The sequence below is a fragment of the Hibiscus syriacus genome, unplaced genomic scaffold, assembly GCF_006381635.1.
Source record: "Hibiscus syriacus cultivar Baekdansim isolate YM2019G1 unplaced genomic scaffold, ASM638163v2 tig00002840_pilon, whole genome shotgun sequence".
In the NCBI taxonomy this organism is placed as follows: Eukaryota; Viridiplantae; Streptophyta; class Magnoliopsida; order Malvales; family Malvaceae; genus Hibiscus; species Hibiscus syriacus.
Window position 1 is genome coordinate 571,918 of NW_024061947.1, and position 72,089 is coordinate 644,006.

The 72,089-nt window shown below is 34.7% G+C and overlaps 2 protein-coding genes across 3 annotated transcripts; both read left to right on the forward strand.

The window, feature by feature from the left end:
* The first annotated feature begins 18,786 nt into the window (after positions 1-18,786).
* Positions 18,787-53,799, forward strand: LOC120154647 (EVI5-like protein). Of its 2 annotated transcripts, XM_039166325.1 has the most exons (19): positions 18,787-19,130; positions 19,364-19,433; positions 19,546-20,023; positions 20,081-20,448; positions 20,530-20,670; positions 20,795-20,908; positions 25,937-25,995; positions 26,189-26,255; positions 26,434-26,485; positions 26,584-26,676; positions 26,828-26,911; positions 27,002-27,402; positions 28,026-28,087; positions 28,643-28,718; positions 28,846-28,926; positions 29,020-29,121; positions 52,341-52,465; positions 53,072-53,141; positions 53,689-53,799. In XM_039166325.1, exons 1-19 carry the CDS (start codon positions 19,084-19,086, stop codon positions 53,770-53,772), a joined length of 2,574 nt encoding a protein of 857 aa, XP_039022256.1. In that variant the 5' UTR covers positions 18,787-19,083; the 3' UTR covers positions 53,773-53,799. The 2 variants fall into 2 exon arrangements, 1 of the variants encoding a protein (XP_039022256.1); XR_005518896.1 differs by lacking the exons at positions 53,072-53,141; positions 53,689-53,799 and having other exon boundaries at positions 28,643-28,711; positions 29,004-29,121; positions 52,341-52,388.
* A 4,607-nt stretch (positions 53,800-58,406) lies between these two features.
* Positions 58,407-62,321, forward strand: LOC120154663 (zinc finger CCCH domain-containing protein 11-like). The gene is made up of 8 exons (XM_039166331.1): positions 58,407-58,723; positions 59,081-59,165; positions 59,308-59,448; positions 59,558-59,646; positions 60,261-60,448; positions 60,564-60,695; positions 60,911-61,013; positions 61,777-62,321. Exons 1-8 carry the CDS (start codon positions 58,553-58,555, stop codon positions 61,948-61,950), a joined length of 1,083 nt encoding a protein of 360 aa, XP_039022262.1. The 5' UTR covers positions 58,407-58,552; the 3' UTR covers positions 61,951-62,321.
* Positions 62,322-72,089: the final 9,768 nt, after the last annotated feature.

Below are 72,089 nucleotides of genomic sequence, written 5' to 3' on the forward strand. Positions count from 1 at the left end.
ATATTCAGGCTATTAATTAGTATCTGAATAAAATCGGAAATAATCAATTAATACCGCCTTAAAAAAATTTCGGCTGTTAATAAGTATCCACATAAAATAGGAAATAATTAATTAACACCATATTGAAGACACCAAATTTTGTCCTTTAATATTATATAATATATTTACATTATAATTTATATTATATAATATATTTTTTATTTTTTATTACATGGTGCGTACATATTTGTTACATTTACAGGCCCATCAAATATTTACAAACCCTATTGGCCCACTTGTGTCTGACCCAATAAGAAACCCTAAGGCAGATTAGGGTTCTTGATGTTCCAGTGTTGTTTTTGGGGTCACCCAAAGACTCTCCAAGCTTCGCACGCCTCTCCCACAACCACACAGCTGCCCGAGATTCACGACAACACTAACACCCACAACAAACCAACAACTCAGTTAGAGTTTCATTCGGAGTAAAACTCCTAAAAATAGGACTCATGTAGGCTATAAATAAGTTGTAATAAACACATAATGAACACACACAATTACCAGAGAATATTACGCACAAAAATAGGCACAAAAATACACAAAGCACAAGAAGCGTTGTAAAGTCATTCGGAATCAGAAAAATAAAAAGGTAGAAAATTTGTTACCTTTGTTTCGTTTTTATGGTTGCTTGCATGTCGTTGTTGTTGAGTTTTTGAATCCCAAAAACATTTTTCGTCTGATGAACGAAATGAGGCCATTATTTTCGAAATCTATTTCCTAGATCTACGATTTTCCGAGAGGATTTTTGAAAAACCACTTTGCTTTTCGGATTGTGAAAAAAAAAGGCTCTTTAAAAATATGGGTTTTGTGGTAGACCACCGTCGATGAGCGGTGGCCGACGTCAATCTACGGCAGCCGGTGAGGTAGTGACCACCGTTGTTCTGGAAAACGCGGCCCTTGTTCTTCATTCATGAAGAAAATAGGAGAGAAACTAGAGAAAGGGGGAGGGCTCTCGTTGGTTTGATAAGAGAAATGAGAAATTATAATTTTTTTTTTAGTTTTATACCAAGCCCGATCCAGCCCGCCGGCCCGACCCATGGGGTATAAGACCCGAGCGTTTTGCTTTAATGAAGGGTTTATTGTGTTTTTGGTCCCCTTGACTTTAAAAACTTCCATTTCGGTCCCAAAATTGATTTTGAACTCCAATTTCCTTTTGATTTGGCCACTTGATTTGTTTTCCTATTCAATTTAGTCCCCTGTTAAAGTCAATTCGTGTGTTGTTATTTTAATTTTATTTATTCATCTATTCATTTATTTTATTATTTAATATATTATGTTTATTATTTATTTTATTATTATTATGGTATATTACATATATATTCTATTCTTATTATTATTGATTTTTTCCATTATTTATTTATTTATTATTATTATTACTTTTTAGTATTTTATTATATTATACATACATATTTATATTTGTATATATATTTATTTTATTATTTTATTTATACTATTTATTTATTTTCATTGTGTTTTTAGTTTCTTTTCTCTTATTATTATTTTTCCTTTTTTAAAACACTTTACCTTTTTTATTATTCTTGTACATATTTTATCTTCATTTATTTTATTTTATTCAATTTCATTTCTTTTCATGTTTGTTTCATCCCTTTATTTTCTGTTTACTCTTATTGGTTTCATTTATTTCTTTGGTTTACTCTTTAGTTTTGTTACTTCCTTTTATTATTATTATTTTCTCTTAACATCTTTTTTTAATTTTTAAGGGTATTTCCGTAAACTATCTAAGGTAAGTAATTGGGATCGTACTTTTTACCTTTTAATTTAAAGTTACAATTTTCTTAATTTAAGAAAACTGGAAATTAAGTAGTAAGAAAAAGGCGGTTCAAGGGTGCTAATCTTTCCTTGACCGTAACCGACTCCCGAGCATGACACATTTCTGTTAAGTCACATACCAGGTAAGAATTAAGGTATCTGATCTACCTATTTGTTTTAAAATAAAAGATCAGTGGTGACTTTAAATCCATTTTCCTAAGTTGAAGCCCAATTCCAGGCCCACCCGAAATACGGTTCCGACAGCTTGGCGACTCCACTGGGGACACAGGTAAGTGAGTCAGTCTAAGGTAATTTCCAGTTGTCTTTTTAATGAAAATGGTAAGTTTAAATTTTAAGGTAACATTTCGATCTTTATTGCTTACTTTTGATTATATTTTCGAGTAAATAGTTGTACTAATCGTTTTCTAATGATTTCAACCTTCAAAGCTCATTTTTTCCTATAAGGCTCTATACCCAAGCTCCAAACATTATTTTAAGTGGGAGTGAAAGCGACGCCTTCGTGTGAATTTATTCACCGTGCGAGCCTAGCAAGTAGCCTTCAGGATTCATATACCTTATGTCTTTGTGTGAATTTATTCACCGTGCGGGCATAAGGGAATGTGTCCTCTCGAGTTTAACTTAGTTCACACAAGCCTGTGATGGGTTTAGGACTAAGGGTCTAACAAGCCCAAGGGGGCACCGAAAATCCCAAGGGAGCACCGATAAGGAGAACTCGGGTACCGTTTTTTAGAACCTAAACCGGGAGACTGTGGAGAATTAGAGCCTACCTCGAAACCACATTCCAAAACCTAGGATATTTTTACCCTAACCATGTCTTTGTGTTTTTTTTCCTTTCGTCATTTTTATTTATTTATTTGTATTTTACTAACTTTTTTGCCTTTCTGTTTATTTTTTAGCATTTGCATCATAACAAGAGGCTATTGATCCCTAAAAAGAATTTATTACACACAAAATAATCTAAATTAATAGACAAAGGTGTTGTAATACAAGAGATTGAAAACGTCGAGGCACGACTATGGTCCGAGAAGACTCCGAAAGAGAAGAGAGACATTCTTCAGGGGAACTATGTGTTAGAACTGGTTAGCTACACCTCTGTCAGCCTGAAACAGAACGATGTCCAAGAGTTGCGGAACATTTGGGACAGTTGGAAGAATGACAGAAAGTAGAAGTTCAACTAACGATATAGTGATATTGCCCTCTTACTTCATGTCAAGACTGATGAGCCCCTACTCCGAGCATTGATTCAATTCTGGAACCCGGGATATAGTTGCTTCACCTTTAACCGGGAGGACATGGTGCCCACTATCAAAGAGTATACTACACTATTGCACTACGAAAGCATCATACTAGAGAGGGCTATATCAAACACATTAAGAGTTAGCCTTTAAAGAATGGACTGGACAAGATTACAGGAGTTGATGAAAAATGGGTGATTAATCGACTCTGATATAAAGGTAGCGGGGAAGGAATCAAGTGGATCCACATAAGGCAACTAATAAAGGATCACCCTGATAAATGGAAGACTATAGACCTTTTTGCACTAGGTCTGTACGGTTTGATTATCTTTTCGAAGACTTTGGGGTGCATCGACGCAGCCGTGGTGGAACTATTTGAAAAACTTCCAAGGTGAGTCAACCCAGCACCGTCTATCTTAGCCGAGACCTTTCAGTCTCTTAATCATTTTAGAAGAGTTGGTGGAGGAAGGTTCATTAGGTGTGTTCAGCTCCTTCAAGTCTGGATTCACAGCCACTTCTGGAAGACTAACGGGGTTGCCTATCGCCGATTTAGCACCACCTATTCACCTTTGGGAGAGTTCATCACAATGAAATGGCATGAAGGTGCTTTAAAGGAAAAGTGGATGAAAGTCTTTACACATATTCAGGATCGGGATATTACCTGGAGAGCCCCTAGATGACGTTCTTTTTTGGTATGGGGATTCTGAGACTATGACCTTACTCGGACTTTGGGGTGCAGTTAGGTATGCTCCATTGTTAGCACTTAGATAGTATGGGGCACATCAGTTTTTCCCAGCAACAAGCGGACTAGCTAGATCAGAGTTTGTGTATCACGCTGAAAGCTATAAGAAAATGATCAAGGAAGCAGCCAATTCATGGAAGAAACTATTCCGGATGGATGTTGTTACTGCCAGAGACATGCTTACTCCGGATTATGTGGAGTGGCAAAGATTGAGGAAAGATGACAACATCCCGGTGCCAGACTGTGAAGACACCCGGACCATGGAGGAACATCTCAGGTCTGTCCCTTCCGATTTTGAGATAGTCAAGGCAGAGTTTGAAGCTGTGAACAATAAGTTGAAGCAGAGGGTAAAGGAACTTGAAGCTGAACGTTATCAGTGGATGCTAGATGCCGACTCTCAGAAAGATAGAGCAGACAAACTGGAAAGAGAACAGAAAAGAGTCCGTTTTGAGCTCGAAGACTTGAGAAAGAGGTATCAAGATAAAGTCAAGGATAACTCCAAGTTGAAAGTAACCTCTGAATACTGGAAAGACGAAGCTCACAGTCTGAAAAGGAAGTTCGAGGGGCCAGATGAAAGAGCTTGAAAGGAATAGTTGAAGACTACTCAGAGGCGCTTATCATACAGTCAACATCAGAACCAACGCTTGAGAATTCGGGAGGCTGATCTAGAGAAGCAACATGAAAAGGATGGCAAGACAATAGCTGAGTTAGAAGCTACTGTAGATGGGTTCAAGAAACAAGTGAATGAGCTTCAGATAGTTCCTTTCGAAGGAGGTTTACAATGGCGTTTCCGTTGGGAGCAAGCACAGCAAATGATGAAGGCCAGAGACGCAATCATCCGAGATTTCCTGAATCAAGTGCAGAAAGTAGCCCGCCATCTTCACGGCCTGGAAATGGAAGCTGGAGTGGTTCGACAAGGCATTCAACCAGTGACAGATGAAGGTAGAAGACTTGTCAACCTACTAGAAGCTGTTCGGGGTCTAGAGAATTTAGTCCAGATATACATTTGATTGTTTTTATGTCTCTTAAAAGATAAAACATTTCTATCTCAGCTTTTCTGGATATACCTTTTCTGGATCAATGCCTCCAAATTAAAAACATCATGCATTACATTCCTTGTATTTTATATTTCATGTTTATTTTTAGATTTTCCATGTTTTTACATTCATATTAACCAACAGAACATGTCTCAGAACGAGAAAGAGCAAACACCAAGTTTACCGCCGCGAGCTCAAGACACACATTACCCTCACAACACTCGAGCAAAGAATAGACAAATGGAAGCCATAATTGAGAAGATTGAGGAGAACATGGCAAAGCTGCAGAAAGAATTGGATGACAGAATGACTCAGAATAGTCAAAGTACCATGGAGTCCATCAAGAAAAACCACGAGTCCTTAGTCGACCAAATTGTGGCTAAGTTGTCTGGTTTACAACAACAAGCAAGTGCATCAGGAGTAGGTGCGTCTGAGGGGGTAACTATACCACCGACCCCACAGGTGGTTATTTCACCCGGACTACAAGGGGACTCATGTGCTACCAAAGGGAAATATGTATTGGGTGTAAATATACAAACTTCTGCAACTAATCCTGACATTCATCTGGACGACTGCCCTATCCCGGATTTTGACGAAGAGGATAAGACAAAGAAGATGGAAGAAAAGATCAGAGTATCGGAAGACCAGATGAAGATGGTCAAAGGGGACAACAACTATTATGGGGTGGATGTAATTGAATTGAGCTTGGTTCTCAATTTGGTGCTTCCACCAAAATTCAAAGTCCCGGAGTTCGAAAAGTTCGACGGGAACAGCTTCCCTTCCGCTCATATCACTATGTTCTATCGGAAGATTATAGGATATGGGGGAAATGACCAACTCCTGATCCACTGCTTCCAGGAGAGTCTGTCCGGTTCAGCTATCCGGTGGTACAACCAGCTCAGCCGACCTCATATCAAGACGTGGAAAGACTTAGCCAAGTCTTTCTTAGAGCAGTATAAATATATTAGCGATATGAGACCAGACCGGGTTATGCTACAAATCCTGGAGAAAAAGCACAATAAAAGTTTCCGACAATACGCACAGTGATGGAGGGATTTTTCTGTGCAAGTTCATCCACCCTTGGATGAAAAGGAAACTCGAAAGTAGATTTTACAGAACTTGAAGACACCTTAGTTTGGGCACCTAGTGGCAATTACATCGGGAACTTTCTTAGATCTAGTTATGGCTGGTGAGATGGTCGAGCTAGCTATAAAACAAGGAAATATCAAGGGAGTAGACTCCAATAAAAAGCCTCCCATGAAGAACAAGGACCGAGAGATCAACAATGTCAACACCTACAACGCCAACAAAGGTGTTACGATCTCAAGTTCAAAAACAACTGCGGTTGTATCATCCGGTACTTCTAATCAAGTTCAGAGAGAACAAAGAAAGGAAAGTGAGAGGGAGTAGTTTGCTCCCATCCCCATGATATACAAAGAGTTGTACCAACAGCTCTTCGACACTCACGCGGTGTCACCCTACCCTATAGATCCGATAAAGCCCCCATATCCAAGGTGGTTTGACGAGAACGCCTATTGTGAATATCATGGCGCTGTGCAGGGGCATTCAATTGAAAACTGTCTCGTATTCAAGAGGCTTGTACAATGAATGCGGAACAAAAATTGGATCCATTTGAACTTCGGAGCACTGAACGTCGCCCATAATCCCTTACCTAATCATTCGGGGACTGGAATCAATGCAGTCACCACCGAGAGCGACATGAGAATCAAAACTTGTGTTTCGGAAGTTAAAGCTCCTTTGGCTTGGGTCTGGAGCCAAAATTATAAATGCAGGGCTTCTTGTACCCCAGTCACGTACAATAAGGATTGAAGATAGTAACCATTGTTGTTACCACAACGAAGAGGGGCATGAAGTGCAAGAATGCCTAGAATTCATATCGTTAGTCCAGATCATGATGGACAGGAAAGAGCTAGAATTTTACAAAGAAATTCAAGATTCTTTGGAAGCAGACGTTTGCGCTACCGGAGAATCATCAGATAAAAGGCTCGGTAGGTGTAGTCCTTTGATAATTACCCCTAAGGCAAAGATGACAGCAACAATACCAGCCAAGGTGGCGATCACAGTACCTCGGCCTTTTCAATATAAAGACAATAGACAAGTGTCATAGAGGTACGAATGCCAGGTGAGTACTTCCAAAGGATGTGATAGCAATGTGGGGCAAAGACCACTAGAGCCTTTCAAAGAATATGTGCTGGCTATAAACGAACCTATAAAGGAGGAAGAAGCTAAGGAGTTCCTCAAGTTCTTGAAGCACAACGAGTACAACATTGTAGAATAGCTCCACAGCTTACCTACGCGTACTTCAATGCTAGCACTATTTTTGAACTCGGAGGCACACCGAGAAGCACTGTTGAAGGTCCTAAATCAAACGTTCGTGTCGCAAAACATACCAGTCATCAAGATGATAAGATTTCATCTAGAGGAATAGGTCAAACAAAGGTGTTACACATTACTACCTATTGTAAGGGGCCCGCTTTACCAAGTGTCTTAATCGATAACGGCACGACCCTAAACGTGATGCCTTTGGTAACATTAAAGAGGCTGCCAATAGATACCTCTCATATGAGAACTTTTCATAACGTGGTCTGAGTATTTGACGGGACCAAGAGAGATGTAATCGGCAAGATCGAGGTACCATTGACCATCAGATCTGCCACCTATGATGTTGAGTTCCTAGTGATGGATATCATGCCTTCTTACAACTATCTTTTGGGAAGGTCATGGATTCATCAAGCTGGTGCAATACCGTCCATACTGCATTAAAAAGTTAAATTTGTTATTGACGGGGCCTTAGTAATCATCAATGCTGAGGAAGATATCGTGGTAAGCGTGACCACGGAGGCCCCATACATTGAAGTAGACGAGGAAGCGGTAGAATGTTCAGTCCACTCCTTGGAGTTTGTGAATGCCACATTCGTGGAAGAAGAAAAGAAGATTCCTAGACCCCGACTCTCTAAGTACACAAGGATAGAGATTAAGCAAACCCTAGGCCGAGATGCCAAGACCGGAAAGGGGTTTGAAAAGCAGCTGCAAGGAAGGATTAGTCCAGTCGTTCCCATTTCAAAATTAGACCAGTTTGGGCTTGGTTTTCAGCCTAGTTAACATGAAAAGAGAAAGGAAGTCCAGAAGAACCGAGAAAGTAGACTAGCCAGGTTAACTGGAGGTGAACTTCAATGGAAGCCCATGATATTCCCGCCTCTTTACCACACATTCAAGTCAGGTGGTTATGTGTTTAAAACCACCACGTCTAATTTAAAAGCGGCTCTGGAAGATCTAAGCATCAATGTCGTGATCACAGAAGATGTTGACAATGAAGATAGATCTGGGATATGCCCTCTACCACTTGGGTTCGTGCCTAGCAGTTGGTCGGTGGAAGAACTACATGTGGTTTACAAGAGTCTTTCAGAGTAATATTTGAACTATCCCTATTTTCCTATACCCAGGGCAATAGGTGATCTTTTGTAAGGGTGAATAAACATTTGATTTAAGTTCAATAAAAGATGAATTTTTTTCCTTTCCATGGCAAACAAGTTTTTTTGTTCTTTTTGAATTCATTGTCTATCTTCTTCATTTCAAGTACTTCATTTCCATTTTCTTTCGAATTTAATTCTTGACTGTTCCGTGTGGGATATTTTCCTCTCACACATACACATTGCTCTCTTCCTTCAGGTCCCTAGATGACGATAATGTATGCACTGATGATTCTGATCCAGAGGTGGATTTTGAATCGGCCATTTGTCTTGGGGAATTCGATGAATGAGATGATGAAGAGTAGTGCAACTTGCCTACCGAATTGTTGAGAATGGTATAAAGAGAAGAAAATCAAATACTAACACATGAGGAAGTGATCAAAATCTTGAATCTGAGCACTGAAGATGACAGAAAGGAGGTTAAAATCGACACAACTCTCTCGGCTGAAGCAAGACAAAACATGATAGTCTTACGTCAGAAGTACAGAGATGTGTTCGCCTGGTCGTACCAAGACATGCCAGGACTGGACACATATATGGTAGTTCATAAACTGCCAATTAAGCCAGAGTGCAAACCCGTCCAACAGAAACTGAGAAGGATGCGACCTGAGATGCTCCTTGAAATTAAAGAAGAAGTCAAGAAGCAATTTGATGTCGGTTTCCTTCAAGTTTCCATGTATCCGGAGTGGGTGGCCAACATAGTGCCAGTTCTGAAGAAAGACGGAAAAGTTCGCATGTGCGTCGATTACCGGGACCTTAACAAGGTGAGCCCTAAAGAAAACTTTCATATGCTTCACATTGACACGTTGGTAGACAATACAGCCGGGAACGCTTTCTTTTCATTCATTGATGGATTTTCGGGATATAACCAGATCATGATGCATCCTGAAGACATGGAGAAGACCACGTTCGTCACAATGTGGGGAACTTACTCCTACAAGGTGATGCCCTTCGGACAGAAGAATGCTGGGGTAACATATCAGAGAGCTATGATGACCCTGTTCTATGATATAATGCATAAAGGATTTGAGGTTTTTGTCGACGATATGATTATCAAGGCACAAACCGATAATGAACATGTCGAGAACTTGAGAAAGCTCTTCCAGAGATTGAGGAAGTTCCAGCTACGATTGAACCCTAGCAAGTGTACCTACGGGGTAATATCCGGAAAGCTATTAGGCTTCATGGTCAGCAGAAAATGCAAGTCGATCCCGATATAGTCAAGGCCATCCAAAATCTGCCACCCCCACGAATACATAGGAGGCTTGAGGTTTTCTAGGTAGATTGAATTACATAGAACGGTTCATATCTTAGTTAACCGACAAGTGTGATCCAATCTTCCGTCTTCTCCGAAAGAACAACTTTAGAGCTTGGGATGAAAACTGCCAGATTGCATTCGAAAAAGTAAAAGAATATTTGTCTCGCACTCCTGTCCTGATGTCCCCTATCCTAGGAAAACCTCTGTTCTTGTATCTATCCATATTCGAGAACTCAATGGGTTATGTCCTGGGTCAACATGATGAATCTGGAAGAAATGAAAGAGCCATCTACTATTTGAGCAAGAAGTTCACCGATTGCGAGGTCAGATATCCTCCTATCGAGAAGGTTTGTTGTGCTCTAGTCTAGGCTATAAAAAGACTCCGACAATATATGTTGTATCATACCACTTGACTGATTTCCAAGTTAGATCCTTTAAAGTACATTATGGGTGTACCTGCTCTATCTGGAATGTTAGCCTGATGGAAGATGCTCTTGTCTGAATTTTACATCGAGTATGTGAGCCAGAAAGAAATAAAAGGAAGTTCCATATCGGAGTTCTTGGCAAATAGAACCGATGAGAATTGTGAGCCATTGGACTTTGATTTCCCAGACGAAGACTTGATGGCTATATCCTTAGAAGAAGCAAGTACTTCAACAGACAGTTCCTGGAGAATGCATTTTGGTGGTGCATCAAATTCATTAGGACATGGCATCGGGGCAATCCTGATCTCTCCAGAAGGGAATCTCAACCCATTTACTAGTAGACTGAACTTTGACTGCACCAATAACATGGCAGAATACGAAGCTTGTGTCTTGGGAATCCGGGTTGCGCTGGGGCAAAATATAAATACCTTGCGAGTATACAGAGACTCAGCCTTAGTAATCTATCAGCTTCGTGGAGAATGGGAAACCAAGGACATAAAGCTGGTAGAATACCAGAAACTAGTAATGGATTTGCTCGAAGAGTTTGATGAAGTCACCTTTCACTATGTGCCAAGAGAAGACAATCAAATGACTGATGCTTTAGCTACCTTGGCAACCACATTCAAGGTTGGTGGGGAGTCTGAAATGATGCCAATTAACATGCAGTCGTATAAGTACCAGGCTCATAACTACGAAATTGAAGAAGTGAAAGACACTAAGCCTTTGTACTACGACATTCTGCAATATATCAAACATCGAAGTTATCCAGAGGAAGCCACCGAAATCGATAAAAGAACCATTAGAATGATGACAGCTAGATACGTCCTTGACAGGGAGGTCTTGTACAAGAAAAGCCATAACCAAGTCCTGTTAAGGTGCGTCGATGTTGAAGAAGCAAAGATGATAGTGGAAGAAGTACATGATGGAGTTTGTGGAACCCATGCAAATGGATATATGATGTCAAGAAAAATAATGAGATGCGGATACTCTTGGTCCACACTAGAAAGTGACTGCATCAACTATGCCAGAAGATGTCAAAAGTGTCAAATTTACGGAGACAAGATCAATGTTCCACCTCATCCACTTCATGTGATGATGTCACCATGGCCTTTCTCTGTGTGGGGCATGGATGTTATCGGGAAAATCCATCCGAAGGCTTCAAATGGTCACCGTTTCATTCTCGTAGTAATTGATTATTTCACCAAATGGGTAGAGGCTGCATCATATGTCAGTGTCACTCAATCCACTATTTGCAAGTTTATTAAGAAAGAGATCATATGTCGATATAGTCTACCTGAAAGGATCATTACCGATAATGCTACAAACTTGAATAATAAGATGATGAATGTTGCTTGTGAATAATTCAACATAAAGTATCACAATTCTACTGCTTACAGACCAAATATGAACGACGCAATAGAAGCAGAAAACAAAAATATTAGAAAGATAGTGGAGAAAATGATTGAAACTTACAAAGACTGGCATGAGAAGTTACCTTTTTGCTTTGTTCACTTACCGAAACTTGGTACAAACCTCGACTGGGGAAACTAGATTTTCACTAGCTTATGGAATGGAAGCAGTGCTACCCATTGAAGTAGAGATTCCGTCACTCCGGATCTTGACAGAAGTCAAACTGGATGATGCAGAATGGGTCCAATCCCGGTATGATCAACTAAACATGTTAGATGAAAAGAGACTGAAAGCCATTCATCATGGTCAAATCTATCAGAAACGAATGATCCGAGCACATGACAAAAAGGTGCGCCCGAGAAACTTTCATGAAGGAGATCTGGTGCTAAAGAGAATCAGAAAGATTTCCAAGGAAAATGGACGCCAAATTGGGAAGGACCTTATGTCGTGAAAAAGGCCTTCTCCGGAGGAGCCCTTGTCCTGGATGAAATGGACGGACCTGAACTGCCACATCCAATCAAATCGGATGCAGTCAAGAAATACTTTGCTTAGGATGAAAACCCGAGAGGGCGTCTTAAGTAAAAAAACGAAAAAGAAAAACGTTTAGGGTGAAAACCCGAAAGGGCGCCCTAAATTGAAAAAAAAAGAGAAAAAAGAACAAAAGAACAAAAGAAAAAGAGAAAAGAAAAATAAGGTGGGTTCAAGATGAAAACTCGTAAAGGGTGTCTTGCAACCAAAGATGGGTCAAAGTTGAAAACCAGAAAGGGCGATTTGGATATTGACAGTGGAAACATCCCAGCATCTGAACCTTCAACAAGCTCAACAAGTCGGAGAAGGGTTGCACTATCTTGAACGTTGTCGCATTTTCGAAGATCCTTTAACAAATGCTGCATTCAAAGTCACCTAATGGCTTTTAAGCTCAGAAGTGCCCACATTATCGAGATCTAAGACATTCATACACACTTCATCATGTATTCATTTTCCAAAATGTTTTTCATATATTATTTATTCTTTTTCGCCTTATGAATAAATCAATCTTTTCTCTAAATCAATTCCTTTTGTGCATCTTGAAGTGAACTTAAACTTAATGATTTATTTACTTATGCAAAAGATAATCGCTTATTACTGTACAAAGATTCATTGAAAAGTACAGGTACTCGGAAGTCGATCAAGGCTCAGACACATACTTGAGATGGTCGAGAAATTATTTCCCAATTCAAGAAACAAAGAACATCATATTTACACATTTGAAGAATTCAAGATCGGGAATCAAAACTTCCAAATTCCAAAATCAAGAGTCAACACGATAGGTAACTGGAGATCGAGATTTCTCTCCAGAGCCCAGAATAACATATGTTGCATATGCATTTTAGGCATACCTAAGAGCATTGCATCCATAACATCGCATATATGTATATCTTTGCAGGTTTTATCTAGAGCCAATTTTAACTTCGCAACGAAGGATATTGGACTCAAAATGACACAATTTGCTCGAGAATAGATTTTAACTTCACGATGAAGGATATTTGACTCGAAGCCAAACTTTACAACGAATGGGTCATCCACGGTTTCAACTTCACGACGAAGGGAATCGTGTCCACCCGCAACATACAATACTTGGATTTCAACTTCACGACGAAGGATATTCAAGTCAAGACTCAACTTTATGACGAAGGGGCCATCCGCGATTTCAATTCCACGACGAAGGATATCAACCCACATATCCACGATTTCAACTCTACGATGGAGGATATCATGTTATTTGAGGCTCAACTTCACGATGAAGGGGCTTCCCAGTTTCAGAGCCAATTTCAACTTCACAGCGAAGGATATTGGACTCAAGACAACACAAGCTCAACTTCTCAATGAAGGGGCGACTGATTGTCAACAAACAACTTTTCAGTTTCATTCAGAGTCAATTTCAACTTCACAGCGAAGGATATTGGACTCGAGACAACACAAACTCAACTTCACAGTGAAGGGGCGGCTGGCTATCAACAAACAATTTCCCAGTTCCATAACCAATTTTAACTTCACGGTGGAGGATATTGGACTTGGAGCAATGCAACTTACATTGTATTTCAACTTCACGACGAAGGATATCCAATTACCAGGCTCAACTTCACGACGAAGGGGCCACCCACGGTTTCAACTTCATGACGAAGGGAATCGTGCACACAAGCAGCATCCATCTCTAGATTGGATTTCAACTTCACGACAAAGGATATCCAACTCAAAAAAGGAGTGTCTCTCAATAAACATCTCAGTTTCAGATTCAATTTCAACTTCACGGCGAAGGATATTGGCCTCGAAACAGCACAATTTACATTGGATTTCAACTTCACAACGAAGGATATCCAATTCCCCGACTCAACTTCACGACGAATGGGCCATATACAATTCTAAATTCACAATAAAGGGTATGGTACCTCAACAGATTGACCCAACTTCACGACGAATGAGTCATCTGTAGTATAGTAACACCAAAGCCTTCGGGTCAAGCTTCAGCTTAACGGTTCAGAGGCTACTTGCCAAGGATTTTTGAGTTCGATTTCAACTTCACGATGAAGGATATCATGCTGAGAAGTTTCCAGTTCAACTCGACCTCGCGGCGAGGGAGTCACTTTGACAAATCAATCTCAATATCGGATTTTAACTCTACGACAGAGGATGTTCGATATAGACAAAATTTGTGTCTTGTAATCTTTGCTCCATTTTCGTTACACGATAATGAGCAAAGAGGGGCAGCTGAAGACACCAAAATTTATCCTTTAATATTATATAATATATTTACATTATAATTTATATTATATAATATATTTTTTATTTTTTATTACATATGGTGCATATATATTTACATACATATTTGTTACATTTACATGCCCATCAAATATTTATAAACCCTATTAGCCCACTTCTGTCTAACCCAATAAGAAACCTTAAGGTAGATTAGGGTTTCTAATATTCCAGTGCTATTTTTGGGGTCACTTGAAGACTCTCCAAGCATCGCACTCCTCTCCCATAACCACACAGCTGCCCGAGATTCACGACAACGCCAACACCCACAACAAACCAACAACTCAGTTAGAGTTTCATTCGGAGTAAAACTCTTAAAAATAGGACTCATGTAGGCTATAAATAAGTTGTAATCAACATACAATGAACACACACGATTACCAGAGAATATTACGCACAAAATAGGCACAAAAATCACATAAAGCACAAAAAGCGTTGTAAAGTCATTCGGAATAAGAAAAATAAAAAGGTAGAAATTTTGTTACCTTTGTTTCATTTTGATGGTTGCTTGCATGTCGTTGTTGTTGAGTTTTTGAATCCCAAAAAACATTTTTCGACCAATGAACGAAGTGAGGCCATTATTTTCTAAATCTATGTCCTAGATCTACGCTTTTCTGAGAGGATTTTTGAAAAACCACTTTGCTTTTCGGATTGTGGAAAGAAAAGGCTCTTTAAAAATATGGGTTTTGTGGTGGACCACCGCCGATGAGCGATGGCTGGCACCGATCTACGGTGGTCGGCGAGACGGTGGTCACCATTGTTCTGGAAAACGCGACCCTTGTTCTTCATTCATGAAGAACAGAGGAGAGAAACTAGAGAAAGGGGGAGGGCTCTCATTGGTTTGAGAAAAGAAATGAGAAATTATAATTTTTTTTAGTTTTATACCAAGCCCGATCCAGCCCGCCGACCCGACCCATGGGGCATAAGACCCGCGCGTTTTGCTTTAAAGAAGGGTTAACTGTGTTTTTTGGTCCCCTTTTCTTTAAAAACTTCCATTTCGGTCCCAAAATTGAATTTATACTCCAATTTCCTTTTGATTTGGCTACTTGATTTGTTTTCATATTCAATTTAGTCCCCTATTAAAGTCAATGCGTGTGTTGTTATTTTAATTTTATTTATTCATCTATTCATTTATTTTATTATTTAATATACTATATTTATTATTTATTTTATTAGTATTATGGTATATTACATATATATTCTATTCTTATTATTATTGATTTTTCCATTATTTATTTATTTATTATTATTATTACCTTTTAGTATTTTATTCTATTATACATACATTTTTATATTTGTATATATTTTATTTTATTATTTTATTTATATTATTTATTTATTTTCATTGTGTTTTTAGTTTCTTTTCTCTTATTATTATTTTCCTTTTTTAAAACACTTTACCTTTTTTATTATTCTTGTATATATTTTATCTTCATTTATTTTATTTTATTCAATTTCATTTTTTTTCATGTTTGTTTCATCCATTTATTTTCTGTTTATTCTTATTCGTTTCATTTATTTCTTTGGTTTACTCTTTAGTTTTGTTACTTCCTTTTATTATTATTATTTTCTCTTAACATCTTATTTTAATTTTTTAAGGGTATTTCCGTAAACTATCTAAGGTAAGTAATTGAGATCGTATTTTTTACCTTTTAATTTAAAGTTACAATTTTCTTAATTTAAGACAATTGAAAATTACGTAGTACCAAAAGGGCGGTTCAAGGGTGCTAATCCTTCCTTGACCGTAACCGACTCCCGAGCCCGACACATTTCTGGTAAGATGCAGACCAGATAAGAATTAAGGTATATGATTTACCTATTTGTTTTAAAATAAAAGATCGGTGGCGACTCCAAATCCATTTCCCTAAGTCGAAGCCCAATTCTGGACCCACCTGAAAGACGGTTCCGACACGTATCATATCGAACGTATTCATGAATTACAAGTTATACCATATTTAATATTTGAATTAAAAGGAAATCAAATAATATCCTTTTTTAATTCAGAATATCAAAAAAGATAAGTTTTACTTAAGGAAAATATTTAATTCACAATGGGTAAAATATTTGCAAATCCCCAATTCCAATGGATTCAACAAACTTGGATTTGCACCCCTACGATTACATGCAAGGCACAATATAAACTCAAATCATTCAATAATTAAAAAAATGGTTTGTGTATATAAACCATTTCCTTTGCTTGATATCCCATCAATGTGGGATATGGGGTTTTCCTATTTTCCTTACACAACATAATTCACATGCACCCTACTTTGAGCATCAATTTCTCATTCATCACTCAATTGTTTTGAGCAGATGCGATACCGTTGTAAAGATCTCACTTAGTAGAATATGAATCAGTAAATTCATTATTCGATTCTTCATCTTTACACTTAGAAAAATGCTCCAAAGTTTTCAATTTATCACATTTTTCCCAACAACTCTCTCTATCCTTTTAGACACCTCTGAATAGATAATTTCGTTCACTAGAGTTTCAAGGAATTTATATCTTCTAGTCACGAGTCTTTGAATCAGTCACAAAGTATGGACAAGATATCTGACAGGTCTTAGCAGGGCAAAATCCAATATCTAACGATCAGATTTTTCTAACCCATTAGCCTACGAATGGTCATCATTACTCTATCCTTAACAATATCCATTAAGATCATTATAAATATTTGGGTAAATTACACACTTACTTACTGAATTTTACTCGCTCCTATTTCACTTTATGTACTTTCAATTTTTTTTTTCAATTTGCTCCCTGAACTTTAGACATGGAACTTTTTTGGTCACTCAAGCGTTAAATTTCTAACGGCGTTATGACATTGCTATTTTAATTGAAAAAAATAAAAGTATGGTGAGTAAAATAGGAGAGAGAGTAAAGTTCAGTGAGTAAACATGTGATTTATCTTTTTAATTATAAGTCCTATGTGGCATTTTTTATTAAAATAAGCAACGTGAGCACCCCGTTATTGAGTAAACGGTCGAGTGACCAAAAAAGTTCAATGTCTAAAGTTTGGTGAGCAAATTAAAAAAATTAAAAGTACGGTGAGTAAAATAAGAGAGAGAATAAACTTTAACAAGTAAGCGTGTAATTTACCCTAAATATTTATACCTCTTAGCCCCACCGGAGAGGACTTCTTCTCTCCATGCTCTTATTTAGACAAATCATCTTATTCCTCACATTATCTTGACCATTCTACAACAGAAGATCACCAACTAACAGTCAACCTCCACCGATCATAATTCTCCGCTCAAATTAAAAGATGAATGGATAACAAGAAACAGAATTAATTTGTTCACAACAACTAATAACATTTTACATTTAATTGAATTCTTCTAGTTAATTAAATCAATTAAAATTTTCTTATTGATTAATTTTAATTGTTGAATCACAAAACAAATGGGATGGAGACGTGAAATTTCGAAGGTGTCACATCATCAACTATAAAAAATTATGAAAAACATATTAATTATTAAACATTGTGAAAATTATTAAATATATATAAATATTTTCTTTATCTTTTTTGTTACGGTATTTGTAGAAGGCTTAATTAGAAAATAAGTGTCTAAATTATATAATTTTTCTTTAAATATGTGTCTAAATTTTTTTGAATCATTCAAGTGTCTAGCATTACAAATGTTATCAGTTTAGGTACCTCGATCGTAGCGACCGTAAAAAAACTCAGTTATGTGACATGTGTCACATTTATAGAATTTTGAAATTTTTAATTTTTAAAATATAAAAATATTATTAAAAAAATCTTCCCCAACCCGCGTCTCCCCTCTCTTTCCCCTGCTTGTTTTTCATTCTTCAATGACCAAACAGTCAAAGGCCAAATGGCCGACTAAATGGCCAAACGGCCGGCTAAACAATTGATTACCACGATTGATCAAAGGGATTTAAGGAATTAAGTGTTTGAGATTTTAGGGATTAGAGATTGAAGCGTAGAGATTTCAGAATTTTGGGTTTTGAGATCATAGAAAGGGTTATGACAGGTCAGTAGGTGGTCGATGATGTATGCGTGGCCGTTTTTGACGGATGGGTGGTCAGAGATGATCAGTAGTTGGAGCAAAAGGGACTAAAATAAGAGATTTTAAGAATTTAGGGTTATTTTTCAAATTTTCAAATTTGAAGGTTTTTATAAAAAAATATTAATTTTATGTTATTTAAAATAAATTTTCAACAAAAATATAAATATGATACGTTTTGGTTTTTTAACGGTCGTTACGGATGGGGAACCTAAAGTAGTAATGTTTGTAACGTTAGGCACATAAATAATAATAAAAAAGTTTGGGCACCTACATAGAAAAAAGTATATTTTAGACCCTTGTTTTCAAATTAAGCATATGTGGTAAAAAAATTGCAAATTAAGTTAACAGAAATCAACGACCATCCTCATTTCTTTCGGATCATACGAATTAAACTCAAAGTTTTGTTAATCATCATAGAAAAAGGGAAAAGTTTATAGCTGTTAATGAATCCGAAAATGTCTCCAATATCTCGAATTACAGAGGTAATTCAGCTTTCTAATTCCTACATTTTTTCTTTTACTTTGAAAATTTCTTGGTTTGAGATTTCTACTGTTTTCTGCCATCAGAATTTGAACAAAAGAACTAATTCTAAACAAAGAAATGTAACTTGTATCGCTGTATAATCAATCTTCTTTCAAGATCTTATGAAATTCCCTTTGAATGGGTTTTAATGCAGTTTCCTTTTGGTTGATTTTCGAGAACTGTAAAGCTTTAGTAGCAAAAGAGTAGGGGTGGGAGAGACTTTTTCTTTGTGAAATGTGGAATGAGTTTAATGTAAAACAAAAGAAAGCTATGGGAAGCTATATAATTGCAGGTTTTTGTCAAGTATGTTATTGTCCTTATTGAGCAGGCGCTTCTTGGATGCTGATTCCAGGCAAGTTTAACATTTTTTTCATCCCCTGTTAATACTCATTTTAGTATATTTTAATATTGATAGCTTTATGATCTCGTTTTAGATCTAAACATCTAGTGACTCTGAGGTTGAACTTGCTTCTAGTCAGGTTGATAGTGTTGTGGTTTCCTTTTCCGAATTGTTCTTTGTTTTTTGGTCGAATGTGTGCTCCTGGTTTAATTTGCTTTAGGATATGTGCATAATAATGTGGTTAGGGACGCCTATGGATTCACTGTGAGACCTCAAAACATACAAACATATCGAGAGTACGTTAATATCTACAAGGTACAAATTTCCATCGAGGTTTAATTGTTGTATTCTAATGAGACGCTGCTTGCATTTAATCAAATATATATGGTCAGTTTTGGGTTATTGATATAATAATTCATTTTTCCAGGAAGAGGAAGCGGAAAGATTAGAGAAATGGAGGATCTTCCTCGAACTTCATGCAAAACATACTGAACAATGCCCTTCCGAAGAGGAAGATAGTAAAACCTTGCAAGGTGAAGCTCCTGTGGTGAAATATAGGGGCTTTCTTCAGGAAGAAAATAAAGAGACCTTAACTGCGGAAGCTTGTGAGGCAAATGAATTGGCTTCTATTGAGGCAAACGAAGAGACTGCTTCTAAGAAGCAACACGAGGTGACATTGCAGACTGAAGGTACACAATTTAATAAAGATGCTGCTTTGGAGGAGGAATGTAAGGTGATGCTGCAAGGTGAAGCAATTAAAGTGAAAGAGGAGGTTGATTCTCCAGAAAAAAGTAAGGATACTTCAGAGACTGAAGCCATCAAGATAGAAGAAGATGGTGCTTCAGAGAGGAGCAAGGAAGGAGATGTTCCAAGTGTGAAGCATGATTCTGCTAGTTCAATAGAAAGTGTAAGAAAAAAGCCTCATACTGCTGGTTCATCGAAAAGTGAAACAGGAAAGCGAAGTTTTGTTTATTCAATGGAGAATGCAAGAGAAAAGGAGGTGCAGCTTATAGAAGAAACGAAGACACGTAAGGTCCACAGATGGGCTAAGACCAGACCAGCCCTTTGTGCCATTGAGAATTTGATGAGTTCAAAGGTTAAGAGAAAGAATATGAATGGAACAAGATGCCATCTTCCATCAAGAAAAGAGGGAAGACTTTCAGAAGGAGAATCTCAGGATAAGTTTGAGGGAAAGGTATGTGTTCATGAGATCTCAGCTAGAGAAGGAAGTATTACAGACAATGGGGATTATGACGAATCCTTTTTCCCTTGGAAAGAGGAGCTGCAGAGCCTTGTTCATGGAGGAGTGCCAAAGGATCTAAGAGGGGAGGTGAGGTTGAAATTAATCTGTTTGTTACCATCTTCATATTTATTTGTTGAAAAATGCAGTCTTATAATAATATCATTGCAGGTATGGCAAGCTTTTGTAGGCGTTAAGGCTCGGCGAGTGGAGAGATATTACGACGAATTGCTAGCTAAAGAAAACCATGATGCTGATCAACTTAGTAACTCATCCGGTGTGTTTGCAAAATGGAGAAATCAGATTGAGAAGGTCATTAGATGCATGCTACTTGGAATTTATTGTTCAATCTTTTCAATTCCTAGGTTCTACATCTTTTTCTTTATGAAGTTTGCTCACATTTCTCCCTAGGCTAACTTGTCTGATTATTTTTCAGGATATACCGCGGACTTTTCCTGGTCATCCAGCTCTGAATGATCATGGAAGGGATTCCTTGAGGCGTTTACTTTTAGCATATGCTCGGCATAATCCATCTGTTGGATATTGTCAGGTAATTGATGAATAAAGGTTCTTTTTATGAAAAAAATGGCACTTGATGCTGCCAGGATTGAACCCTTTTACTCGAATGTCCAACACTCTACCAATAGACCACGAGGGCTAATCAAATTAAAAGATATTTTTCTCTGAATATTGTTGAACTGACACTTATGTTTTAGTATTACCTTTAATTGATTTCTCTCTTTCAAACTTGCCCAGTATTAGGGGCACTTTTTTACCTAAATCAATTGAAACCTGCATTTACTTTTCATGATTGTGGGTCCGGATCACAGTTCTTTCTCTCGTACTCGTGCTTTATTTGCACTCTTATGTTCTATAGAATCTAAGGAAGTTTTATTTAGAATCTAAAAGTTCGTTCAATTTCTTTTTTCTTCCCTTCATTTCAGAAATGCAGTTACTTTATAAGCACAGCGCAACAAGATCATTGTTCTATTGATTGATAAATTTTGTTACCTTGAGAACATCTCTATGTTCTAAAACTATGACTGTGCTTATGTTAAAATTAAAATTTTCACCTCACCGGTGGATCAAGCTACTTGCTAGTAGTATACACAAGTCTTGACTCTCTTAAAGGAAAGGTTTGAGCAAAAAGTTTTAAGTGCAACTTGCGATACCAAATATTGTTGATAAAGAGTAAACAACATAGTGGAGAAGAAAATGAACTCTTTTTTATTATATATTGTGAATGGTGAAAATACATCTTTTTATAGGAAAAGTTAGGAGTAAGTTTTCTATTAGAAGTAAATTACTTAGTAGTTATTCTTATCTATCTTTCTAAGAGTTAGTGTTATATTAAAATACTAACTTATCTATTGCATAACCTACACTCCCCCTCAAGTTGGGGAGTAAATGTTGAAAAGACCAAACTTGGATATAATCTTATCAAAGGTAATTCTTGGAAGTGCTTTGGTGAGAATATCTGCTAATTGATTCTTCGTTGAATCATAATTGAGCTTCACTGTTCCACCATTCACCTTTTAAGAGATGAAATGTCTGTCAATCTCCACATGCTTCGTTCGGTCATGATGAACTGGATTCTTTGCAATACTTATTGCAGATTTACTGTCACTTTGAAGTTCAAACCATTTGTTGGCATATAACCCCAGCTCAGTTAACATTCATTGAAGCCAAATTCCTTCGCAAATTCCAAGTGCCATTGCTTTAAATTCTTCTTCTGCACTACTTCGAGACACCACCGCCTGTTTTTTGCTTCTCCAAGTAACCAGATTTCCCCAAACAAATGAACAATAACCAGTTGTAGATCTTCTATCCGTTAATTCACCTGCCCAGCTTGAATCCGAAAAAATTCTTACTGTTCTATCATCACTCTTTCTAAAAATTAATCCATGTCCTGGTGTCATTTTCAAGTATCTTAGAATTCTATTCACAGCCTCTAAATGTTCTTCTCTTGGATCATTCATATATTGACTCACTATACTGACAGGGAACGCAATATCAGGTCTAGTAAGTGATAAATAAATTAGTTTACCTACCAGCCTTTGATACTATTCTTTGTTCACAGGACTTCCCAATTCTTCTCTCCTTAGCTTCAGATTTGCTTCCATGGGTGTTTCAGCCGGCTTACATCCCGTCATTCCAGTTTCTGATAGTAGATCAAGGATATATTTCCTTTGGTTTATCAATATTCCTTCTTTTGACCTTGCAACCTCCATGCCTAAAAAATACCGTAAAGTTCCCAAGTCTTTGGTTTCGAACTCCTTTGCCAGTAGCTTTTTCAATATTTCTATCTCCATACAATCATCACCTGTTAGAATGATATCATCCACATAGACAATCAAAATTGCCTTTTTGTTGTTTGAAGATGTTTTGACAAATAAAGTGTGATCTGATTGACATTGCTTGTAACCATCTTGAATAATCACCTTTGTAAATCTGTCAAACCAGGCTCTTGGAGATTGCTTAAGTCCATACAAGGACTTTAGTAATCTACATGCTTTTCCTGTATTACTCTTCACACCTGGTGGAATTCGTATATATACTTCCTCCTCCAAGTTTCCATTTAGAAATACGTTTTTGATGTCTAACTGATGAAGCACCCAATTCTCATTAACTGCTAATGACAGTAACACTCTCACAGTGTTTAGTTTTGTTACCGGAGCATACGTTTCATGATAATCAACTCCAAAAGATTGAGTGAATCCTTTCGCCACAAATCTCGCCTTATATCTTTCAATGCTACCATCAACTTTGTATTTTACCGTGAATACCCATTTGCAGCCGACTGGTTTTTTATCTTTCGGAAGATCAACTATAATCCAAGTATTGTTGTTTTCCAGTGCTTTTAATTCCTCTTCTACTTCCTTTTTCCACTTGGGATCTTTCAATGCTTCTTCCACCGTATCTGGAACAGTAATGCTATCTACACTTGCTGTAAAGTTCTTAAAACAAGGCGTTAGCTTTCCATATGCAACAAATCTCTCAATTGGATAATTTCTTCATTTTCTTACTCATTTCCTTTGAGCAATCGGCAAGTCATTATCATCAATTAAAACATTTAATTCAGTGGAAGAACTCTGATTACCTTCTTCATTCTCCAAAGGATTCTCGTTCGGTTCCGGTTCATGACAGTGTCCATGCTGTGTGGGAGACTCGAGATTAGGTTCAGGGATTGATTTAGAAATTGGTTTTTGTCGTCTCTTATAAATCTACAACTCGGATTGAGGTATTTGAGGCGAAGTGATATGTTGATTATGCAGAGGTAAATGTGTTTCGGTGAACTGGTTTGACAAGGATACGTTTTCTGGGTTCGATAGTGTTGTTTGGTATGGCTGTAGCGATTTTGTAGGCTTATTTGACTGGTTTGACGGTGCTGGTTGATCAAAAAGAGCTGGCTGCAAATCAAGTGACAATTGTTGTGAGTCAATAAACTGATATTCATTATATTACTCCCCCTGAATAGCAGTTTTAAGGAAAAAAAAGTGTTTTTTCAAAGAAAGTAACGTCCATAATAATAAAGAATTTCTTTGTACGAGGATAATAACACCGAAAACCCTTTTGAGTCGATGAATAATCCAGAAACACACACCGAAATGCTCGAGGATCTAATTTGGACCTGAAAGAAACATTGTTATGAACGAACACAGTACAACCAAAAACTCTAAGGGGTAACAATGAAGTCATCGGTTTAAAATTGGGAAAAAATTGAAGAAAAACATCTCTCGGACACTTAAATTGTAACGGTTTTACTAGGGAGACGGTTAATCAAATAAGTGGCAGTTTCCCCCAAAAATAGTTAGGAACATTTGTGGAAAAAAGTAGAGACCGAGTAACCTCAAGAAGATGCCTGTTTTTTCGCTCAGCAATCCCATTTTGTTGAGGAGAATTGACACACGAAGTAAGATGAATAATCCCGGTTTCCTGAAAGAAAGAACCTAAAGCATTGGCAAAATACTCACTACCATTGTCAGAATGAAACATTTGGATTGAACACTGAAATTGGGTTCCAACCATCTTATGGAACCGTTTAAATATTTCACAAGCTTCAGATTTGGTTTTCATGAGAAATGTCCAGGTAGTACTAGTATGATCATCAATAAATGAAATAAACCAATGAAACCCATGTAAAGATGCGACCCGATATGGTCCCCAAATATCACTATGGATCATGGTAAATGGTTTGGACGGTTTATATGGAGAAGGTAGATAAACACTCCTAGTTTGTTTAACAAGTGGACAAATATCACAAGAAAAAGATTTTGGACTCTTATTGACAAACAAATGTGGAAACAATTTTGCAAGATAAAAGAAATTGGGATGTCCTAAACGAAAATGCAATAATATAACATCGGTTGAAGGTTCAAGTAAAGGAAATTGTTGTATAACATGGTAGGAAGTAGATGGGTGGGAAAATAAAGTTGCTGGAAGTAGGTAAAGACCCCCACAAAGCCTAGAACTGCCAATCACTTTCCCCGAGCTAGAATCCTGAAATTCACAAAAATCAAAGTTAAATTTCGTGATACAGCATAAATCGGCAGACAACTTGCTAATGGAGATAAGATTACAAGTAAGATTGGGAACATAAAGAACATGAGATAACAAAATGTCCTGATTTATTCGAATAGACCCATGACCGGCAACACCGGATAGAGAACCATCAGCTGTTCGAATATTAGAGATAGACGAGTCGGCATGAAAAGTGTGAAAGAGCCGAAGATCACTTGTCATATGATCACTTGCACCAGAATCCACAACCCAAGTAGGAGTGGTGGATGTATTAGCTAAAGTAGCAGAAGGAATTTTACCTGCAGGTACTGATTGGGAATGAGTGTTTAACTGACTAAAAAACTGCTGCAACTCTTCCATTTGTTTTTTAGTAAACGAACTTCCTTGTAAATCAGTATTCACAGCACAGTTTTCTTGAGTATCACGTTGTTGATGCTGTTTTGAAAACTTCCCATCAGTAGGCTTGCCATGTAATTTCCAACAGGAATCCTGCAGATGGCCAACTTTCTTACAATAGTCACACCAAGGTCTCCCTTTCTTTGGCCGAGTAGTAGTTTGAGAGTGAGGGATATAATTGTCACCATTCAATCGGTGACAGGTGATAGAGGCTGAAGAAACATCAGAATGGGGTGAATTAATGAGGATTTCCGAAGTGACCTCCGATGAAGAAGTGGTGGAATTCATGATCGACGGCTAGATTTAGGGTAAAAAAGAAAAAGAAAAAAATCGGCTAGATTTAGGTGAAGGATCGGCCACCTAGCTGATACCATGTTGATAAAGAGTAAACAACATAGTGGAGAAGAAAAGAAACTCTTTTTTATTATATATTGTGAATGGTGAAAATACATCTTTTTATAGGAAAAGTTAGGAGTAAGTTTTCTATTAGAAGTAAACTACTTAGTAGTTATCCTTATCTATCTAACTTTCTAAGAGTTAGTGTTATATTAAAATACTAACTTATCTATTGCATAACCTACAAATATCAAATGGGGTTACATAGCATGGTATGATTAATTATTTTATATTAGTTACCCTTATTCATATTAAACACATGCAGGCAATGAATTTCTTTGCTGGATTATTGCTTCTTCTTATGCCCGAGGAAAATGCCTTTTGGTAGGTTCAGGTAACTTTTCATAAAATATTGGTTTCTATCTAGAGTATATTTTCTGCGTTCTACCTTGGAATGATTTGCTATCTAATTCTCTTCTGCTAATTACTATACAATGGCTTATGGGCACATGCATGCTCATTATTCAAGAATACCTCGGTCAGCTTTAAAGATTGATTTCTTTCAATGTATTTGTAGGACCTTGGTGGGCATTATTGATGACTACTTTGATGGGTACTATACAGAGGAAATGATAGAATCCCAGGTTTTTAATCTGTTACATTCTTTTATGATACATCGTGTTCCTTAAAATTCTCTAGTTTCTTAGAAGTTTTGAGTCTATATACACGTTCACAAACATGCTGATATTGCAGTATTTCTAAATGGATGCCATCTTTCAGTATTGCAGTTTCTTTCAATTCTAAATATTTTTATTTTCTTAGGTTGATCAACTTGTATTTGAAGAGTTGATGCGTGAAAGATTTCCTAGATTGGGTTTGTTTACTTTTCAACTTTCCTCTATCTATTATCTTCTCATTCCTCATGTGAAACAATATGGGTGATTTTCTATTTCATGTCTCTTAATGCTGCAGTCAATCATCTGGATTACTTGGGAGTGCAGGTGGAATGGATTTCTACACCATGGTTTCTTTCAATTTTCGTAAATATACTTCCTTGGGAAAGCGGTAAGATTTAAATGTAGTGCTAGAAATTAAATCCCCACCCCCACAAAAGAAAAAAAAAATAAAAACTTCAGTCAAAATGCTTGGTTCCTACTAGTCAACGTTTTTTTATTAGACATCATGTTTACCTTGTGATGGATTTCTTGGTCTCCAGTTCTTCGAATTTGGGATGTGATTCTATTTGAAGGAAGTCGTGTTATGCTATTTCGAACGGCCCTTGCTTTAATGGAGCTACATGGTATTCAGATTTAGTATTTATAAAATACGTGAAGCATTAAATGTGGATGATGAATTCAAAAGCAGTCTAGTTACATGAAGTTTACTGCAGCTCCTGCCATAGTTACAACTAAGGATGCTGCGGATGCTATCACTTTGCTGCAATCCCTTGCAGGCTCAACGTTTGACAGCAGCCAACTTGTTTTGACAGCCTGCATGGGGTTCTTAGCTGTGACTGATGATAAATTAAATAAATTGAGAGAAAAGCATAGACAAACCGTGCTAATGATTGTCGGAGAAAGAGCTAAAGGATCTCAAGTTTCAGAAGATTCAAAACGAATTGCTTCTAAGCTGTATAGTTTTAAGCAAAATCGTGGACAGGATGAAACAGATCCTGCTGACGATGACAGAAACATGTTTAAGTTGGAGCCCCGTTTCTCTGGTCTGGATGAATTGCTCTGTAGCCTAAATTCAGATTTAGAAGTTGGGACCTTTCCATCTCTTCAGGATCAGGTGCTTTTCTGTGTTTTCCTTCTTAGCACTTGTGTGCTGCATTTCTAATATTGTAGGAACTATTCACCAATGATACCCGTTTTATATTTCATGACCATGTACCACTGATTGTATGTGCTGAATATTGTATTGATTTAGTAAGTCCCATGAGTATTTGATGTTTGCTTGCCAAAAATTTAGTTTGAGTTGCAGACCTCCAGAGATGTGAATATAGAAAACTACAACATAATCTTGAATAACCTGGGTAGAAGAATTTTGATTTAGTTCTTTGTCAACATTTGGACAAACCACAAAACATCTATGCTGTTGGATATTGCAATATAAGAACATTGGTGAAAGACCTTTAACTACAGTGCATGAACTTGAGTGATGGTATGATTGGCGAATGTCCAGTGGCTTAGTCATATTACTTAATAAAGGCTTAACAGTATTCTGCTATTTTAACCAATCTCATCAGTAATGCATTTCTAACCTAATAAACATGACTAAGCTGTAATTATATTCATGCTCACTGAGGTTATCCTTGATTTTCCAACAGTGTTTCACTTGTAATTAATTGGATGGATATGAATCATCACCATTCAACTCCTTTGAGATTTCAATCATTAACAGTTTATGAGCAGGTTGATAGGATGAAGATTGAGTTGTGTACGTTGCTTGAGGAAAAAAGAGCTGCTGTACTCCGGTTAGTATATTATACAGTTGATGATCTTTTTCTCGAATATTCTATTTTGAAGTGCCATGTGGCTCTGCTTTTTACGATGATGGCAATATAGTAACTGAGTCTAGGTCAAGTAATGCAGTTTCCGCATGCAATTTATTGACCAGTTTCCGCCATGCAATTTATTGACCAGCTAACTCATATCAATTATGAACTTTCTCATTAAGGTGCATGGATGGCTGTATCTAGTAACTCAGCTTTCTCCTTTTAGAGAAGCATGGCATTTAGCCGTCTTGAATTGTCGAGTCTTTTCATCTGATACATTGCTTTTTGTCATCATATATATGAAATAAAGCGTCATATCTGGCAATCATCTCATCATTTCGGGGAGTTACTTTACTCAAGATAGCCATTGAAGAAAGTGCTCTCGAGGAATTAGAATTAGCAATCTGTTTCAAAATTAGGAATGAATCCCATATGACCATGTTCATGTTTTCTTTGCATGTAATATTTCTGATACCTCTGTGAACTTCTATAACCTATCATTTATGCATAACTGCGGGCTCTGTTCTTTTCCAGAGCTGAGGAGCTTGAGATAGCACTTACGGAGCTGGCCAAAGAAGATAATCGACAAGAATTGAATGCAAAGTTATATGTAAATTTATTTATATGAATATGCTAGACCTTCCAAGCTTGTAACTTGTTCACTGGAGATACTTGATTGTTCTGTGAGCTTTACTCAAGTTGCTTGCAGGATTTGAGGTTTATTGATAATGCTGCAGATTGAACAGTTAGTGCAAGAGGTGGCTGATCTACACCAAGCTCTTGCTGTTAAGAAAGAGCAGGAAGCTGCAGTGGTTAAGGTATAATTTTTCTTCTTCTAGGATGCATTGAAAATGCATTTTTCATGAACTATTTCGAGTCCTCAAGTGATTTTTAGATTCTATGTGCCACAGGTTTTGGTGCACCTGGAGCAGGAACAAAAGGTACTCGAAGTTGCTCGCAGAAATGCAGAGAAAGAGGCAGCTGCCCTGAGAGAAGCAAATTCCGTGCTTCAGGTTCTTGTTTTTTTCTTCTTCTTGATGTCTGATAAAAAAATGATTTTTAATTCAATTGATTAATTCATAAGAAGTTACACTGATATATATATACACACAAATAGTAGACCAAACTTAGGAAACTCTAGATTAGGAAACTAACTAATTATAGGGATGTTGACCCAAAACTATGGCCTTAGGGATTATAAATACTGAGATATTTGCAGTATCTCCTAAATAATTACACACAATCTTCCTTAGTTAGGAAACTAATTTTTGACACTCCACTTCAAGCTGGGAAGTGGATATCATCAATTCTTAGCTTACTTGCTAGTTTCTGAAAATACTTCCCATGTAATCCCTTGGTAAGTATATCTATGAGTTGATCACCAATGGTACAGAAGGACTACAAATCAGGCCACTGTCAAGTTTCTCTTTTATAAAATGCGTGTCAACTTCAATGTGCTTCGTTCTGTCATGTTGGACCGGATTATGTGCAATATTGATGTAGATTTATTATCACAATATAGTTTCATTGGATCTTACCACTTGACTTTCAAATCCTCCAAAATAATTTTCAGCCATAACAACTCACAAATCCCAAGTGTCATAGCCCAAAATTCAGTTTCTGTCCTGGATCTAGCCACAACATTCTATTTTTTTGTTCCTCCAAGTCATAAGGTTACCTCCTAAGAAAGTGCAATAACCTGAGGTTGATCTTCTATCAACTACAAACCCTACATAATTTGCATCAGTATAAACTTCAAGATTTAGCTTCTCCCCTTTCTTGAATAAAATTCCTCTGCCTGGTGTGCCCTTTAGGTATTGTAGGATCTGATTCACAGCCCTAATATGTGATTCTTTGGGGTTGTGCATGAATTGTCTTACAACATCAACTGCATAAGCAATATCAGGTTTAGTATGTGACAAGTAGATAAGCTTTCGCACAAGTATCTGGTATCTGATAAGAGCCTTTGTCAACTGCTTCATCTTCTAGTGCATCTCCAAGTCTGTGATTAACTTCTATAGGCATCTCTGTTGGTTTGCATCCCAACTTGCCCACCTCTGTCAACAAATCTATTACATAATTTTGCTAAGATATAAAGATCCCTTCTTGAGAATGTGCCACTTAAATACCAAGAAAATACTTTAGTCTACCAAGCTCTTTGACTTCAAATTCCTTTACTAAGCACTTCTTTAGATTCTTCATTCATTCCAAATAATCCCCTGTGATTATAATGTCGTCTATATAGACTAATAAAGCAATCACTTCCCCTGAAGATGAGTGTTTCACAAACAAAGTGTGATCGCCTTGGCTCTGTTTATATCCCAGCTTGAGCATTACCTTGGTGAACCTTCTAAACCAGGCTCTTGGAGACTATTTTAGTCCATATAGTGCCTTTTTTAACCTGCATACCGCCTACCCTATATTTGAAGCGAATCCTGGTGGGACATCCATATAAACTTCCTCCTTAAGGTCACCATGCAAAAACATATTTTAAATGTCAAACAATTATAATTTTCAGCCTCGAATGAAAGCCAATGACAACAATACTATTACGGTGTTCATTTTCGCAACAGGAGCAAATGTCTCCAGGTAGTCGATTCCATATGTTTGAAAATATCCTTTAGCAAATAATCTTGTTTTGTACCTCTCTAATGAGCCATATGACTTGTATTTCACTGTAAACACCCATCTACATCCCAATGATTTCTTCCCTCTCCGTAATTTTACCAAGTCTCATGTCTTGGTCTTCTCGAGTGCTTTCATTTCAACCTACATTGTATTCTTCCAATTCTCGTCTTATAATGCATCGGATTCGGTTTTGGGAATGGAGATGGAGTTTAGGCTAGTAAGAAAGGTTTTGTGGTTGTGAGATAAGTTTTTGTATGACATGAATAGGCCCAAAGGGTGTTTTGTGCATGCTCTAGTTCATTTTCTATTTGCAATGGAAAAATCATAATCACTTTGATATGAATTTTCAGTTTCATTGTTTTGATTAGAAATATGTTAAGCAATTACCTAGGTTTGTATAGGAGAAAAGGATGATTGACTTGTATTGGTGCCTTCTTTCTTGAATAAACCAGTAAAGGATGGGTAGTATCTTAAACTCTGATCATATGTGTGATGTATGTGCTATGACACGTAATTTTGTACAAGTATACACAATCGATGCAAGTAAAATAGTAGTGAGTGAGTATCGTCTCCACAGAGATTGGAGAGAATTTTTAAGCAAGTTGTAGCAAAAAGGTGTCACTAACTAAATCTAAGTATGTATGTATAATGATATAAACAAGTGAATTAAATGTTGTGGCAGACGATATGTATAATGTGTATTGAATTGTTGTGGAAAGTAGTGGAGTGAAATTGCTGTGGCGAAAGTTTGACAAAATTGTAAAAGTGAGCTGAAGAAAAGTTTATGTAACTTGCAAAAGTATTCTGAAGCAAAAGTAAATTGAACTCTGGAAAATGAGATAAGACTGAAAACCTCACACAATCAAGCTTCTCAAGGGGTAATTGGATGGATTTGCTATGACAATAAATATTCAGTGTCTAGAATGGTCTTTTCTCCTATGAGTATATTGCCTGATAGGATTTGCTGAAAATGCTCCTAAACTATCTCTAGCAAGGAATTTGATAAAACTAGTGCTACAACAATACCTCTCAGTGTGAACTGCAACACTAGCCTATCGAGTAAGTCTTATCCCTTTTAGTTGTTTAAAACCCTATCTTTATCTCCAAGGCAGATTAGAACCTCACCATCCTGTTTTTGGCTCATTTGCTCATGTAGATCTAGCCTAGCTCTCTCGATACTATACATCTATGTTATAGCAAACGAAAATCTCTCAAAAGATCTTACAATGCTAAGCATATAAATTAAAAGAAATGGGCAAAACAACAGTTAAACATAAAAACATCTAACTATTCATTAACACAAAATAAAATCAACCAAAATAAATCCAACATCAAATAATTTAGTTCATGGCATGGCTAAGTTCATCCATGATCATTTGAGTTAAGTACAAGCCCAAATAAGATAAGAAAATAGAAACACAAGGAGAAGAATACTCCCAATGAGTTGTGTCGTGACACTTAGCTCCACCGCCATGCACCACCTTAGCAAGCTAGCCTCTCTCAAGATCCTAGCTGTTACCCCTTTGAAGCTCGACTATGGAGGAAACCATAAAAAAGGGGTTGAAGGAGGAAGGAAATTAAGGTTGGTTCCAGTCGTCTTTCTCTCTTAGATCACCTCCCAAAGATCCTTAAAATGTAGGGTACCTTTTGTATTTATAGAGGGGAATTTTTCTAGGGTTTTGGGCCCTAAATTGCTTTTGTACCATAGGTGTCACCATTTTCACATGAATGGGCGGTTGGCTAGCAGGTGGTCCTAAAAAATGGTAGCAAGGGAGGTGTGTAACACCCATAACCCGTATAATTATACCTATACAGATTATAGATGTCACCCGAATTTCTAAAACCATTTTACAATTCAAAAGCGATTTAAAATTTATTTACTTAAAATGGTAAATGATATTATATAAATATCATATCGTATGAATTGTGTTTCATTAAAACAAATTTAAAACAAAATATTTTTTTTATGAATAGTGAATAGTGAATAGTAACAGTGAACAATACCCGTGAACAGTGAATAGTATACCGATGCACTGCTACAGTACATGAACAGTGTACCGATGCACAAAAACATCGAATTATAATTGTGTATCGATGCACTGCTACAGTAACTACTACAGTAATTTCCGAAAAATACATATAAATCTCATAAAAACTTAACCTCTCATCACTATAAAATTTACCATTTTGTTTCCAAATTTATTCAACAAAACAAATTGAACATTATTAATTACATGCCACTATCTAAATCAAATTCCATCATAGGATGTCTCACTGATATTGAAATATACCTTCGATAATGTCACTTTGAACTCTTTATTTCACTACTTGCTTTTTACCTACGCGTGAAAATCATCACACGCTAAGTATAAACTTAGTGAGACAATTTAAAACAATAATCAGTGCAATACAATTCATGCATGATTTTCAATGTAAAAATCAAAATGTCATTTTATCATGTTACTAGCATATCCAATATTTTTCCATGATCAAAATAAGATAAAATCTCTTACCCTTTATCCCATAAGCTCGTAAGCTTATTTTACCAAAATACTTACCATTTAATCCCATAAGCTCGTAAGCTTATTTTACCAATATACTTGCCATTATTCCATAAGCTCGTAAGCTTATTTTTCCAGTTTATTATTTATTAACCAATAAACCATAAATCATAACCCATAGTATAATTGTATGAGGAACCCGGTATAAGAGTCAAATATTGCACTGAAGTGCTGAGGTCAAGCTTTTCTCACCTAATAATGCACCGTAGTGCTGAGGTCGGGATTTACCCACCTAGTACACCGTAGTGTTTGTATTGTGTCTTCACTAAACACTAAGGCCTGCACTATGTGCCTTCTCTAGACACTCTAGTGCTACCTAATATGCAACTGCTAGACTCTATGGCATGCCATTAATACCACTGAACCTCAATAACATACTTGGGCATATAGTCAATTTTATTTGATTCATCCATGGCAAAGTATATTAATCCATTTAACATTGGGAAATTCATACCCGCAATATCATTTATGATAAAAATCATATATGTTCATGATAACATCATATGCAAAAATCAGTGATCAATGCATTTTATATTCAACCTTTGACATATTTAGAATATGTCAAATATATGATAAATGACATAATATCATGTTGTTATAAACAAGGTTGACTTATCGTAAGTCTTCATGATGATGTATAAAATATCCATGTATAATTTCATGCATGTATTGCACTCACCTTGACACTTTATAATTTTCCCAAATATTTGTGCCTCACTATTGTCCACAATAAATCCACTTGACTTGCTTCAATCGCAAATCAATCATAATCTGTATAATTCCCAAATTCATAATAATATATATGTTAGTATTGTACTAACATAAACATATCTCAAAATACCTCCATAATATAATTAAACTCATTTTTTTTTATCAAAATACCCAATACTTAATAATTCCTTTTTAATATTGGAACCAACTTTTCCAATTTACACAAAAACCCATCAATTTTCCATATTCAGACAACTCGCACTACCTTTAAAGAAACAGTATTTTGTATTGATATACACATTGGAATTTAATTATGTTTATTCCATTGAAAACTATACTTGAATATGAATCTATCCATATAAAGAACTCATTCTAATTCATTTTGTACAATGTTTGGTGAATTTTTAAAGTTGATCAACAGAATCTGTTTTGTAGAATCTGCTGTCCGAATTTTCTGACCTTTCCTCGGTTAAAAATTAATATATTTTTGTATACACCTTGAAATTGATCCCCGTTTGTTTTAAACGAAACTAGATCGATATATGAACACAAATATATATAAAAATAACCTCGAAATTATTTTTATATAATTTATAGTGAATTTTTGAACCTACTGCCATATTCAAAATCCAAACTGTTAATTATCCAAAAAAAAATCCAAACTGTTTTCTTTAACTTCATTCTTATGTTCTTCATCAATTCTTACAACCAATTCTTTAAAATCACTTAACTCTTCACAACCCATAAAACACAAGAACCCCTTCATCAACTCAAGATGAACTTGAACACTAACAATATTATCATACAATATTGGTATCAAATGATATCGTTTTTCACATATAACAATTTTCTATTTTCAGCATACTTAAAATCCTAAGAAAAATGATTGAAATTTGAGTTGAAGTTTTCTCTCACCTGGTAAGAACACCCATGGCAGCTTGGAGAAGAAGATGAGCAAATTTTGTTGAAATGTAGTGAACATTTCATCTTAATTTATCTTATATTCCACTTAAATAAATAAAATATTCATTTAATTGGGATAAGACCAAATCACCCTTAATGAATCTTTTTATTTACCATAAAACAATGACAACTCATCCTTATCATCTTTCAAAGTCAAAGATGAATTAATTTGACTTTAATTTCTGAAATTTTCCATGAAATTTCAAAACTTGCGTTTTAGTCTCTCAATTCCACTATTTCGGTTAAATCTAAAAATTGCACATTTCCAAACCAAATTTCTCTGATCCAAAATATTAAAATAATATTTCCAACCATTTTATAACATCCTTCAACTTTTTGTAAAATTCCAATTCGATCTGAATTTATCGATCTGAATTTATCGATTCTTTACCGGCTTTAACCATTTCTAATTTTTCTTTACTAAAATTCCAAATTCACAAATATGATTTCCATAAAACTCCACTCTCAAGAGTAAACCATCTATTTATGGAGTAAAATTCTTTTTAGGAAATTATCACGTAATTCCCTAAATGTTTTCCTAATTTTCTACTTTGACCATCAAACTTTCCAAATTTTCATTTTGGTCATTATCTAAATTTTTGGGGTATTACAATTCTCCCCTCCTTAAGAAAATTCGTCCTCGAATTTTAATACTTTCTATTAAAACACTAACTATAGACCTTCTTGTCTTGCCAACTTCTTAAATTCCGATTTTTCTCCTTATTTTGAGAATTTCGTGAAGATCATGCTAATCATTAGATTTGGAAACTGTTTAATCCAAATCTTCAAATTGATATGAAAATATCTACACATTTTCATATCATACTCTCTTTTCCAAGTAATGTCCTCGACATTATGATTTTGCTAAATCACTTTGACTAGAGAAATCATCTTGTTACGCAGTTCTTTAATTTCTCGAGCTAAGATCCAAATTAATTCTTCTTCATAAATCAAATCTAGTCAGATCGCAATTTCCTCTTATGAAATGACATATAAAAGCTCTGATAGATACTTTCTAAGCATCGACACATAAAAAAATATTGTGTACTTTGTCCAACTCTGGATCTCAATTACCTCCATAGTTAATGCTAATTGATAAGCCATCAATTCAACTCTTTTTAATATCTCATAAGGTCCAATAAATCTTAGACTTATTTTTCCTTTGCGTTTTGGGCGCAAAATATTTTTCCAAGGAAATACTTTAAGAAAAACTTTATCACCTTCATGAATTTCAGTCTCTTTTCGCTTCAAGCCTGCATAAGACTTTTTCCTATCAAATGCCATCTTGAGATTTTCTTGAATTATCTGTACTTTATCATAAACCTCTTTCAATAAATCTAGGCCAACAAAATTTTGATCTATTAACTCGAACCAATTCAATGGTGTTTGACATATTCTCCCATATAAAGCTTCATACTGAGTCATCTTATTACTCAAGTGATAACTGTCATTATAGAAAAATTCTACTAAAATCAAATATTTTTCCTTTCCCATGATTCCTTGGAATCAATCACACATGCCCTCAGCATATCTTCTAATATATGAATAGTACTTTCAGACTTAACATCCGTCTGTGGATGAAAGTCGTACTGAAATTCAATCAAGTACCCAAAACTTTATGCAAATATTTCCAAAATCTTAAAGTGAACTTTGGATCCCTGTCAGATATAATGGACACTGATACTCCTTGTAATCGAACTATTTTCTTGATATACAACTCTGGAATAGAAATCAATTGCAACAATTACAAAAGCACTTTATGCTCAGTTGTTACTTGTTGACATGTCAAACATGAAGCAACAAACTTAGTAATGTTTCTTTTCATATCTGTCATTTTTCTTTTGTAGCTCTATTATCCTATCTAAAAGCATCAATTTTTTTCAACCAATAGTGCGCCATTTTCTTTCAACAATAGCCGCACATCCATAGCTCTCAAAGATGCAAAAGTTTTCCGACTAAGTGCATTTGCTACAACATTTGTCTTACCTGAATGATAATCAATGATCAAATCATAGTCCTTTAAAAGTTCTATCCATCTTCGTTATCTCAAATTGAGCTCTTTTTGAGTCAACAAATATGTCAAACTCTTATAATCCGTGTAGATTTGGCATCTCTCACAATGACGCCAAATCTTTAGAGCAAAACAACTGCTGCTAACTTAAGATCATGAGTAGAATAATTCCTCTCATGCATCTTTAATTATCGATAAACATAGGCTACCACCTTGCCTTCTTGCATAAGGACACAACCCAAACCATTATGAGATGTATCACTATACACCACATACTCTTTTTCCGATTCCGGTTGTACCAACACCGGTGCTTCCGTTAAAATGTTCTTTAAAGATTTAAAACTCTCTTGACATTTCTCAGTCCAAGCAAATGAAATATCCTTTATCAAGAGCTTGGTCAAAGGATAAGCAACCATCAAAAAGTTTTTTTTACAAACCTTCGATAATAACCAACAAGTCCCAAAAACTTTGGACCTCTGAACATTCTTTGGAGGTTTCCACTCCAATATTGCTTGAATTTTTATTATTATTTTTTTATACCTTCCGTCGAGACAAAATAACCAATAAAAGTAACTTCTAACAGCCAAAACTTATACTTTGATAGTTTAGCATATAACTTTTTATCCTTAAGTATCTCGAGAACAGTACAAAGATAAACATCATGTTCTATATTTGTATTCGAGTATACCCAAATGTCATAAATACATACCACCTCCAATTAATCCAAGTAAATTTGAAATACTCGATTAATCAAATCTATGAATATTGCAAGAGCATTTTTCAAACCAAACGACATTATTACGAACTCGTAGTGTCCATACCGTATTCTGAAAACTATCTTTGGAACATCTTCCTCTTTAATATTTAACTGGTGATATCCCATTCGAATATCAATTTTAGAAAACATTGATGCTCCTTTTAAGCTGATCAAACAAGTCATCAATCCTCAAAATAGGATATTTTTTCTTCATAGTTACTTTGTTTAACTATCGATAATTTATGCATAATCACACAAATCCATTTTTTTTATAAACAATATTGGTTTACCCCAAGGTATAATACTTGATCTAAAGAATCCTCCATCTAGCAGTTCTTGCAATTGGTTCTTTATTCTCTTAACTCAATCGCAAGCATTCGATATGAATCCATAGATACATGATTAATACCTTGATAACCATCAATATTAAATTTCACCTCTCCATCTGGAGGTAACCCAAATAATAAATCTAAAAAAACATATGGAAATTCCCAAGTTATGGAAATAGCATATGATCTTGCTTCAAATACTTGAGTATCTATCACCTTAGCTAGAAAAGCTATGCATCCTTTTTACATCATCTTAATCATAACCATTGTTGATATCACTTTAGTGACAATTTCACTTTTTTCATCAATCATTAAAGAATTTTAATTTCTCCGCATTTTTTTTAAATTAATCGCTTCATGCGACCATTAACCCAACCTTAAAGAAAAGACAATCAACTCATGATCAAAATGATCTTAAACTCATTAATGATAATCCCATAAGATTCACCAGTAACATAAACTCCTGAATCTTTATCGGACATTTACTATTTGTCCATCTAACACTTGTATCATGACCGTGACCTATGGGTCTTCCTTTATAATATCACTCGATATCAAGTAGAATTGAATATTTCTAGTTTTTAATTCCTTATTTCATCTTAAGGAAATCTGTATAACTTTTCCAAATCCAGATATAATATTTTCGAATAGTTGAAACATTTTCCAACTCTAATGAAAGTTTCAGTGTTCACTTCGTTCAATAAGAAAACTTGACAATTTGTAGCAATAACTTCATAATAGTTAATTCTAAATTCACACTAGTAAACAAATTTACTCTTTTTCTTATCATTACGAACTTGTCACTTTTCGAGTTCTTGAGAATCTATCTCAATCTAAACAATATTTTCATTACAACATGGAATAGTTAGACAATCTATTTTCTCATATTTACCTTCACAAGGTAACTCTATCTAATTTTATGGACTTGAAATCTATTCTCAATCCAACTCATAATCATTTGATTCACTAATAACTCAACTTTTTGTAAACTTTTAGCGTACAACTTATTACCGCTTATTTATTTCCTCTTACCCAATCAACAATGCTTTAAACAATTTAATGCTCAGCTTAAATATTTCTCACTTATTTAAGTTTACCTGGAGAACCTCAAAATCATCACTAGATTCAGAAATCTCCTCTGGATCCCCATCCAATTCAACTTTTCTTGTAAGTCATTCAAACTTTTTAACTAATTCTTCCAATTCATAAACTTTGTTAAAAACTGGGCATTCTTCCATAAACTGGAGAAAATCCCTAACAACCTCCACACTTCTAAGGTGTTTTACATTGGTCATATCGGTCCCTTTTTGTGTCGAATTCAATCTCAACCTTCTTTTTCAATATTTTCGAATTTCTTACCTTTGTCTTTAATTCCAATATTTGAACATAGTCAGAATCATCATACTTTAGTAAAGAATAACTTTACTCCCTATAAGCATCATCACAGTATATATACAACTATCAATAACTTTTGACATCCTAGTGGCATGTATACACTTTTTAACTCAAAACAACCTTAGTTTATTCCTAGAATCGGCTAAACATGTAGCTCTGATGCCAATAAATGTAATACCCATAACCCGTATAATTATACCTATACATATTATAGATGTCACCCGAATTTCTAAAACCATTTTACAATTCAAAAGCGATTTAAAATTTATTTACTTAAAATGGTAAATGATATTATATAAATATCATATCATATGAATTGTGTTTCATTATAACAAATTTAAAACAAAAGATTTTTTTATGAATAGTGAATAATGAACAGTAACAATGAACAGTACCCGTGAATAGTGTATCGATGCACTGCTACAGTACGTGAACAATATAACGATGCACAAAAACATCAAATTATAATTGTGTATCGATGCACTGCTACAGTGCATCGATGCACTACTACGGTAACTACTACAGTAATTTTCGAAAAATACATATAAATCTCATAAAAATTTAACCTTTCATCACTATAAAATTTACCATTTTGTTTCTAAATTTATTCAACAAAACAAATCAAACATTATTAATTACATGCCACTATCTAAATCAAATTCCATCATAGGGTGTCTTACTAATATTGAAATATACCATCGATGCTTGATGTCACTTTGAACTCTTTATTCCACTACTTGCTTTTTACCTACGCGTGAAGATCATCACACGCTAAGTATAAACTTAGTGAGGCAATTTAAAATAATAATCAGTGCAATACAATTCATGCATGATTTTCAATGTAAAAATCAAAATGTCATTTTATCATGTTAATAGCATATCCAATATTTTTCCATGATCAAAATAAGATAAAATCTCTTACCCTTTATCCCATAAGCTCGTAAGCTTATTTTACCAATATACTTACCATTATTTCATAAGCTCGTAGGCTTATTTTTCAGTTTATCATTTATTAACCAATAAACCATAAATCATAGCCCATAGTATAATTGTATGATGAACCCCGTATAGGAGCCAAATATTGTATCGAAGTGTTGAGGTTGAGCTTTGCTCACCTAATAATGCACCGTAGTGCTGAGGTCGGGATTTACCCACATAGTACACCGTAGTGTTTGTATTGTGTCTTCACTAGACACTAAGGCCTGCACTATGTGCCTTCTATAGACACTCTAGTGCTACCTAATATGCAGCTGCTAGACTCTATGACATGCCATTAATACCACTGAACCTCAATAACATACTTGGGCATATAGTCAATTTTATTTGATTCATCCATGGCAAAGTATATCAATACCATTTAACATTGGGCAGTTCATATCCGCAATATCATTCATGATAAAAATCATATATGTTCATGATAACATCATATGCAAAAATCAGTGATCAATGCATTTTATATTCAACCTTTGACATATTTAGAATATGTCAAATATATGATAAATGACATAATATCATGTTGTTATAAACAAGGTTGACTTATCGCAAGTCTTCATGATGATGTATAAAATATCCATGTATAATTTCATGCATGTATTGCACTCACCTTGACACTTTATAATTTTCCCAAATATTTGTGCCTCACTATTGTCCACAATAAACCCACTTGACTTGCTTCAATCGCAAATCAATCATAATCTGTATAATTCCCAAATTCATAATAATATATATGTTAGTATTGCACTAACATAAATGTATCCCAAAATAACTCCATAATATACTTGAACTCATTTTTTTTATCAAAATACTCAATACTTAATAATTCCTTTTTAATATTGGAACCAACTTTTCCAATTTACACAACAACCCATCAATTTTCCATATTCAGACAACTCGCACTACCTTTAAAGAAACAATATTCTGTATTGATATACACACTGGAATTTAATTCCGTTTATTCCATTGAACACTATACTCGAATATGAATCTATTCATATAAAGAACTCCTTCTAATTCATTATGTACAATTTATGGTGAATTTTTAAAGTTGATCAACATAATCTGTTTTGCAGAATCTGCTGTCCGAAATTTCTGACCTTTCCTCGGTTAAAAATTTATATCTTTTTGTATACACCTTGAAATTGATCCCCGTTTATTTTAAACGAAACTAGATCGATATATGAACACAAATATATATAAAAATAACCTTGAAATTATTTTTATATAATTTCTGGTGAATTTTCGAACCTACTGCCAGATTCAAAATCCAAATTGTTAATTATCCAAAAAAATAATCCAAACTGTTTTCTTTAACTTCATTCTTATGTTCTTAATCAATTCTTTAAAATCACTTAACTCTTCATAACCCATAAAACACAAGAACCCCTTCATCAACTTAAGATGAACATGAACACTAACAATATTATCATGCAATATTGGTATCAAATGATAGCGTTTTTCACATATAACAATTTTCTATTTTCAACATACTCAAAATACTAAGAAAATTGCTTGAAATTTGATTTGAAGTTTTCTCTCACCTTTGAAGAACACCCACGGCAGCTTAGAGAAGAAGATGAGCAAATTTTGTTCAAATGTAGTGAACATTTCATCTTAATTTATATTATATTCCACTTAAATAAATAAAATATTCATTTAATTAGGATAAGACCAAATCACCCTTAATGAATCTTCTTATTTACCATAAAACCATGACAACTCATCCTTATCATCTTTCAAAGTCAAAGATGAATTAATTTGACTTTAATTTCTGAAATTTCCCATGAAATTTCAAAAATTGCATTTTAGTCACTCAATTTCACTGTTTCGGTTAAACCTAAAAAACATTTCCAAACCAAATTTATCTGATCCAAAATATTAAAATAATATTTCCAACCATTTTATAACATCCTTCAACTTTTTGTAAAATTCTAATTCGATCTGAATTTATCGATTCCTTACCGGCTTTAACCATTTCTAATTTTTCTTTACTAAAATTCCAAATTCACAAATATGATTTCCATAAAACTCCACTCTCAAGAGTAAACCATCTATTTATGGAATAAAATTCTTTTTAAGAAATTATCACTTAATTTCTAAACTTTTTCCCAATGTTCTACTTTGACCATCAAACTTTCCAAATTTTCATTTTGGTCATTATCTAAATTTTTGGGGTATTACACACTGAGTCATGTGTGGCTGAACAACTTGGCATTGATATTTTTTCTATTTTGTCTTTTCTGCTCCAAATTATGTTGTCCACATTTGATGCGACATTTCTTTCTCCAAAAAGCTATAATATCCATCCAACATTTGTTGTGGCATTTCTTTCAACTTTTCTTCTCTATAATGCTACAACAACCACATCTTCTCTTTAAGCTTTCCTCACCTGTACAACACCATAATAGCAAGACCTTTCCCCTCGGCAGCATCGATTTTTAACAAATAAATGTTGCAGCAAGACATTACCACCAAATACAACTACATGACCCTAAATACAATCTAAATGCTATGACATGGGCTTTTAAACAAACAATAACCTAAGAAAGAAAGGCACAAAATACATCCTTTTTACAGGATTATCACACCCCCAAACTTAAGTTATTATTTTTCCTCAAGCAATAAATAATGATTAGCAGAAAATAATGTGCCTATGGAAAAAGTTGAGTCAAGGAAGTAATGTTGGGATAAAATTTCAGCCCTCAGAATTAATTGGCTTCAACATACTAGACAAGCCATGATATCAAGAACGTTTCCCTAGAGCAAGTTCCTTTGCATATGTGTGCGCATGATTGTATTTAATTTATGCTTAACAAAGTTAGAAAATTTCTAGGTAAGTTCTCTATTCTACTTTAGCATTTTTTTACCATTTAAGTTAACATAAATTAATTTTGTTTTTGCACTGCTACGATGGGAGTCAGCCTATCACAACTACCATCCCACACTTTAGATGAATTGGAGAAAACAATTCATCCCTAAGCTAGTCATGCAAAGTCATCACGTGACTACTTTCATTAACTCATATGCTACAGCTGTTATCCCACAATATTAGTGCAAATGCTTAACTATGGACAATAGCTCCCCCAAACTTGAAGGTTGCATTATCCTCAATGCACGAAAACTAAAGTAATTAAACTAAACTACATGAATGCAAATGCAAAAAGAGGTACCTTATTGTGGTGGTGGTGACATCTTACTTCTCGAATGCCTAGTGCATCGTTTCTTCATGTGGATTCTTTAAGTTTGGCCTCGTGGATGGTCTTAAATGGTGTTGTGGATTCAAATGCCGTAGTAGACGCATGCACTCCCAGATAACCTCTTCAAGTGATGTCTAGTCATGGGCAGGTCTATAGGCTGTGGTAGAACAGGTAAGGGGTTCTCCTAGGCTTCATCAGAAGATTCAGACACTGCTTCCTCATCGGTATAGCCTTCTCCCCAAGCTTCCATGTGTCCAAGGATGAACTAAAAGACAAGCTAGGGTTAAAATCAAACTGGAAAAAAAACTGTTAAGTTGAAACAATTTGTTTATAAACAAACTACGAAAATAAAAATATATAGCGAAAAATTTTGAAAAGCAGATGGTGCAAACTCTTAAATGTCATGGAGGACAAATGCTGACTTATCTCGCAAGATTGGGGCTCTAGTATACACCTTGAGGCGTTGGTCATTCACTTTAAAAATTGATCCATCGTCCAGGTTCTTGATGTCCACAACTTCATGTGGGTACACGTAGTGAACTTAGAAAGATCTAGACCATCGAGACTTAAGCTTACCTGGGAAGAGTTTCAGTCTAGAGTTGTATAGGAGGAATTTTTGGCCTTCATAAAATTGTTGCGGTAGAAGATTTTTGTCATGCTAATGTTTGGTCTTCTCTATGTACAGTCGGGCATTCGCATAAGCTTGGGCACAAAATTCCTCTATTTCATTTAGCTCTAGCAATCTTTTTTTAAGGGCAAGCTGGGCATCCAAGTCGAACTTCTTGATTGCCCAATATGCCTTATTATCTAGCTTAATGAAAAGATGGCATGACTTACCATATACCAGTTTGAAATGTGACATCCCCAGTGGAGTCTTAAAAGCGATGCGATATGCCTAGAGTGCCTCATCGAGCTTCGAGGACCAATCTTTCCTCTTCGGGTTCACCACTTTCTCCAAGATTTGCTTGATCTCTCGATTGGAGACTTCAACTTACTCGTTAGTTTGTGGGTGATATGCTATAGTAATTTTATGTCGCACCTCATACCTCTGCAATGCCTTAGCAATTAACTTATTGTCGAAATGGGTGCCTTTGTCACTTATAATGGCTCTAGGTGCTCTAAATCATGTGAAGATGTTCTTATGAATGAACTTGAGTACGATCTTAGAGTCATTTCTTGGTGTTGCCACAGCTTCAACCCACTTGGACATATACTCCAATGTTAGGAGGATATAAAGATCGCCAAATGATGATGGGAAGAGTCCCATGAAATATATTCCCCACACATCGAAAAGCTCTATCTCCAAAATGTTTTGCAATGGTATTTCATGTCTCTTCAAAATGTTACCAGTGTGTTGGCATCTATCACACACCTTTTAAAATTCATGTGCATCTTTAAAAAGTGTTGGCCAATAGAATCCAAATTGTAGGACCTTTACAGCATTCCTAACACCTCCAAAATGGCCTCCACATAGGGTGTTGTGGCAATGGAATAGAATCTCCTTTTTTTTCTTCTTCAGGGACACACATTCTAATCACTTGATCATCAAATTGCTTGAATAAATAAGGCTCATCCTATTGGTAGTGTCACACATCATGTTTGAACTTCCTTCTGCCCTAGCTATTCAAATGAGGAGGCAAAACACCACTAACAAGAAAGTTAACTATGTCAATATACTACAGAACTACTGCGACAAATAAAATTTTGGGTAAACTACATGAGTGACCACCCAACTATGGTCAAAAATTATTTTGACCATTGATGTTTCAATTTGATCAAACAAACCATCCAACTATTTAAATGATTCAATCGAGCCACTTGTTGTTAACAGTTAACGGAACGTGTGATGTGGCAGTTAAAACCATTTTGGGATAATCACACAATTGTTCCACGTTTCTTATATATTCTTTCAATTTGGTATTCATTTTAATAAATTAAAATAATGACACATGTCATTATTTGATTGAATGACTAAATTTATTTTTAATTTAAAGATTTACTTTCCTCCAACCATAAGGTGACACATGTCACCCTTATGTTGAAATAAAATAAATCAACACATATTTTGGGGAAGGTGAGATTTTAACCCAAGACCCATTGGATGAAATAAGAAGAAGCAAACCATTGGGTCAAGGTATCCATTTGGTTATCTTTATACAACAAACAATATATATCTTGTATCTTAGTAATTTTTTCTTTCAACAACAAATAATATAATTAATAAATAAAATTAAGAATATTTTTATATTAACAAAAAATATGAATATATAAAACATATTAAAATAATAATAAAATATTTTAAGTTGATATATTTAAAAAAATAGATTTTTATTAAAAATATTTTAAATAATTTTTATTTTTAAGTTAAGTTAATATATTTTAAAAATATATATTCGTATTATATTCATATAATAATAAAATATTTTAAGTTAATATAATTTAAAAAAAAATATTTGTATTAAAAATATATTTATATAATTTCTATTTTTAAGTTAATATATTTTAAAAAATATATATTTGTATTATCTTGGTATAATAATAAAATATTTTAAGTTAATATATTTTAAAATATATATATTCATATTATTTTAATATGTTTTATATATTCGTATTTTTTGTTAATGTAAAAAATATTCTTAATTTTTATTTATTAATTATATTATTTGTTGTCTAAAGAAAAAATTGCTAAGATACAAGATATATATTGTTTGTTGTATAAAGATACCCAAATGGATGCTTTGGCCCCATGGTTTGGTTCTTCTCATTTCATCTAAGGGGTCATGGGTTCAAATCTCACCCTCCCCTAAATATGTGTTGATTTATTTTTCTTTCAACCTGAGAGTTACATGTGTGATTATTAAAATGAGTGGCTATACACAATCGATTCCATAGAGATTATAGGGAATTGTTGTGGCAATTAGTGGAGTAAAGTGGATTTGCTATGGCAATAAAAATATTATGTCTATAATGGTCTTTGTTCCTATGAGTATGTTGAAAATGCTTATAAACTATCTCTACAAGTAACCTGATAAAACTAATGCTACAACAATGAACTACAACATTAGCCTATCGAGTAAGTTATATTTCTTTTAGTCACTTAAAACCCTCTTCTTGTCTCTAATGCGGGTTAGAACCTCACCATCCCGGTCTGGCTCCTTTTCTCACGTAGACCTAGCCTAACTCTCTCGATACTACACATCTATGCTATAGAAAATGACAATCTCTCAAAAGCTCTTACAATGCTAAGTATATAAATTAAAAATAATGAGCAAAACAACATTTAAACATAAAACATCTAACCATTCATTAACATAAAATAAAATCAACCGAAACAAATTAACATCAAATATTAGTTCATGGCGTGGTTAAGTTCATCCAAGATCATTTGAGTTAAGTACAAGCCCAAGTAAGATAAGAAAATAGAAACACAAGGAGAAGAACACTCCCAATGAGTTGTGACGTGACATTTAGCTCCACCGTCATGCATCGCCTTAGCAAGCTAGCCTCTCTCAAGGTCCTAATTGCTACCCATTTGAAGCTCAACTATGGAGGAAACTACAAAAAAGGGCTGAAGGAGGAAGGAAATTAAGATTGGTTGCAATCGCCTTTCTCTCTTAGATCACCTCCCAAAGATCCTTAAAATGTAGGGTACCTTTGGTATTTATATAGGGGAATATTTCTAGGGTTTTGGGCCCTAAATTCATTTTATTACCTAGATGTCACCATCTTCACGTGAATGGACGGTTGGCTAGCTGGTGGTCCCAAAAAGTGGTAGCAAGGGCGGTGAGTCACGTATGGCTAGACAACTTGGCATTGATATTTTTGCTATTTTTTCTTTTCTGCTCCAGATTCTGATGTCCACCTTTGTTGTGGCATTTCTTTCTCCATAATGCTACGGCAGTCGTCCAACATTTTCTACGACATTTCTTTCAACATTTCTTCTCCAGAATGCTACAACAATCACATATTCTCCTTAAGCTTTCCTCACCTACACAACACTACAAAGCAAGACCTTTCCCTCAACATCATCGACAAAAAATAAAAATACTGCAGTAAGACATTACTACCAAATGCAACTACATGACCCTAAATGCAATTTAAATGCTATGACATGGCTTTGAAACAAACAATAACCTAAGTAAAAAAAAAGAAGAAAAAATACAACATTTTTACGGGGTTATCAAACCCTTTCTTGTGACTTGAGTGTATTAGGCTTGGCCTCTTCAGGTTGTATAGAATAGGTTGGGCTAGATCAGGTTGTTTGGCATACTGGTTGGTAGGGGAATACTGAGTTGTTGGTTGGAAAACAGTGGCTGGAACTGGAATATCAAGAAGGAAAAATTTGTTGTCCTTATATTCTTTGAATGAAATCTCCCCATGAATATAAGGACAAGTAAAGTAGTTATCTTTTTATAAAAATTGACATCAACAGATACAAAGTTTTTTTTTATGGGAGAATGTTAACATTTGTACTCCCATTGAGTGGAATAATAGCCAATAAAGACACATTTGACTGCCCGTGGATCAAGTTTCCCCCTTTTTTGAGAATGTACTTGGACAAAGGCAACACAATTGAATATTTTGGGATAAGATTATTGGAAGTATTGAAATTGGAAAAAACATTATTTGGTCTTGTATAAGGCTTTGAGACTCAAGGAACTTTGTAGGCAATCTATTTATCATATTAGTTATAGTTAAGATAGCCTACCCAATATTGTTTAGGAACATTTTCTGGAACAATAGGGCCCTTGCGATATCTAGAATGTGACCATTCTTTCTTTTGGCTATACTGGGGTGTGTTAACACAAGATGACTCAAGTATGATGCCTTTTTCTCGAAAATATGGTGAAAAACCTTATTAAAATAGTCTTTGGCATTGTTAAATCTAAAGCTCTTTATTTCAACAGCAAATTGGAGTTTTGGCCATACTGTAAAATGTTTGGAAGGTGGAGCTCACATCAGATTTTTGTTTTAGGAGAAATATCCAAGAAACACAAGAACAATCATCAATAATGGAGACAAACCACTGAGCCCTAAAGATGTTTGAAATAATGGATGGTCCCTAAACATCACTATGAATAAGAGCAAAATGAGTGGATGTTAATTTTTGCTTATTGAAAAATTGGTATGTTTATAAGCAAGTTGATTTATCTTTCGCTTACTAGATCAGATATATCTTTTCCTATAAGTATAATAAGTCAATACATGAAAGACCCAAGAGAATAACATCTAGAAGTATTAAAATGAATCATGAGGTACTTGAAAATGAAAACTGCACATGGATTAATTTTTTGAAAAAAATGAGGATAGAACGATGAGAATTTTTACAGATTCAAGCTCATCAGGAGAGTTTACCGACAAAAGGTCCACTACATGTTATTGTTCATTTGTTTTGGGAAATGTAGTAATTTAGAGAAGTAATAAACAAGCTCTGATGATCATCTCAATTTTCACTCCTCTCTCAATCAGCTAAGTTTCTCACTTTTTGTTCCTTTTTTATGGTTTCTTAGAGAAGTTTAGAAGTAGAGTTTAGGGCTATGACACTTGCAATTTGCGAAGGAATTTTTTTATAATGACTACTAGATGAGCTCGAGTTATGTAACGACAAACACTTTGAACTTCAAAGTTCTAGCAAGTCTTCTATAAGTATCACGAAATATTTGGTTCATTATGACTGAATGAAACATGTAGATATCGATAGAAACTTCATTACCGAGAAGGTGAATAGTGTAGCAGTGAAACTTAACTACGTTTCTGCCAAAAATTAGTTGGCGGACATTCCCACCAAGACACTTCCAAAAATTATTTTTGATGAGATTATATCCAAGCTAGGACTGTAAAATATTTATTCCCCAACTTGAGGGAGAGTGTAAGTTATACGACAAGGGTTATTTTTATGTTAGTAGTTTAGTTCAATTTTAATTCTTAACATATTATGTAGGAGATAGAATAGTTTAAGTAAAACACCAACCTGTTATGTAGGAGACGGAATAGTTTAAGTGAAACACTAACACCTATTTTATAAATATTACTTATTACCTCTGTAAAGAATGTACAATTTTTGTAAATAAAATTCACTTTTTCCAGGAAATTTTCTTTACAATCAATAGAACCTCTATAACATCCTAATTTAATACAAATTGAAGATCGATGAACTATGACGTTACATGGGACAACCGAAGTGGCTAATCCAAAAATTTTATTTTTCTTATTTTTTAAAAAATCTAGTAAAACATCAGTTAAAAGTCATCCACATAATCATAAGATAAAAATATAACATTTTAAGCTTATAGTGACGGGGAGCTTCTAAAAATACATTCAAATTGTTTCAAAATGAGTATTTCAAAATATAATTACGACTCGAATACAAGAAGATCTACAAATAGTACATACTCTCTAAGAAAATCTCAAGACATACTCTGAAGCTTGGGTCGTTATGGAATGTGGATTGTGAGATAAGATTCTCAAATGCTCCTCCTACGATCTTGCGCACGGAAAAAAATTTCGATCACTGAGCTCACAAGCTCAGTGCCACACTAGTAACCTAACTATACTAAATGCGTTCACTATTTAATCATTCTAGTATGCAAAGTCATAAACATACAAGTATCTTAACACGTATACTGAGGTAGGAGTCATGGTGTGGTCGGAGGGTTTCTCTACATCTCGGGATGCACACCCCTCTAGCCTACCTAGGGCGAGATCCGAAATTTCTATAACAAAAATATACACATGGCCGACCAACTCCTTGAGAGTACTTGGGCCATCTACGCTCGTTCAGCAACTGAAGTGCCTTGTGCACTGAGTGAGACATTTCTGAACATTCTAACATACAAGACGATTATCATACTACTAGAGTAACTCGGGTATCCTTATCATTTCCCGAGCGGTCACACAAGACTAGTTTTATGTCTTCCTAATTTATATTATTTCTAGTTATAATTATAATCCTTATTATTGTTCATACTTGCAGTCTTATTAAATAAGCTTTGATGACCTTTGATCCCCCACCAGAATACTTGAGATGAAATGGGTTTCTTACCCAATTCAAGACGAGGGTATCGATACTAGACCCTTTAGTATCAATACTGACCCCTGAGTATCGGTACCAACATGAGGGACCGATACCAAAATAGGCTATTGGAATTCGAGGAGTGCTAATAGCATCGATACCCTTAATTAGGGTATCAATATTGACATATCGGGGTATCAATATTACCCTTAGTGTGGATACCAAATTTGGTTTCGATGTTTAAAAAAATCATCTAAGTATCAATACCCTTACTTAGGATATCGATACCCTCATCATGGTATCGATACTCCCTTGACTATCTGTACCTAAATTGGCTACTAAAATTTAAAACTTAAAAATGGAATTGATACCCCCTTTGACTATTGATACCCTTGGAACAGTATCAATACACTATGAGCTGGTATCGATACTCTTAGCCAAAACACCATATTGTTTTAAGCTACACGAGGAACAATATTAGTACTGTTCATCTAGTACCGATACCCAAACCCAGAAATACCCTATTTTGAGCATGAAAATGTGATCTAATACTACCCATTTGTCCCTCTAAGGCCATCAAACAATGCTTAAGTCTTATGTAAGTTGATAGGGGTCATAAAAAGTCATTTTTATGTTTTATAACACCATAAACTAGAATTTACCATGAACATGATCATATGCTTCATAGACTATTGCAAGCTAAATAAGGGCACTTAGTGATTCACAAATGATAAAAGGAGGATAGAAATGTATTACCTTATTTTTATGCTGTTGAAAATGTCCTCAAATCAACCAAGAACCAACTTCTCTTTGCCCTTGGTTTTGGAACCTTCACTAATCTCTTTCACTAATTATAACAAGGAAAATGAGTTATTAACTCGATTAAGAGACCCAATTGAAGCTAAGAACACTTTCCTACACTCAAGCTTACCAAAAACGAGTTAGAAAGCTCTAGTTTCCTAAACCCCACATATGGTCGTTATGGCCAAACTTTAAGTTTAAGAGCTTGAATGAAAGCTTGAGGTGAGGAGATTATGATTCTTACCTTGGAAATTTCGTACTAAGCTTGTAGGGTTACTAAGTTTTCACCTTTACTAATTGCTTGAAGAAGAAGAAGAAGAAGATGAAGAGAATGGGTAGGAGACAAAAGAATGATAAAAATGAGAGAAAGATGAGAGTGGTTCAGCAAATTACATTACCCTCATTAAAGAAAATCAGCCTTTGGTTGAAAAATGGTATAATAGCCCCTTTAGTTCTTCCTCTTCCATTCAAATATTAAAAATGTTCCTTTTATGATAATATTTGGGCCTAACACGAGCCCAAGCTCAAACCCAAACCCATCCTCAAATGGTCCAAGTTTTCCTATAGATCTAGTGGGCTTATTCAAATCTTCTCGGATTAGCCCAAAACTACCAACCCGAGATTTGGGGCGTTACATCCTCATCAAGAAATTTAAGCTTTTGTTAGACAATTGTTCAAATAAGAACTCCACGGGTTGTTAGCTGTCAAATGGTTTGTTCTATTCTTACAATTCATTACCTATGCAGTTCATTTTTAAGGTGCCTCATGCCTAATATATACTTTCTTTCTACTCTGATTAAATTCAAGATCCCATTAGTTGTTTTCCTTCTCTTCTGACTACGTTGATTCTCAGAAAAGGATACATTTGCAGGAAAAATACGAGAAGGCCTTGGCTTCTAATGTTGAGTTGGAGAAGAGGGTGGTTATGGCAGAATCAATGTTGGAGGCTACCTTGCAATATCAATCTGGCCATCCTAAACCACCAACTTATTCGCAGTAAGAAATGTTTTAAGCGTCTCTCTTCTAATACTCATTGGTTTACATAAGAACAAGAGAATTCTAAATATTAGGATCTGATAAATTTAGAATTAGCTTGGTGGTGATGTGGAAAACTAAGAGAGACATTAAATGCAAAGAGCATATGTACATCAATCCAGCTACAGAAGAAAACTTAAAATTAGATGTTGTTCTACCCTATAGATACCCCTTAGAAATAGAAACAAAGGCTACTCTCCATTGAATTGAGAATTTGGTACGTGGGGCTCTTTGGTTAATGGAAACTGGAAAGTCCTCTTATACACACTCTAAAATGAAAGGGAATGATTCATTTTTCCAAAATATATACTGTTGTATACGTGTATTCTCTTGTAAGGAAATCACAAAAGTGGTTGCATGTTATAGATTTAAAATGTCATCCTATTTTTTAAGGCTGAGATTTTCAATGGCATTTAGAACTCTACTCAACAATAGCGCAATGATACGGTGCGGCTAGAGACTTTGGTTATGCATGTTCTGGGTTATGTTTGCTAAATGGATAGTTTTTAACAAGTTTCCAGATGCATCTACATAGTTATGTCTAACTTTGATAGCATGCTTTTGTAGGACTCGGCCGGACAATCCAGAACGAATGGGGGGCCTATTGTCAATTGGACGCTGGCGTGATAGAAACCAGGTAATTTTTTACGGTGTAATGGTGCTACAATTATTTTTCCATTATATATATGGTTTAGAGTTCAGAAGATGTTACCTATATTTTATACCTTTACTCAGCTACTTCTGTTATGCGGCGCCTAACCTAAGACTAATTTACGGTGGTTTTTAACCTAAAATGTTATCATGTCCGACTTAAAAAGGTATATAATTTGTAATAATTTTGGTTACAATCGAGAATGTTATATTATTGCGGTTTTAACCTAAAATTTTACATAAATACTCTAAAAAGTTATACAATTGATAATAATTTTAGTTACAACTGAGAATGTCTCGACATTAATTTTTAGGTTGCAAGAAGAATAATTATGCAATTTACATGAATTGTTAAGGAAAACATAATATTTTCATTCTCAACATAAAATATTTTCCAGTTTACGCTAAAAAGTTATGTTCTTGATAAGTCTTTTCGGTTATAATCAATTTTTGCCTTTATTTAACTTTATATTAACCTTTATACTCGTCCACCTTTACTCAGAAAGTTTGTAAACGTGAATTTGATATGGCAGGAAAAACTTAATGTCGAAGAGCCCAACTCAAGCAGAACACAAGAAGAAACCAACAGAGAAGGCCAACAGAAGAGCTCTAAATAGGGACAGTCCTGGTGCTGTATTATGCTTTTGAGTTTGAGCCTTAACTATCAAAGAAATCACTTCTAAGGAGTTTGAGCCTTAACTATCAAAGAAATCACTTCTAAGGAGTTTGAGTCTCTGCATCTTTCTGAGTTTTATTTGCTCCTTTTTTTTTTTTGTAGTTATATATCCATACTGCGAATTAATGGCAAGAATTTAAAAAAGAGGGTTCTATTTGTATAAAGTGTTGATTTGAACCCTAGTAGACTTGTTGAACTAAATTGATTTGAATATAATCATATGTGCAGCAGCATATTATACGTTGTTCAGTACACAAGATTCTTATTTTAGTATTGTTGAACTCCATGAGGTAATCCCATCATTATTGATTCTATCATTCTAAGGAGATTTCATGCATTTACAGTATCAACTGTACACTAAAATATCACTATATCATGAATGTGATAGAAATTTCATGTGCATGGAAAAAACAAAACCTACAAGCATCTTCTTACAGTAAACACTGTAGCTCTATAAAACTGTGCCTATTCTTTGTAATAATGAAGCAAAATTTGATACTGTGGCATGCTGCGTTGTGCAGGCAGTGAGCATTTGACCTAAAAGTCCTGCCTTCTCGTCCGATCGATTTCGAAACTGCTACAGCCATCGAGCTTATTATCTCTGTCTCTCTTTGTCCGAGGTGGAGAGACAGGCACGAAGCAATGAGAGGTAGGTGAAAGCTGTGACTACATCAGCAATGAGAGGCCTCATATTTTGCTGCTCTTGAACACACATTGCTGCCACTGCTAGTGCTTGTAATAAGCCCCTCGGAGGATACTGACCTTGCAGCATTGGATCAGCCATTTGCGACAGCATTTCTGTCTTCCAATAAAATCAAAATAGAGAACAAGTAAACCCCGGACGTAAGATGTCAACTTTTTAGCTTTTATCTATAACTGGCTACTTTAATCTGGAAGTACTTTCTAGTTCTGCTGGAAGTATGCAATACTAGCTTTGTGAAATCCTCGCAAACTGTACTCCAGCCACCTTGTACATTGTAAATATTTAGTGTTGGAGCTACTTGATTTTATTAAGGGACCTCCTTCCATCTGTTACCATATGAAAATTCCATGTGTTCTGGTTTCCAAGTTTCAGACTTTTTGATTTCGAACAAATTTTTAAAAAAAAGTTTGAGACTTTTGCTTATAAAACCACTCATTTGCAAAAGCTAAAGCTATAACATCTAAAATATATTGCAATAACCAAACTGCTTTAATGATTAAAGAAATAATTATTGTCGTTGCCTCTAAAGGTCTCAAATTCATGTATGTCGCAAACGTCTTTCGGGTAGATCCGGAATTGGGTTTCGACTTAAAATAAAAATGTTAAAGCCGCCACCGATCATTTAAAAACAATGTTTAGGTGGATCGGACATCATCTTACCTGATCTGCATTTTACCAGAAATGTGTCGGGTTCGGGAGTCGGTTACAGTCAAGGAATGATTAGCACCCTTGTATTGCCCTTTTGGTACTAATTAATTCGTCGGTTGTCTTAATTGCGAAAATTGAAATTTAAATCGAAATTTTAAAATTAAATTCAAATTACTTACCTTTGATCGATTGAGATTATTACTGAAAAAATCAAAAAGAATGTTAAAATGGAAAATAAAAATAAATAAATAAATATCAAATAAAAGGAAGAAAAAAAGGTTTTAAAAAAGGGTTTTAAAAATAATAAAATAAGTAAAAAAATATTAAAAGGATGATAAAATAATAATAAAAATGAAATAATAAAAAAATAAAAAATAAATAAAAACATACAAAAATTAAAAGGAAAAAATGAATAACTAAAATGAAAAAAATGCTTAAATTAAAAAGGAAATGAAAAAAAATGAATAACTAAAAATTTAAAGGACCAAATTGAAATTAATTGAAATTGATGGATTAAACTGGTACTAAAAATGATCTGCAAGAGAAAAATAAAATGTTAGGGGGCAATTCGTAAAATATAAAAATATAAACATGGATTAAATTGATTAAATTAAAAATTCGGAGGCAAAATTACAAACGGTGACCAAATTGAATTGCACTTCAAAATAGCAGGGACGACACAAAGGATTTAAGAATCTTGTATTTGCACAGAGGTCCCTGGTATATAAATACCCAAGAAAACCCATTTCCAACTCAGTTTAAACATTTCCCTCAAATATTATCTCTCTAACCTCTCCGAATCCTCTAAACCCCTCTAACCGGTCGAAATCCGACCACCGCCTCCTATGACCAGACATCGCGCCGACCTCCACTCCGGCCACCGCCCCTGGTGGCTGGAAAAACCAAAACTCTCCCCAAATGTTCCTCTCGACCCCGTGAACCCAAAACTGACCTCCAAACGCCCAAACAACACCCCTATAAAAGTATATCTAAGAAAAAACCCTCGGATCTTACCTTCGTTTGACGGCTACTGATGGTTTTCCACTTACATTTAATGTTTTCCCTTGTGATATGCTTGGTTGTTTAGGGATGTTTGATGCTTGGTATTTTTTGGTATTCATTGTTTGTGTTGCTTCGATACTTTTTGTTGTGTTTTTCCTCTTGTCCCTTGAAGCATCTTGGTGAGGGTATTTATACCCTCTCGACTGGTAGTCGTTGCCGAACATCCCGGGATGAGTCAGTCCTATTCGGCGTTCGTGGCACACTTTTCGATTTGTGGGATACCCACTCTCTGGTTTTGCTTCGTGGTTTATGTTTATATGTTGACTAAATTTTACGAAATTCTTGGCTTCGGTACCGAGGAACTTGGTCGGTGGATGATTTTGCAGGCGCGTGACCTTCACGCGCCGTTGAACGGTGACCACCACCCTCCTGGTGTAATCTGGACCGTTAGATCACATGGCTAGATATAACAACCCTCATACGACTATGCCTTGGAATTCTTTTGTTTTAGGGTTTTATGACCTTAATCATCCTTGATCTGGGACATTGATCCTAGCTTGATCTCACGAACGAAAATGCGTGGCGCCTTGGATAAATTTTAAAACCCTAATTCGAGTGGGCTTACTAGTCAGACATGTCTGCCTACCTGGTTGGGCAGCCCACACTCTTGCTGGATCTGGAGTTGGACTTAATGGACCCTGGACCAAAACAAAAAATCAAATAATAAAAAAAGAAAAGAAAATATTAATAAAATAATAAATAAAAATAAATAATATCAATATAATAGAAAATAAATATCATTTTTAAAAATATATTAGATATGTTTTTGAAAATTGTTTTCAAAACCATATAGTAATATATTTTCAAAAATTATTTTCAAAACTATATATTATATACAATTTTTTAAAAAATATTTTCAAAACTATATATTACATATATTTTCAAAATGTTTTTTTAAAAACTATATATTATATATATTTTCAAAAAATATTTTCAAAAACTATATATTATATATATTTTCAAAAATGTTTTCAAAAACTATATACTATATATATGTTTTCAAATTTTTTTAAAACTATATAATATATATTTTAAAAATATTGTTTTCAAGACTATAATATATATATATATATTCAAAAATCGATTTTAAAGCATATTTTATATGTTTTCAAAAACCGTTTTCTAAAAATTATATATTATATAAACCTCGGAAAAAAATGGGTGTCTATAGTGTAGCAACGATTGCACAAGATATTTAAGGGTTCATTGTCAAATAATTGAGAGTCTTTAAAATATATAATCATTTTGTAATCACCCTAAATTAATAATATATATATGACAAATTACATTATTTCTCACTAAACTTTACTTTTCTCCTATTTTACTCACTCAACTTTCAAATTTTTTAATTTACTCACTGAACTTTACAGATTAAATTATTTTAATCACTCGACCATTAACCTTGTAACGTCGATATGACGTTGCTTACATGAAAGATTTTTAAATCATTAAAAACATGGGAAACAGAATCATCTACCCATCTAACTTTAATTTCCTTTTTCAACCTTCAAAAACCCTAATATTCAAAATCCATCCTCAATCTTCAATACACAATTCGTAAACCTTCATCAACCTTTAATACCCAATTCACTACCAGAATCTTCAACCTTCAATACCCGTCTTCAACCTTCATCCACCAAAAATACAGGTAAGTAAAACAAACAAAAATCCAAACAATTATCTCATTTCTTATTTTCTTTTCAAAAATTCTGTTTTTTTTAATGTTTGACTTGGACATTGCTTCCATCTCCTTGTTCGGTCACTTTTCCCCCTTTTAATGTGAAATTTTAGGATTAGGGATTTAAACCCTTTATTTAAATGAATGACCCACTTTGTTTTTTTTTTAATTCTTATTTACTATTCCATGTCATCCAACTGTTATTATTAAACTATTGCATGTCATCCAGCTGTTACAAGATTAATGTCTAGTGAGTAAAATAATTCAATTTATACAGTCGAGTGAGCAAATTAGAAACATTTAAAAATTGAATGAGTAAAATAAAATACAGAGTAAAGTTTTATCCTAAAACAGATTTACCACGGAAGTCGGCCACGTCAACAATAACGAGGGCTAAAATCGACAATTCACCAGATCAACTTCATTCCCATCCTAGTCCAAAAATCCAAACCATCCACGCCCAGGTTCAGTGTTTCAATTAAAAAAAAAAAAGCCCTGAAACCTTCTGGGGGAAATCGAGAACGAACTAGTAATCGAATCAATTAGATTGCTCTTTTCGGGCGATCGATCGATTAAGTGAAGAGAAGGAGGGGGACGCTTTGTTTTTATTTTATTATATGGTGATCAGAGATGCCGCCCAAGCAAGCCTCAAAAGCAGATTTAGCCAAGAAGCAGAAGATCATAGAGGACAAGACATTCGGTCTCAAAAACAAGAACAAGAGCAAAAATGTTCAAAAATACGTCCAAAATCTCAAACAATCCGTCCAACCCAAACCCGACCCCACTAAAACCGCTCAAAAGGTTCTCGCATTCCCTCCTAATTGCTCCTTTCTTTATTGTTATTAATTATAGACGGGAAAGATCAAATATTGTTCTTATGATTGATTTTTTTCCTCGTTTTTTTATTGTGTTGTTTAGGAGAAATAAAAGATACTAGAATCTGAATATCTGTTTTTTTTAATTATTTTATTTTGGATATTTTTTATTGCCAAGCAAAATTGTTTGTTCTCTTGATTGGAAATTTTGGTTCTTTAGGGATTGTAAATTTGAATGGAGGTGGAAAAAAGTGCAAAGGAAATCATACCCTTTTCTTCTAGTAATTGAGCTGAGGCATTGAAATTATATTTTTCTTACTAGATTCCTTTTTATTTATTTCAGAAAAAGAAAGAGGAAGAGAAGGCCAAAGAGAAGGAGCTAAATGACTTGTTTAAGATTGCTATTACTCAGCCTAAAGTTCCTGTTGGTAATTGTCCCACCTTTTCCTCTTTGTTTTCTTCTTTGTTATTTGTAGTTAAGTTCTCATATTATGCCTTTTCTTTATTGTGTTTATATGGTTTGGTTTATTGGGAATGGAAGTTTAGAGCTAATAGTTGGGCCTTGTGCAGGTGTTGATCCCATGTCAATATTGTGCGAATTCCATAAAGCGGGGCAATGTGCAAAAGGTTTTAAATGCAAGTTCTCACACGACCTGAATGTTCAGAGGAAAGGCGAGAAGATTGACATTTACAGTGATATGCGCGATCAAGGTTAATCCTCATATGAAATTCTATGTTTTCTGATTCTTATCAATTTAAATATCAAGTAGGATTGAAGGGTGTTCTGATTTTTGTATGTTTAGTTCTTTCTTCCATTTAGGAACAATGGAGGACTGGGATCAAGAAACTTTGGAGAAGGTTGTTGAATCAAAGGGGAAGAAGTATCAGCAGAATAAGCCCACTGATATTGTAAGCTTTAGCTGGTTGTCTTTTGCATGTTTAATAATTGTGCGTGATCTTATATTCTTCTGAACTCGTCGTTAAATTAATGTGCTTATGATGTGGGTAAGAAGAAAAACAACAGTAATTCAAAGAAATATGGCTGAACAAACGAGTAGAAAAGATGGAACTCAAGAAAAAAAAAGGGTTAAAGGAAACCTCTAGTTTTATTTTAATTCAAAGAAAATAATAATGATAATTTGTGGCTTTGATATTTTTACAGCTTATTTATGCTAGGGTGACAGATAATTTAATCCTAGCCCTTGATTTAAAACATAAAGGAAACTTATAATCCTAGCCATCCAAAACATCTCTGATATAAGTAAGCTCATGCATCAGCTTACTTATACGTGAAAGTAATGCCTTCAAACCCTGGTGGGAATTTCTTCTATCATGGAAAATGACCAATTAAAAGATAGCGTATCATGTCTTTTGTTATATAATCTGAAGATTTGCAACTAATACATAGTATGAGATTCACCTATGTGGAAATTATTAATTAGATATGCAACTTGAGATATTCTTTTTTCTTTTGTGCCTCTTTTAATTACTATGTTTGGAACTGATTCGGATGTAAAATGCAGGTTTGTAAATACTTTTTAGAAGCCGTGGAAAAGAAACAATATGGTTGGTTTTGGGTCTGCCCCAATGGTGGTAAAGATTGTCACTACAAGCATGCTCTTCCCCCAGGATATGTCCTGAAGTCTCAGATGAAAGCTTTGATAGAGGAAGAGAGCGAAAAAACACCAGTTGAGGATGAGATTGAGAATCAGGTAACAATAATGCTGGAACCAACCTGCTATTCCTCCATCCTTCCATCAACATATTTTGTTACTTTATTTTCATTGGCTTTTAAGCTACCTTAATATTATATGTCTTCGACTGTGGCGTGCGAAATTAAAATCTTCAATTCCTACGACTCCTGAGTTATTTATGGAATGGAAGAAGAAGATGATGGCAGAAAGAGATGAAGGATTGGCTGCACAGAGAGCAGAAAGGGCTAAGAATGACCGAATGAGGTATGCACTTCATGGCATGTTTGCTTTCTTGAGCATTTATAAATATAAAGTGTATGCATATGTTTCTCGGACTATTCACTTGAGGTACCTGTATGAGGATATAACCTGCAAGGTTATTCTCCAAATATGTGAAAAAATTTGCACCTGCAGTAACATAGGCGTCTGTTTTCTTTCTTGATAATCATATTATAAATTTATTGTTTGTGTTTGTGCAGTGGTCGTGAATTATTTCTGTCAGATGCTAGTTTATTTGTGGATGATGCTGAGGCATACGAGAAATACCAAAGGGAGGAAGAGTCAGATGCTCCCGAAAATAAGGTACTCTCTTGCTTGGCAACTTTCATGTCTCCTGAGTTTCATTAAATACTCAGGTAAACAAGAGGTGAAAATCTGGGTAACATATCATTGGGACTTTTGGAGGCTTCTCTATGCGGAACAGGTTGAGATAGAGAGAGCATTGCCTTTTCTAGGTTTTCTAAAGAGGGGGAAAATACTTGTAATAAGACTTTTCTAATTTTAAGCAACATAACTTGCTGTTCATTGCTTTAAGAAGGAAAGTCTGACAACTGCTATCATGCTTACCTCTAGAGCTGCTAATTTACAAATTGGTTGACACCACCTTTTTTTTATCAGTTATCATTTTCCACAGAAGTATGCCAGCATACCACATATTTTGACAATGAGTGACGGAAAACTAACTTGAAAACTTGTTCAGAGGATATTGTAGTGAAGACTACAACTATTTTTGAAATATACCTATCTCAAAACAGCTTAAACTGTCCCTGCTCCTGAGGGTTTTTATGTGACCTAGCTTGATCCTCTGAGCTGGGTTGATAAAAAGTACCTCCCTGATCGTGGTGGTCATACCTGACACATCTTCCTTGTTTACTGTCACCTACTTTTGGCCCCCTTCGTAGGGCCTGAGATTATGGACAAATCTCATATATATGATCGGTTCATAAATAGAATTGGAATGAATGCAAAGTATTTATACTTTTGACATGAATATGCCTTTGGCATATTGATAGGTGATGGACTAGTTCGGTGCTGAATATTTCTTGTTTTGCATGTTTATGTTCAGGCCAATAATTCAGCTGCTGCTGGACCAAGTACCTCAGCAACAACTGATGCTGAGGCCGAAGTTCTTCCAGATGATGATGATGATGATGATGAATTTGACATGGATGAATTAAATGAACTAGAAGCAAGCTTGGCGAAAACATCAATTCAAATTCAGGGGCCTTCTCAACCTTAATTTTGAGATGCACAGGGTCTTTGGTCCACATGCATTTTTAAATTGTTGACTCTATGATCCTGCTGCAAATTACTTCCCATCACGATTCCGTGTCAGTTCATGTGTAAGCCTGATGCTGCACGATCACGTTGTGAAATTGCGAGGTGTATCCTATTTTTGATGCTGGGTTTTTATGAATAACGAGAATCATGATTATGAAACGCAAGTGCTTAAACCATTTTCATGTATTATTAGAATGAATTGACACAGGTACCGTATTATAATGTTGTGTGATCATGTTTTCTTGCTTTATATCATCGTCATTGAGTGATGACAGATGCAAGCATATATGTATACATATTGTTTTAGTTTTCAGCGTCATTTTCTGCCTCTGTTTTATTCTCCTCCTTTCACAGTCATTTTCATTCCCTATTTGTATGCTCAGCGCCCGCTCTCTTAAGGTCAGATTGCGACCTTGCTTTTGAATCGACTCCCTCGTAAACGAACATCCGCCTTCCAACACCCAATCCATAGGTTGAGAACAACCTTCAAGCATTTTGGTTAATCAAAACGTGTCACGATATACTTTAATGTAGAGAGTAAATAATGTGTTAAATCTTTTAAATATTGTTTTTATTCAGTTTAGTCTCTAATAAATTTATTTAATTTGAAATTAACCTTTATTTGTTTTTAATTTATGATATTGTTTTATAAAAACTACATTATCTCAATTATCATTTTTCTGTTTTAGTTATTTCATTATTATATATTCAAAATTATACATAATGTTACATTTTAGTTTCATTTTGATCATCATTATTAAAAGAATAATGGAATTATTGACGTGATATTTTTTAATTTTTAATGATGGTGTGATATTATCTTATGCTGACAAATCAGTATTACCGTTAATTTTTAAAGGTAGGTGAACAAAACATAATATTAGGTGTGATTTTAAAACAAAAAATAACTAGATGACAAAAATAGAATAAAAGTAATAGATACAGTATTAAACGCATAGTTTATCCTATTATTTATTTATTTATTTATTATTCAATATGATAATTTAATATAATAAAAAGATTGTACATCTTCATATCTGAAAGAAAAAATAAGGAAGAAAAATAGGAAAATAAGAATATTAGCCAAGAGAATAAAATCTGAGTCTCTTAGGAAAGTAATCTAGCACTCAATAATAAGGTCAAGTTCTAAAGTTAATATATAATAGAAAAAGGTAATATTTAAGTTAAATTAAGATTAACATTAATTATATTCAATATATTCTTAAATTAATATTAAAATATTTTAAACTAAATTACATTAATATATTCTTAAATTAATATTGCTATTATTAATTATTCTAATTAAAATAATGATTTAAAAAAAAGAAACTAATTTCAACTCATTAAATTAACTTGTATCTAGGGGGTGAGAGTTCGATCGACTCAAGTCGAGTCAAATTTTGAGTTGACGAGTATTATTTTATAACTTGAAGTTGACTTAAATATTTTTTAGTTGAATCAAGTTTATAAAATTCGAGTTGAATAGATTCAAATTGAAAATTTTTGTTTGAATTTAATTGTAAATATTTATAGTATTATAATATTATTTGATTATAATTTAAATAATTTTTTAAAACCATATACAATACATATATATATATCTTCAATTTTTTTCATATGTGATATACATATACTATATAGAGTCAAGGGACTCGAATTAAACTTGAAAATCAATACAATAATGGTAACATTCCCTTCTTGTATCCATCACCAACTAAAAGTCAAAGATGTCATATAAAATTTTCAAAATATTCCTAATAAAAAACCAGTAAAATTTTATTTCTTTAAAACATTTAACGATATAATCATCCAAATATCCTTTCAAATAAATTTTAAATTTATTTATGATAATAGAAATTATTTCTTTCGAACTTACAAAAACCTCCGAAAATTATTTTAATTTCAAACATGAGTATAATTATATATGATCACAACAAAATATATAAGTAAACCTTAAAATCATCAAAGTCCATTTTCAACCTCAATCCTAACTTACTAATATTTAGAAAAGTGACAGAGCTTAATCATCATCGGAATATATATATATGCCAACTAAAGAATTACTCAGAAAGGGAATGATGTGCAACTCCTTCCTTCAGTTAACACACTCAACCTTCATGTAAATTAATTACACATTAAATATACAGTTAGTGACACATTATAATATAAAGTATAACATAAAGATAATAAGAAACATATCAAATATGATTATATATATATATATATATATATATATCTTCATATAAAAAATAACCTAAAAAAGTATCAATTCGAATATAAAGCATTTCATGTCAAATCAATGATAATCAATGAAAATTTACTTTAAACTTATTTGTCAATTTTGTGCATTTCAATTGCACTTCGAATCATAGTCCAATGTAGGTAAATGAGAATGAAAGGTATTAGTGTCACTAAAATGTACTTTTAGTGAAAAAAAAAACCTAGTTTTCTCTCATTGGTGTGATGTTCATATCTTTTCTTTTTCGTCTTTGTTGATCGACGATTGCACCAACTTTATTATTGCTTGTCGATTGCTGGTATTCTTTATTGTCTTTTTCTTCCTATATTGTATCTTTATTTGCTTTTGTTTTTTTAAATTTTCAATAAGTTTGTATATGTTGCACGTTTTCATCTGCCTTTATGACACATATTCTTATGCTTTTTGGTTCTTTGGCCTTTTTAATTTATTTTTTCTAAGGGTTGATTTGACATTACCACGACTGACCAAGATGGTGCTTATCTAATATCTTGTTGATCTTCCCTGCTTTTGACCCTCGAATTGGATTTGGATACCTGATTTTGCATTTGTGGATAGCTTTTCACGTTACTCGAGTCTGCTTTGCGGTTTGTCGATGGTCTTTTAATAACGTAATCCCCTTTTGTGGTTTGTTTTCCAATACGATCAAATCTATTTGTATGTATCTATGTTCAAGTTTATTGGTTAGATTCAATCTTTCCTTGTATGGTCATTATGTGATCTTAAGTTGCTATTTTTTGTTTCAATGATAATAGGAAATTTTCCTAGTTATGTGTTTAATTTACGATTGTGATTGTAAATCTTTATTGTAATTTGAGATATTTCCTATTTTGAATATAATTAGTTGTTTCTATATAAAAAATGTACTTTTAGAGCTAAATCACATATGTACAATAATACCATCAGCACATATGTATCAATGTACCAAAGATCGGGAATTTTATAGTTTCATCAACATATATATATATTATATAATGTAACCTCAAAATATAGTGGAACCATTAACACATATACATTACATACCCGATGCAACTGCTATTACTCTATGTCATGTCTATTATACCAAAGACTCTCGATGAACATACTATGACCTTTCCATTCAGAATCACATGTCATTTATCTATAAAATATTTATAAATAGATATATAAAAAATATCATATATTCGTGCAGTGGGCAGTTCATACCTGAAAATATTCAAGTCTCATTCATAAAAATATTATGAGAACTTCATAATATAAATCAAAACATTTCTTTATTAAAATATCCAATGTTGACTTATCGCACGCTTTCCTTATATCTTATATAATATCAAAATCTTTTAAATGCACTCACTTGGAATGCTTCACTAACAAACTTCATAATATAAACTTCAATCATTTACTTCTTCCTTAGATTTAAGCTTACTTCGGTCTTGATTGTTTGGAATCTACACATACATCATTTACCAAACACATACAATACAGAGTACATATATGTTGGTCAAACTTGCAGGTGCAATAAAAGGCAATAGGAGAAATTGGTTGCCAAGTCAAACTTGCAGATGCAATAAATGACAATAGGAGAAATTGGTTGCCAAACCAACAACCCAATTGACGGTGCATCTTTTGTTGAAAATAAGGAAAGCCAATTAAATGAATTAGTTGGTAGAAATAGAATGGGGGGCTTCTACATCTATAAATAGCTTACCCCAATAGGTTCTTAAAATCCAAGCTAGAAACACAAAGAAAAGCTTAGAGAGAAAAGCTTTAGAAAATTGAAAGCAATTTTCAGGGTGTAATTGGGTTGTGAGTTTTTTGTAAACACCTGTAAATTTTCTCCCTTTAGTAAAAGATCTACAACAGTCTGAAGACGTAGGCATAATTGGCCGAACTCCGTTATCAATTTCGTGTGTTATTATTCCACTTTTATTTCACATTCTCACTAATCTGGTTATAGGGAAATTACTCGTTTAATTTCCCAACAACTAGTATCAGAGCTTTTGGTAGTGAATTTTGTCAATTTTGTTATGTGAGGTTACTATTCACGTGAATAGTAAATTTCGTGAATAATATAATTTGGTCGGCGATACGAGTTTGTCGACGGAGGTGTTCTAATACACGATGGTTCGTAGGAATTGTCAGAAACGATCCAAAAGAAGTTAGATCCGAGTGGGAGCGATGGCTGCAGACAAATGGAATGTGAAAATTAAAAAGTTCGATTGTATGGACTTTGGCTTTTGGAAGATGCAGATTGAAGATTTTATGCACTAAAAACGCTATATCAACCTCTCTTAGGAAAACAACCAGAGGGCATAGAGGATGAAGACTGGCCTCTTCTCAATAGACAAGCCCTCGGAGTTATCTGACTTACGTTATCCCGCAATGTTGCTTTTAACATAGTAAAGGAAAAGACCACGACGGGTCTTATGGCGACTCTCTCCAGTATATATGAGAAGCCATCAACCTCAAAAAAAGTTCACTTGATGAGGTGATTATTCAATTTGCGGATGGTAGAAGGGGCATCAGTGGCTCAACACCTAAATAAACTCAACACAATCACAACCCAGTTGAATTCCGTGAAAATTGAATTCGATGATGAAGTTCGAGTTTTAATTCTCTTATCATCTCTACCAGACAGTTGGAATGCTCTGTTACAGCAGTTAGCAGCTCGTCGGGAAACAGTAAATTGAAATTCGATGGTGTTTGGGATCTGGTTTTGAGTGAAGAAATTCGACGGAGAGAATCGGGTAATGCATTAAGATCCTCAGCCTTGCACACAGAGTCTAAAGGGAGAACTTTATAAAGAAATCCAAACCATGGTATATTGAAATCTAGAACGGGAAAGAAAGATTCTAATTATTATAATTGCGGTAAGAATGGTCACTTTAAAAGAGATTGCCGAGAACCAACAAAAGATACCGACGCACAGAAATCTGCCAACGTGACAGAGGAAATAGGTGATGTCATGATTCTAAGCGTCAATAGTCTGATTGAATCATGGATCTTGGATTCAGAGGCATTTTTCCACGCCACCCCATGCCAAGAAATCATGGAGAACTATGTCAGTGGTGATTTTAGGAAGGTTCATCTAGCTGATGATGAAACCTTGAAGATCGTCGGAAAAGGAGACATCTGATTAAAGTTGCCAAACTAGACCACCTGGGAGCTAAAATGAGCGAGACATATTTCTGGCCTCAAAAGAAATTTGATTTCTGTAGGACAACTTGATGGAGAAGGATATTGTACAACCTTTTTAGGCTGTGAGTGGAAGATTACCAAATGAGCACTCGACATTGCTCGTGGTAAGAAAACTGGTATTCTCTATGTAACCTCAAACTTGAAGAATATCATTGCAGTAGCAGATACTGATGGAAAATCAAACCTATGGCACCAAAGGCTTGGCCATATGAGCGAGAAAGGGATGAAGACACTTTTTTCAAGAGGGAACCTGTCGGGTCTAAAGAGTATAGATTTCGGACTATGTGAGGATTGCATCTTTGGCAAACAAAATAAAGTCAATTTTGCAAAGATTGGCAAGACACCCAAGGCTGAAAAGTTATAGTTGGTTCGTACTGATGTATAGGGACCATCTCTTGCAGGCTCACTATATTATGTCACCTTCATCGATGATTCTACAAAGAAGGTGTAGGTTTATTTTCTGAAGAAGAAATCATAAGTCTTTGATACCTTCAGAAAATGGAAGGCCATGGTGGAAAATGAGATTGGTTTGTAAGTCAAACGGTTGAGGTCTGATAATGGATGAGGGTACATAAATAGTAGATTCAGAGAATTTTGTGCAAACAATGGGATCAAGATGGAGACAACAGTTCCCATGACGCCGTAACAGAATGGGGTAGCAGAGCGCATGAACAGAACTCTGAATGAACGTGCGAGAAGCATGAGGATACATGTCGGCTTGCCCAAATTTCTATGGGCTGAACCTATCAACATTGCATCTTACATGATCAACCTTGGGCCCTCAGTTCCCTTGGATGGTGGAATACCAGAGGAAGTTTGGAGCAGAAAAGAAATAAACCTTTCACACTTAAAAGTGTTTGGTTGTATTTCTTATGTATACATAAATTCTGATGAATGAAGTAAACTTGATGATAAGTCTAACAAATGTGTTTTTGTTAGTTATGGTGGTGATGAGTTTGGTTACCGGTTTTGGGACTATGAAAATCAAAAGATCATCAAAAGTAGAGAAGCCATTTTCAATGACAATGTGATGTACAAAGATATGTCAACAATAGAATCAAGTATCTCCAATACTGAAGCTTAAACAGAGGAATTTGTTAAGTTTAAGGAGATTTCTGGAAATGATGTTCAGATCAGTCATGAAGCAGTTCAAGAAGAACCAGGCACACCAGAACTGAGACGCTCCTCCAGAAATCCTAAACCAATCTAGCGTTATTTGCCTTTTTTGCACTATTTATTGCTGACTGAAAATGGTGAACCAGAGTGCTATGATGAAGCAATGCATGTGAAGGATTCAGTCAAGTGGGAGTCTTCCATGAAAGATGAGATGGACTCGCTTATGTCAAATCAGACGTGAGAATTAGATGAATTACCACCAGGCAAGAAAGCGCTCTATAACAAGTGGGTTTACAGGATCAAAGAAGAGCATGATGAGAGCAAACGCTATAAAGCAAGATTGGTTGTCAAAGGTTTTCAGTAAAAAGATGGTATTGACTGTAATAAAATTTTCTCTCCAGTCGTGAAGTTGCCTACAATCATACTGGTGTTGAAAATTGTAGCTGTAGAAAATCTAAATCTTGAGCAGTTAGATGTAAAGACAACTTTCCTTCATGGAGTTTTGGAGGAAGAAATCTATATGAGGAAGCTAGAAGGCTTCACAGAGGCAGACAAGAAAAACCGGGTATGTAGGTTGAAGAAGAGCTTTTATGGTTTAAAACTAGCTCCTAGACGGTGGTATAAGAAGTTCGATAGCTTCATGGGTAGCAATGGATTTACCAGATGCCAAGCAGATCATTGTTGCTACATCAAGAAGTTCGACAACAACTTCATTATTTTATTGTTGTACGTTGATGACATGCTCGTTGCAGGCTCAAACATGCAAGAGATTATAAACTTGAAGAAAAAATTGTCAAAGCAGTTTGCAATGAAAGATCTGGACATTGTAAAACAGATTCTTAGGATAAGGATTAAAAAAGAGACAAATTCGGGGACTTTGATGTTATCACAGGCTGAGTACATCAACAAAGTACTCTCTAGGTTCAATATGTAAGATGTTAAACCAGTAAGTACACCTTTAGGTATTCATTTTAGACTCTCCAAATAACAGTCAGCAAAGACGGAGAAGAACATGCAAACATGGTGAAAGTGTCGTATGCCTCAGCAATTGGAAGTCTGATGTATGCTATGGTTTGTACTAGACCAGATATTGCTCAAGCAGTGGGAGCTGTTACCAGGTACATGAATAATCCGGGCAAGGTACACTGGGAAGAAGTCAAATGGATCCACAGATATCTGTGGGGTACCACAAACAAAGCACTTTGTTTCAAATGTGGAGATACAATACTGACAATCTATGTAGATGCTGACTTAGCCGGAAATATTGACATCATAAGGAGCACTACATGGTATGTCTATACTCTAGGAGGTACCACAATGAGTTGGGTTTCTCAACTACAGAAGATAGTTTCTCTCTCCATAACAGAAGTAGAATATGTTGCTGTTACGGAAGCCAACAAGGAGATGGTTTGGCTCCAAAGTTTCTTGGAAGAGTTAGGTAAGAAACAAGGAAACAATGTCTTGAATTACGACAATCAAAGTGTTATCCATCTAGCGAAGAATCCGTCTTTTCATTCCTGGACAAAGCACATACAATTACGATATCATTTTATCCGATCTCTTCTGGAAGATGGGATTTTGAAACTTGAAAAGATTAGTGGAGCCCAAAATCCGACATACATGTTAACAAAGACGGTGACTACGGACAAACTGAAGTTGTGTTCAGCTTCAGTTTGCATGCTAGAGTAACAAGACCAAAAATGTTGTTACATTGATCGAGGTGTGAAGACAGATTAAAATCAGTCTTCAAGTGGGAGATTGTTGGTCAAACTTGCAGGTGCAATAAAGGGCAATAAGAGAAATTGGTTGCCAAGTCAAACTTGCAGGTGCAATAAATGACAATAGGAGAAATTGGTTGCCAAGCCAACAACCCAGTTGACGGTGCATCTTTTGTTGAAAATAAGAAAAACCAATTAAATGAATTAGTTGGTAGAAACAGAATGGGGGGCTTCTGCATCTTTAAATAGCTCACCCCAACAGGTTCTTAAAATCCAAGCGAGAAACACAAAGAAAGTCTTAGAGAGAAAAGCTTTAGAAAATTGAGAGCAATTTTCAGGGTGTAATTAGGTTGTGAGTTGTAAGTGGTTTGTTAAACACCTGTAAATTTTCTCCTTTTAGTAAAAGATCTGCAGTAGTGTGGAGACGTAGGCATAATTGGCCGAACTCCGTTATCAATTTCATGTATTATTATTCCGCTTTTATTTCACATTCTTACTAATTTGGTTATAGGGAAATTACTCGTTTAATTTCCCAACAATATCAATATGTTACCATATGTATGCGCATATGAGCAAAGAATTTACTAAAAATCGTTTCTATGTTTATTTGATACTAGTTATACTTCATATGATCCAAATCAACCTTAATCTCCATAATTCCACTAAAACTTCATAGTATAACTTCTATTATATCAAAATCCAAGTCAAAGGTAAATTACTTAACAACTCCAACTTTATAGATTTCATGTACTCATACTTACACCATTAAACTTCCTCACATAATTCCAACATTGAACTTAACATATAATTCCAAAAATTCAAATATCACATACTTACACCATTGAAATTAACATTTAGCTCCAACAGTGAAACTTAATATAAACTTACACCGATAAAATTAACACTTAATTCCAGCAATAAAACTTAATATAGACTTACACTGGTGTAAGTATAACCAAATTCACAATTTAACCAATAAAATGGATTTTGAACGTTAACCATTCAATTAATTTTAAATTTTAAACTTCCAACAACTCATTCAAGTATACTACACCAATTTCTAATCAATTTCAAAATCAAAACCTAATTAAAAATCTAAGTTCCATAATATCTGTAACACCCAAATCTGGCCCGAATCGAAACCTGAGAATTTGAATATTACACGGAACCACCAGAGTGGCTGATCATTTTTTTTAAACATTTCTCAAAACATAAGTCATCCAAAGATAAAAAGATAAAAGCATTTAAGTTTTACAATTGGGAGATCCTAAAATAATATCTCAAAATAATACATCAGAGTTTAAATCAAATAATTATGACTCAATTATAAAAAAGGTCTATGAGATACATGCCATCTAAAATAATCGAGGAAGTGCTCTGAAATCCAATTGGATTTGGAATCTTCACTCTGGTGATAAGCTCCTCTAAATGGAACCTAAGAACCTACGAATATAAATAAATTCTGAAAGCTGAGCTACAAGCTCAGTGCCACATAGATAATTGTATTATATTACATTCATCCATTAAATGTGTATGCTAGCAAGTATTGTCAGGAGGTAACAAAATGCATCAAGTATGAGAAAAAATGGTAAATATCAAATATATATATAAACATTACCACTGATTAACGAAAGTGTCTTAGAACTAGTACTAAAATGCCTTAACACTGATACGAAAATACATTTGCACTAATACTGAAGTGCCTTAGCATTGGTGAGAGTATATTCGGATATCTCATATGTATTCATTAGATGATCACCATACATTCAACTATCTCGAGTGTTCTCTTTGTTTCTCGAGTATCAAACAAAGGCATAAGTCTTATGTATT

What these genes read in the sequence shown, in the direction of transcription:
- LOC120154647 (XM_039166325.1), top strand. Translation starts at nt 19,084, where the DNA reads ATGTTATTGTCCTTATTGAGCAGGCGCTTCTTGGATGCTGATTCCAG. An exon ending in CCCGAGGAAAATGCCTTTTG is followed by an intron (nt 25,996 to 26,188) that starts GTAGGTTCAGGT and finishes ATGTATTTGTAG; the next exon opens with GACCTTGGTGGGCATTATTG. An exon ending in AAGCAAATTCCGTGCTTCAG is followed by an intron (nt 29,122 to 52,340) that starts GTTCTTGTTTTT and finishes ATACATTTGCAG; the next exon opens with GAAAAATACGAGAAGGCCTT.
- LOC120154663 (XM_039166331.1), top strand. Translation starts at nt 58,553, where the DNA reads ATGCCGCCCAAGCAAGCCTCAAAAGCAGATTTAGCCAAGAAGCAGAAG. An exon ending in AGAATAAGCCCACTGATATT is followed by an intron (nt 59,647 to 60,260) that starts GTAAGCTTTAGC and finishes TGTAAAATGCAG; the next exon opens with GTTTGTAAATACTTTTTAGA. An exon ending in GAGGATGAGATTGAGAATCA is followed by an intron (nt 60,449 to 60,563) that starts GGTAACAATAAT and finishes TCTTCGACTGTG; the next exon opens with GCGTGCGAAATTAAAATCTT.